This window comes from Phodopus roborovskii, unplaced genomic scaffold (genome assembly GCF_943737965.1).
Source record: "Phodopus roborovskii unplaced genomic scaffold, PHOROB, whole genome shotgun sequence".
Classification (NCBI taxonomy): Eukaryota; Metazoa; Chordata; class Mammalia; order Rodentia; family Cricetidae; genus Phodopus; species Phodopus roborovskii.
The window spans coordinates 7,520,509-7,574,543 of NW_026126646.1; the positions used below are offsets into that span (position 1 = coordinate 7,520,509).

The 54,035-nt window shown below is 48.7% G+C and overlaps 2 protein-coding genes across 9 annotated transcripts; both read right to left on the reverse strand.

Annotated features, from left to right (window-relative positions):
* Nucleotides 1-3,702: 3,702 nt before the first annotated feature.
* On the reverse strand, nt 3,703-35,585 carry Agrn (agrin). 8 transcript variants are annotated; one of them, XM_051173891.1, is made up of 39 exons: nt 35,284-35,585; nt 33,249-33,510; nt 23,636-23,683; nt 18,017-18,232; nt 17,719-17,943; nt 17,405-17,629; nt 17,030-17,236; nt 15,818-16,036; nt 15,552-15,746; nt 15,267-15,467; nt 15,036-15,184; nt 14,846-14,951; nt 13,640-13,756; nt 13,396-13,560; nt 13,124-13,267; nt 12,909-13,033; nt 12,730-12,835; nt 12,311-12,643; nt 12,069-12,206; nt 11,516-11,643; nt 11,288-11,402; nt 11,081-11,200; nt 10,641-10,964; nt 10,351-10,543; nt 9,970-10,185; nt 9,351-9,580; nt 9,125-9,259; nt 8,858-8,957; nt 8,608-8,772; nt 8,317-8,428; nt 8,093-8,104; nt 7,752-7,868; nt 7,415-7,607; nt 7,244-7,331; nt 7,034-7,057; nt 6,292-6,324; nt 5,768-5,992; nt 5,378-5,481; nt 3,703-5,118 (listed from the first exon to the last, which is right to left on the reverse strand). In XM_051173891.1, exons 1-39 carry the CDS (start codon nt 35,488-35,490, stop codon nt 4,961-4,963), a joined length of 6,180 nt encoding a protein of 2,059 aa, XP_051029848.1. In that variant the 5' UTR covers nt 35,491-35,585; the 3' UTR covers nt 3,703-4,960. The 8 variants fall into 8 exon arrangements, with proteins under 8 accessions (XP_051029848.1, XP_051029854.1, XP_051029849.1 ...); XM_051173897.1 differs by lacking the exon at nt 9,125-9,259; XM_051173892.1 differs by lacking the exon at nt 8,093-8,104.
* Nucleotides 35,586-37,534: 1,949 nt separating this feature from the next.
* Isg15 (ISG15 ubiquitin like modifier) lies at nt 37,535-38,798 on the reverse strand. The gene is made up of 2 exons (XM_051173814.1): nt 38,715-38,798; nt 37,535-38,065 (listed from the first exon to the last, which is right to left on the reverse strand). The coding sequence occupies exons 1-2, from the start codon at nt 38,715-38,717 to the stop codon at nt 37,556-37,558; spliced, it is 513 nt and encodes a 170-aa protein (XP_051029771.1). The 5' UTR covers nt 38,718-38,798; the 3' UTR covers nt 37,535-37,555.
* Between the last annotated feature and the right edge of the window lie 15,237 nt (nt 38,799-54,035).

A 54,035-nucleotide genomic window follows, 5' to 3' on the forward strand; every position in this document is an offset into this window, starting at 1 on the left:
TGAGCCATCTCTCCAGCCCCCTTTCCCACCCCCATTCAGTTGTTTGAATCACATTTGGACCCTTTTCACAAAACAGGGGAGAGAGCAGGAACTAAAAAGGTTTGGTGTAACTGAGATAACCCCACTTTTTTGTTTGTTTTGTTTTTCCCAGACAAGGTCTCTCTGTATTGCTTTAGAGCCTGTCCTGGAACTAGCTCTGTAGACCAGGCTGGCCTCGAACTCACAGAGATCCATCTGCCTCTGCCTCCCGAGTGCTGGGATTAAAGGTATGTAATACCAACGCCCAGCTGAGTTACCCCTTTTGATTGAGCACTGATAAGTAATTTTCTTTTGTAGTAGTTCTGTGAAGACTGACTCAGGTGGCTTTCTTGAGATTTGGTAATGGATCACACATTAATGTCATGCTGGGGCAGTAACTCTTACTCTGAAAATGATTTAAGAAATTTCTTCCCATTTTGCTGCCATGTCTTGGAGTGCCTAGCTGGTTACTCAGGCTCACATTATTGGAAGAATTCTCACAAATACTCTCCATTTCTCTTGAGCCTACAGAGCCATTCATGTGAAAGGACTCCATTCCTCCTAATTCATCATGGGAACATCTCACCCAGGGCCTACTGGAAAATTAGTCTGTTAGGCCCAAAATGTACTGCATTCATTTATACATGTTATCTCTTGAGTTAGTTGCTTGTTCTGCACTGGGCATGATGGGTGTTCCTGGTGGTCCTCTACATCCTAGAAGACCTACTTACTCCCCAGGAGACACTGAGGAATATTCTATTAAATTGGCATTTGCTGAGTTTGGCCAAATATATGCACTGTGGTCCAGAGGCAGCCAAAGCTGTATCTTATGCTGGTAATGTGTAAGGTGGTGTTGGTTTTGAAGGAATGAAGGGATCATGGAGAGCAGTAGAGGCTTGGCATTGTGTGAAAGGGCTGGAGTCCCAGAAAAGAGAGTAGGAGAGAGAGGCTATTGGTGCAAGTGCTGCCCAGTTGCAGCAGAAAACCCTGGCAGTTTGGAGATGCCAGTACCCCAGGATGTCCATCAAGGATAACAGCAGGCATGGAGTAGAGTCACTGTGCTGCAGATGCCAGGCTGAGAGGTGGAGTTAGCTGCTCAGGTCCTTTGGAGCCCAGAGAATCGTGAGTGGGACTCAGAGGCACTGAACTCTACATTATTGACAGTTGAGAACTTTTTGTGTTTGTTTCAAGACTGTGTTTCTCTGTGTAGCTTTGGCTGTCCTGGAACTCAGCTTTGTAGACCAGGCATGCACCATCACCAGCCAACTAGACTTAGAGGTTTTGAAGAGTTTTGAGGGGTGGGGGTTGTTGAGACAGAGTTTCTCTGTGTAGCCCTAGCTGTCCTGGAACTTGCTCTGGCCTCCTATGAGCTGGGATTAAAGGGAGATTTTTTTTTTTTTTAAAGATTTAGTTTTACAGGAATTTTGAGGTTTTATAGATTTTGGATATTTAGAGATGGAACTTTAATAAGACTGTGGAACTTTTTAAGAGTTTGAATGTTTTATATTGTGTGTTTAGGTGCTGCTACTAGATGTTCTCTGGAGCTGTAGTCACTTATAGGCAGCTGTGAGCCCTCTGACATGGGTGCTGGACATGCAAGTGCTCGTAACCATTGATTAACCTTTCCACCTACCTCTTTTTTTTTTTTTTTTTTTTTTTTTTAAATAGGGTGTATACTCTTCAGCTCTCTACAGGGTCTCAAGCTCTCCCATCCAGTCCCCTTTACACCATTAGAGCTAAAGAATCTGGGAAATGATAGGCTGATGGATGTTTTTTTCAGGGAGAAATCACTTACACCAGAAACAGATGACTGCTGCAGGTTCCCATCCCAAGGATGCCTCTGGATGGTCTCTGTCTCTGACCAGGAAGTAAGAGAGGGGGCTGGGGTTCAGAACCCCAGACCTAGTTCTTTCCTCCCCAGGTCACGCCTGCACCTGTCCCCACGTCCCAATGGGTGTGGTCAGTACAACAGGTTAGGGTGGGGTGGATATCTCACTACACAGAGGTCACATCCAAATGCCACTTGCCTATTTTCACCCCTGCCACCAACCTGCTCACTGCCTTATATGGCCTGTGCTCCACCTTGGTAGTTTGAGTAAGAATGGCCCCCATAAGCTCATATACTTGAATGCTTAGTCATTAGGGAGTGGCACTGTTTGAGAAGGATTGGTGTGGCCTTGTTGGAGGAAGTATGTTACTGGGGATGGGCTTTTAGGTTTCAAAAGTCCAAGCCAAAACCAGTTTCTCTTTCTTCCTGATGCCTGTAGATCCAGATGTAGAACTCTTAGATACTTCTCCAGCACCATGTCCACCTGCATGCTGCCATGTTTCCTGACATGATGATAATGGACTAAACCTCTGAAACTGTAAACAAGCCCCAATTAAACGCTTTCTCTAAAAGTTGCAGTGGCTGGGTGGTAGTGGTGCATGCCTTTTGTCCCAGCACTAGGGAGGCAAATCTCTTGAGTTTGAGGCCAGCCTGCTCTACAGAGTGAGTTCCAGGATAGCCAGGGTGACACAGAGAAACCCTGTCTTCAACAAACAAACAAACAAACAAACAAACAGAGTTGCTATGGTCATGCTGTCTTTCCATAGCAATAGAACACTGACTAGGTAGGACAGGGGGTGTTCTTCTATTAACACAGAATCAGAATAGCTTACTTTTAAAGTCACAGTTCAATGAACCACTGAGCCAGCTGCACAACCTTTTTTCTTCCTGCTCTTAGGAGAATCCTCAATACTTTGGAGAGTTCCTACTTGTGATATATTGTTTATGATCTAATAATAGAGCCACTGAAGATCAGTTTGCAAAGTCAGCCACAAATGTTAGCTATAGAAACTAGACAGTGGTGACACACACCTTTAATCCCAGGACTTGGAAGGCAGGCAGATGGCTCAGTTGAAGGCCATCCTGACCTACATAAGAGTGCAGGGTAACAGAGTTCATGCCTTTGATCCTAACACTAAGGAGGTGGAGATAGGTGTGATATGGCTGGGCAGAGAAAGCAATAAAAGGAGGAGACAGGGATTCAGAGTGTGTTGCCTCAGGATTTGTGGAGACAGGATTGTCATTTCAGTTGAGTAGAGGTAAGATCTACTAGCTTGGCTGCTTTGCTTCTCTGATCTCCATCTTGAAGCTTGAATCCCAATATCTTTCTCTGGGTCTTTTATTTATCATGCTACACCTACTTTATATCTTTTTTTGGAGGGGGGTGTCAGTGATATATATCTATATCTGTATAGATATAGATACAATTTTCTTCTCAGGGAGGGCTTTCTAGTTAGTGTTTTCCATCATGTGTATGATAAAGCCAGATAAAGGGGCTGCAGCCTACTATTCTAGCTCACATATTTCCACCAAGGCATTCTCACCCCATATGCCTGGTTTTGTTCTCAATGCAACAACTAGCTCCCTTCCCTATATTCAGATTAATACATGCACACACAGAGAGAAGCACTGTACCCTGTTGCCTAGGGATAGTGGCTTTTTAGTTAGCTTTCACACACGCTCATCCTGCTTCCAGAAGTATGCATGTCCACCACATAAGGCACCTCAGCCAAAAGGAGCCATGGATTCCCAGTTCAGGTTCTACTTTCTCCATCCAGAGACAGGAGAGCTTGAAGTCTATGCCTCATGAATCTAAGTAAGAAGCCATCAGGCTGCTGGTAAGTACAAACACGTCCCTATTTAAAGTTTTCACACTTTATTTTATGTATTTGACATAGACACATACTGGAGTTAGTAACAAGATACCATGCAGCTCCCTCCAGCTCCCACCACAGCAGGAAAAAGGTCAGGCTGCCCCCATCCCAGATCTGTCTGGTCTTTCTCCCAAGACGATTGTGTGGCACATTAAGGTCAGGAAGTGGAGAAACAGATGGTTGCTGCAGTTTAAGGCATTTTGGGCTCTACAGCCATCTCTGCTACCTCTGTATTTGCCCTTGGCTGGAAATTGGGCAGATAACTGTCACTAAGACAAGGATGTCTACCCTTACAACGGACTGACTGAGGGTTTCCCTCACATTGAACCAATATATGGTTGCTCTTGAGTTAAAACAGGAATGACAACACTTCCACATTAGAAATCAAGTAAAATCAATGCTTGAAGAATATGGTTAGAAGTCTGGCTTAGATATCCTTTGAGAGACAGATGTAACTGACTGCTCAGGCAGGTAAGCAATGGAAGTCAACCACATCCCATAGTGGCCCACTCCCTTTTAGGGGGCTCTTAAGTGGACTGGTGTTTAGGGAAAGATGGCCATGTCCAGAGTGGCTGGGTAGGTAGGTAGGGCCAGCTGAAGGTCAATCAAGACAATTTAAATGGATATTGGCTTGTTTCCAGCATCCTGGGACAGGCAGACACATTTGGGGTAAGTAAAATGATACCCCGATATTAACATTTTTTCTAAATCACAGTATTGGTACAGGGAGCACAAGGGGTCCAGGCTAGCCTGGGATGAGGCTGGCCCTCAGCACATGCAGGAGAGCAGCTTAAGTGGGGACCTATAAAGGACCAAATGGTACTTGCTCTAATGAAGGACCCCTTCAGCCCCAACAGCCCCCTCCTGCTCAGGGACACAGTTCTCGTCCAATAAAACATTAATGACACGGGAATAGGGCTTACCAGGAGACCCAAAAGACCAAAACAAACGGACAGGTAGGAACATACAGTGCAAGGGGCTGAGGCGGCATGTTACCTTAGGCAGAGGAGTGTGTCCTAAGGCTGCCTTCAAAGCCCAGGGCTCTAGGTTGCCATGGTCTACTTATGTGTCCCTCAGCACCACTTTGTTTCTGCAGCACAGCTGCCTGGACGGAAATGAGGCCAGGCCAGCAATCCTGGCCAAGGTACAGGCAAGAAAATCATATATAAAAAAAAAAGCAACAAGTTTACAAAAATAAAAAAATAATTACAGTAGGGAGGGTGGTAGCTCTGGTGGTAGCTCAGGGAGTAGGGCAGGGCCTTAGTTCTGGTTTGGTGACAGCGTCTTCCAGCAGGTGCAGCTGGCGATGGCCTACTACCACGTCCCGTAGACAGCCCACAAAACCTGTGCCATAGGCCTTGGGTAGAGCCTGTCCCACTGGCAGCTTCTGCAAGCCTCCTACAGGATAGATAGTAGATCAGCAGGCAGTGATGCCAACATATGGGGCCCACCAGCACTTGAATACCAGTGGGGTACTACAATGAACACAAATCCCCATAGCCTAAGATCTAATGAAGAAAAGGGTGCTACCCTACCCTGGCTAGCCCATCTATTATTCAGATGGGGTTGATTTGGGTATCAGCTCTAGGACAGTCTATCCCTCAGATGGTTTGAAATCCTTGGGTGTCCCCTCCCCTGGCTATCTCCAAACACTCACCCAGCCACAGGGTTCCATCTGTGTCCAGCTGTGTGGCACCCAACGGGGAAGAGCCAGTCACAGGGGCCTCATTGCCCACCTGAAGAGAACCTTCTCTCTGTTCCCTAGGGGATGGATGGGGCAAAGTTGTCAAGAGTTCCCTCCTTCCGCTAGGACCTAGCCTCCACATTTTCTGTTTCACATGCCTTGTAGATACTACACCCTGGGAATGACACTGTATGTTCTTCTGGGCCAGTGATTCATTGCCTCTCCTCTGTCTTTGTTGCTCCCTCCTTTTCTTCTCATTAACAGACCTTGAGTCAGGCTGCCAGTGACCATTAGTGACTGGGTATGACCCAGATAAGTAAGTTCAGCCACTACCTGCTGTTATTCTCAGTGGGCCCCACTGACCTGTGAGCCCTGACTCGAAGCCAGCGGTTGGTGTTAATCTTCACAGTGGAGCGCAGCACAACTGGCTGGGAACCTAAGTCATAGCTCAGCTGCAGGTGTCCATCCACAATGGCCAGAGCCACGTAGTCTGCACGTTCTGTGGCTTTGCCACTCCACAGTATTAGCCCCTGAGTGGCCTCAGTGCGCAAACTCAGTTCAAAGTGGTTGCTCTGTAGTGCCTTCTCACTGAAAGGTGAAAGGATGGGTCAAGGGCTTCCAGGAGGGGGGTAGGTAACGGGGGTAGGGTAGGTATGGGTGTTGTTATAGCACAAAAGCTTGAGCTACTACCATCGAGACCAGAAGCTGGTGATTAGACACAGGCAGCTGGATGGGCAGGGGTAGGTGGGGTGCTACACCAACAGTGAGACAAAGGAGAGAGGGAAGACATGGTCAACTAGACAAAGCTGACTGGAGAGATGGCAGATAAGAGGCAGGCACATGGCAAGGTAATGTGCTGGGTCTCTCGGGTGCTGCCATGTGCTTACCTGAAAAGGGCCCCGGAATCCAGAGTTTCAGGGCTTAGAAGCAGGAAGAGAGGGAAGCAGTAAGCAGGAGACAAGACAGGCTGAATGTAGGCCAAAATCCCCTTTGTCAACATGTGCAGATGAGAGGAAGAGCAAGCATAACTCCAGGGTATCAAGGGCCCTTCCCACAAAGGGCTTTGGCAGTGACATTTATGTAATACATATGTTGGGTACATGCCCTAGTGGGTAGTTCAAGGAGAAAGGCATTGGTGATATGGGATGAACACAAAGGCTCTTCTGATGACAGCAGCCATGGAGATGCCCTAGCACGTACATGACCTTGTCTGTGCATACAAACACACACACACACACAAAATATATATTTTCATATATGTATATACATCTACACATACTCACATTCACACTTTGCATGCACATATGGGCATATGTAGATATAATATATACATATATATCCACAAATCAGATACACACCCAAGTACATAACTACACACAGAAACATGTATACATGTATACACAAGCACAAAAATCACACTTGCACTGGAGCCTCAGTGGTGGGTGACGGTCCTGGGCAAGTGTATCCAAGGTAGAAAGCTGGGCCTGACAGTATACAAACAGGCCCCAGTGCCATCCTCCATCCATGATAGAAATTCCACCTTTAGTGGGGTTCAAGATTGTAATTCGAGGAGCAAAGCATGGATATGAGTGAGTGCCAATGTATGAGTAGAGCCAAGGGCCTACTTACGGTGGGATCTCATTGGTCAGCTCGCTTGCAAACAAAGAGACAGAGATAGTGAGAATGAAGGGGGTAGGGTAGATTCTAGGCCTTCCCTCCTGGCCAGAGCTGAGAGGGATATGGAGAATCTAACACCTCTACCCTGAATGGCATGCACAGACAGGACCAGACAAGACAGCTGAGGGTGGAGGGAGCATGGGGCTCCTGACTGCATGTTACCTCTCAATCACGGCATTGAGGTATTCGATGTAGGTCCGCCCATCAAAGGCCAGTGTTTCTAGGTCCCCCACTGACTTCTCAACTAGCCCTGGGAGACAGATGGGATGAAATGGGCCTCAGGTGAGAACTCCAGGCCATGTCAAGTCTCAGCCCCTGGCTGCCAGTGCTCACCCTTCTCGCAGTGCACCCCAGAGAAGCCCCCGGGACACAGGCATTCATAAGTTGCTTCTCTCGGGACACATGAACCCCCATTAAGGCAGGGGTTGCCTGAGGCCTGGGTACAAGGGTGGTCTGCAAAAGGTGAGACGTCCACTGCCCGCAATACATGCTCCTGAGTCAGCAGCTGGTGGCCACTTAGCGACACCTGAAGAGGAGAGAGCAGGGAGTGCCTGTATCATATCTGCTACATTCTCTGATGAGACAGCCATCACCTGGGACAGAATCCATATATACAGTGGCCCTTCTCCATCCCACTGTGGAGAACCCGGGCTAGTAGCCGCCCCCATACCAGCTGGATGGCACCATCAAAGCCAGAGGACACTGCAGCTCCCCGGGCCAGCTTGCTGAAGTCAGGTGCTCCTCCAACATAGAGGGGCTCCTTGAGGTTGAGCATGGTGTGAGGCACCTATAGGAGGCATGGGGTAAAAGGTCATGTATGATCCAAGGTCATGTATGATCCACCCAAGTCCCAGGTCAATATGCCCAATTGCTTGATGTCCCACATCCACCCCTCACTATCTAGGAGGCAGGATTAATAACACAGAAATGAAAGACATGGACCTTAGTGGGAAAAGGCTACTCTAGGAATGGGTACAAGAGATGATGGGTTGGGTAAGAAGCCAACAGTACCTTGCGGGATTTCTGACATCCGGAGAGCAGGTAGGGGAGTTGCAGAGCAAGAGCCAGAGAGCAGTGGGGGCAGAAAGGAGACAGACGGAGGCACAGGGCAGACAGAGAAAACAGTTATGTGAGAGGTGGCTATTGGGGGCTATGAGGCCCCCAGGGAGGAGGAAGGGAAGTGGTGGGAATAGGGTGTGGGAGGTCTGGACCTTCCTCAAGCCCTGAACACTCACCGGAGACTCCCCTAGCACACGGGGTCCATCACCCACTCGAAGGGCACCCTTGCGGCCATTTCGTTCCAGGGATACTCTGATCCAGGTACCCAGGGCTATAGGTTCCTTGCTCCTGCAAAAAAAGTATGAATAGGCTCTGGGCTCTGTTCACCCAGGGGCCAGGTCATATATCCCTGGTACATACACTGACATCCCAAAATCAGGTAGTATTTTTAGGTCTGCAGTGTGATCTGTGCAAATGGTCCGGGGACAACCCTAGCTAACGCCCAGTCTAGTTCCCAATATGCTCACCTGATGACTGCAGCCCCCTTGCCAAGGTCATAGCGGAACTCCAGGTGCTGGTTATGCAGGGCCAGGGACACAAAGTCCCCCTTGCCATCTGTCTTTTGCCCATTGTAGAGGAGTAAGCCACTGGCCCCACGAGCCAAGAACACCATCTCCAGTGCCATCTTCTCCCTGGGGTCATGCGGGGGTTGTGGGAGTGTATCACTGTCTCATCATCAGGCTGGCTCCCTTCCCTTAATCCTCCTGTCCTACTAACCCCAGGTCTCTCTCGAAGGTGTGCAAGCCTTTTAGTTCCAGGTAGGAGAAGCCACTAAAGTCAGCCAGGAAGGGCCGGGAGCCAGCACCAGTCTCCAGGACTATAAAGAGCCAAACAGATGTCAAACAGGATTGCAGGCCCTGGTTTCCCTCCTACAGTGTCTAAATGATCAAATACAACCCTAACCAGATGGTACAACAGACCCCAAACCAACCCAAAAATTTGACTGTAACCACTCATCATTCCCCAGCATCTCTTTGACCTTACCTGTCTGGCAAAAAGCACCTCCTCGTCCCAGAGGGCACTCACACTTGACCCCACCCCTGGAAAGCACACGGCAGGGGGCTGCCCCGTGGCAGGGGTTTGGCTGGCAGGGGCTCTTTTCATCTGCACAAGTTGGGCCTGAGGGGAGATGGGGTAGGGGTTCCAGGGAAACATGAAGACTCTTCCCATAACACCTAGACACCATCCCAGGCACCAGGCTAGTTCTCACCAAAGCGGCCAGGTGGGCATTGACAGAAGAACATGCCAGCCTCCAATGCCTGGCACGGGGCCCCACCATGGCAGGGGCTAGGCAAGCAGGGGTGGTCTCCACATTTTTCCACGCCAGAGCTTAGGACCACAGCCTCCTGCCAGTTGCTAAGCTCCAACTGCTGGTTGTTGATGTCCAGCATACGAATGCATCCTTTCAGGCCGATGCCCACAGAGGTCCGATCAAGCACCCTGACATCAGGAAGGGTCAGAATCAGAGGCATCATCTCACAACCAGCTGTATTTTAACATGCTCCATATACTAGGGCTAGGGATCAGGGGTACCCCTATGCCTACTCTCCTTATTGTGTTCACAGGGTGGCCAGTTCCATAAACAAGACAGAATCAGAAGGTAGGGATGAGGGTCAAGGGTCAGGGCTGAAGGTCAGGGATAGCCATCTTCAGAGGTTCCATCAAAGGCTTGCTACCACAGATAGCACAGCAGGAACTGGTGGAGGGTCAGAGGCTGGGTTGAGGCCAAAGTCATAACTACCATCCACACCCATACCTTTATCACCCATCAATTGTTACTCAGAGTCAAAGACCAGGAGCCCAGACAGTCCCAGCCTATTTTTGCTCACATGGCAGCCTGTTCTTCTGGGACACCACCCACAAAGAGGTTTGTGTCCAGGTTGAGGCCATCAGTGCCACTGGGACTTTCACCCACAACAGGAGCCTCGCCATCCACAGAAAGTGTCCCATGCCGCCAATGCCGTGACAATTCTAGGCGGTGCCATCGTCCTGGTTCCACTGGCACTGAGCTGGTAAGTACTGCTGGCCCTGAGCCTGTGTCAAACCTGGACATGAGAGCAGGTGCTTAGGATGTTGGTCTAGGCTTACCACAAGCCTGGCCTATGTCATCTCACCCAAGACTTCACCCCCTATAGATCAGGTCTGGATTGATCTCTGCCACTGTACAGTCCATCTGACCTACAGAAGCCATGCCTATCCACCATGCCCACCTGAACTGTACATGCCCATCCAGCAGAGCCAGAGCTAGGAAGTCCTTGCCATGTGCATTGCCATTGTAGAGTAACAATCCCTTAGTCTCCAGTGCCCGGAATTCCAGTGCCAAACGTAGTGTGTGGTAAGCTCGGAGGGTGGGGAAGGCCAAGAAGGAGTGGCCTTTGAAAGCTGGCACAGAGGGGAATTGTACTGCAGGGAACAGATAGAGCTAAGTTACAGGAGTGCCCGAGACTCTGCTTCACCCTCTGGCCATATCCCCGAGCCCTCTGGCATCGAGTAATCTTACCCTCCTCACAGACAGTGCCACCCCTGCCTGCGGTGCAACTGCACGTGAAGCCCTTGCCGGAATCCTGGTCCTGGCAGGTGCCTCCATGGAGGCAAGGCTGGGAATCACAGGACTTCGGGGGTTGTTGAGGGCCTGGGGTCTGATGATGGTCAGTGCTGGGGGCAGTTGTAGGTGGCCGTCGTGTAGTTAGTGGTGCTGTGGTTCTGCCAATAGGCCAGCTAGTGTGACTGGGGTAGACTCGTGGGGTGACAGCAGAGGCAAGCAGTCGGCTCACAGTGGTGGCTCTGGCTGTGGCAGCTCCCGTAAAGAAAGTGGGGAACCAGTCTGCAGGGAAAGATAAGTGTTAAATAGGTATGAAGGGCACGAAGCATGAAAAGTATTGTTGAGGTATGGAGGCTGGAGGGGAGGTCAAGCAAGATGAGGTCTAACTTTGCACTCACCAAAGTCCAAGAATCGCACATGCTCCTGCAGAGGCCTTCTCACTGCCAAGGCCCATGGCCTGGATACCTGGATCTGTCGGAGCAAGGCCCGGCCTACATCTGGTGCCTGGAAGGTTGTGGCTAAGGAGAGAGAGAGAGGGTCCTGAACATGATCTTGCTCCATGTAGTCCATACCCATCATCTCCCATGAGGAGAACAGGAGCTTACTAGGGTCAAAGTGAACATCCACAACAGCACGGACTAATTTGCCAGGCCCCAGGTCCCGTAGGTGGACACTCCAGAAGTCCTTCTTGACGTCTGAATTCCGGAATAGGTCGTCCAGCTGTGGGTAAGTAATGGGTGAGGGCAGTAGATACTGTCTAAAACAGTTAAGATTGTTCACTTGAGCCAGTCATCTAGGTCTGTACTAAATGGACACCCCACAAACCCTCATACCGTGCTTTCAATGCTCCTTGCAGTCTCCCCAAACAACTCTGACTTGGGGTCAGCCATCTCAGGTGTGTAGAACAGCTCCTGTCCCTCGACCCCCTCAAGCTCCAGCACTCCCTGGAATGCCTTGGTAGCTGTGGGGGAGGGGCAGTGAGGCCCTGCCAATACCATCTAGCCTCCTAGGCAGCCACAGAAGCAAGCTCTACAGCAAGCCATGTGGGGTGCAGAGCAGGGATGTTAGTCAGATGATCATGGGGTTAGTGAGTGGGGACCCCAGGGAGGGCTGGTGTCAGTTACCAGGCAATTCCTAGGAGCAGGTGCCCCAAGCTGGCTTGCAAGGAGAAAGATGGGTTAGGTATAAGGTCCTTGGCACAAATGCATACTCAGTGGCTGAGACCAGAGTGCATGTGTGTGCCAAATCTCCAAACCCCCACACACTCAAGTGCTGGGGCCAGAATACTATAACCTTATACCGACCTGCTGCCACAAGATGAAGACAGTACTCCTGGTATGTTTATGCTGTTCCTCAAGCTCACCCCCTTCCCTGTTGTCCACTTACCAGGACAGTTGGAGCCTTCTGAGTCCAGTGAGGGTGTCTTGCCATCTGAACAGCAGCCCAAAGGTGAGTTGTAGCAGGAAGCCCTCTCAATGGGTGGCCCATGGGTCACCACAATGCTGCCCACAGAGGGCTCGAGTCCTGGGGAAATGTAGTCTAAGCATAGCCCTGGGTAGGAGCCACTTGTGGGCTCTATCCCCACATCACCCTCAGACCTGCCCACATGCCCATGAGGCCCTGCTCACCCCCAGACCCGCCCCCACTGGCCTCCTCATCTCCGCTCAGCTCCTCATCGCCACTCCCATTGGTGCTGCCAGATTCGCTGAAAACCGATGTGGCGAGACTGGTTACATCAGTGGGCGCCGTTGGAGGCATAGTCAACACAGGCCATGCAGTGCTCCTGGGGATGCTGACTGTGGTCTGAGGTCGTGATGTGGGTAGCGGGGTAGGCCAACCACGGGTGGTACTACTGGGAGCCAGAGGAAGGCCACTGTGAGGGGATGGCAATGCCTTGCTCAGGACATGCCTTGGGGTGGTCAGAGATGCAGGTGCTGGGGAAGTTCCAGGAGCAACCATCTCTGCAAAAAGAGGGATGTTAGGGGCTGGAGCCTAGACAGGGTCAAGTTCTTCTGGTTTGTTCTAGGTAGTTGTTCAAAGTCCTTACCCTGGCATGGGCCAAGACTCTGAATGGAGATGTCCAGACCCTGACGACAAGCAATAGTCTTTAGCTGGCATTCATTGCCATATGTGACACCATCTGATCCACAGACCTGGAGTACAGGGAAAGAATGCTTAGAAAAAGCCTCCTCACCCCCATCACTCTCCACATATTCCACTCCTTACCTTGGTAGAGTTAGCCTCTGGACATGTGAGGGTTGGGCAGACACAGCGGGCAAATCCGGCCTCCTCTACGCAAGAGGCACCAAACTCACAGTGTATCTCCACACAAGTCACAGGTGTCATGGAATCTGGAGTAGGTATAAAAGATCCCTTCCAACTCAAGTACTCCCACCCTCAACACAGGGAGTCTTGGGGTCAGCACTAGTCCCTGCCCTCACCTGCTTCACAGCCAGTTTGGCCCAGGGTTTGACCGTCTGGACACTGTCCACACTTGGGACCAGCCACACCTGGCCTACAGGAACACAGCCCAGTCATCTGCTCACAGTCATCTCTCACGGCACCCCGAGGGTCACAGCTGCAGGCTAGGGGGGTGGGAGGAAAAATCTATAGTTTGGGTAAGCTCCCCACTGCCCAAGAGCCCTACCAGGTATTGGTCAGGCCAAGACATGAGCAGTGGACAGACAGGAGTGCTTGGAGCTCTGTTACTCACGAGTACAACCACTACGGCCATCAGTGACAATGCCACGGAAGTTCCAGAAGCCAGGCTCACAGCGATCACACTTGAGGCCTCCCACACCTGGTCGGCAGGAACATTGGCCTGTGGCTGGGTCACAGGTGCCACTGTAGGAGCCATGTGGGTTGCAATGGCAGGTACCTACAAGAGGAGAAAGCACTGGTCACAGAAGCTATACATCCCTATCAGAACATGGTCAGGGCTGGGGTCAGGTACTCACTTGGACAGCCAGCGAAGCCTACACCCTGGGCAGCAGTGACATTGTCTTGGCAGCAGCCATAGGGGGTTTGGGCACAGTGTGGGAGGGCCATAGGTAGCAGTGGAGCCAAGGTAGGGCCTGAGGAGAGGTGCACAGGAGTTCAGATTTGATGTAACATTGTTTGATGATTGTTTATCTTAAACCCAATTATTCTGTCTTAGCAATTCTGGCCATATGACTCATCCCTCTTGACATTAATTCCTACTCAGAACTAAAAATTTGGGGCTGTCATATGTGAAATCAGCATATCACATATAAAGACACATAGTAAATGTGTCTGCGTCCATGTATAAACATAAGAATCAGCACAGCCTCTCTCCTTCCTTCCTTCCTTCCTTCCTTCCTTCCTTCCTTCCTTCCTTCCTTCCTTCCTTCCTTCCTTTATTTTGAAGCAGGGTTTCTCTTTGTAGCCCTGGCTGTCTTAGAACTTGCTCTGTAGGCTGGCCTCGAACTCAGAAATCTGTCTGCCTCTGAGATTAAAGACATGAGCCACTAATCCCAGCCTGTCATCAATTTCTTTTCTTTCTTTCTTTATTTTTTTTTTCCCTTTTCGGGTTTTTCAAGACAGGTTTTCTCTGTGTAACAACAGCCCTAGCTATCTGGAACTAGTTCTGTAGACCAGGTTGGCCTTGAACTCTCAAAGATCCACCTGCATCTGCCTCCCAAGTGCTGTGATTAAAGCATGCACCACCACCACCTGGCCATCAATTTCCTTTCTACAAGAGCAAAAGTACCTAGTGGGTTCCCCTCTTGTTCCCTGTGGCCTCCATTTGGAAAGCCAGTGCTTCTCGGGAGGCAGAGGCAGGCGGATCTATGAGTTCAAGGCCAGCCTGGTCTACACAGAGCAAGTTCCAGGACTGGCTCCTTTCACCCCAGGACCCAAGGGGGCAGGAAGCAGGCAGAGCTATGAATTTAAGACCAGCCTGGTTTACATAGCTAGTTCCAGAACAACTAGGGCTATGTAGAAAGACTGCCTCAAATAAAAAAAGAAAACCAAAATAAAATAAAAAAACAAAAGACTATCAACAAAAATAATAAAAGTTACAGTCGCATGTATATATGCCCATAGCCTTATGTCTCTGTCATGCATCACAGTACATGCACAAACAGGAAAACAGAAGCACAATGCGTAGAACAAACCACCACATGTTTTGTGCAGCCACTTACCACGGCAGGCTCCCTGAGCAGCAACATACAGTTCCTGCTGTGATTCACACCGGGCCTTCTTCAGGTCACACTCAGTGTTATAGGTGATTCCATCTGAGCCACACACCTGGAGGGATGGGGTCAATGTGAGCAGCCTTGAGCCCCTCCTCAGGGCACCCACCCTGGAGCCATGGGAAACTGTAGTACTTACTGGGCTTCTAAGGACACTCTGGCAGCTGAAGTCACAGACACATGGCCCATCCTCTGAGTCTTCATCCCAGACACCACCATGCTGCCGGCATAGCTCCTGCTCACACTCATTATCTTGGCCAGAACCAGAGCCCCCTGAGCCACACTCAGCTGCAGGAAAAGAGAACAGTCATCTGTAAAGTCTCCATCAGAGACTGAAGTCTAGGGGTTCACACAAGTTACCTGAGCTTACCCTGCTCACATGGCCCTGCACGGACCTCCTCAATTTGTACCTGCTGCTGACAGGCAGCTTCTCGTAGCTCACAGGCACTGAGGTAGGTGACACCGTCACTGCCACACACAGGGCCAGGTGGGGGATGCTCACAACGGGGACATACACACTGTCCAGCTGAGCACACAGCCCCAAAGGCACAAACTGTGTCTCCACAGGTCTCTACAGGAGATGATAAGAAGCATAAATAAGTGTGATTCCCTGATTGCAGGAATCATGGAAGCCTATCCCTCTTGCCCCACTCACGGCAGTGTCCAGTTGAGGCCACATGTAGGCTGATCTGGTGTGTACAGGCGTGGACATGCAGCTCGCATTCACTAGCATATGTGCGTCCATCAGAACCACATACAGGCTGGGCTGAGGCCACACATTCAGTGGGGCACACACAGCGTCCAGTCTCCATCTCACACAGGGATCCGAAACGGCACTGCCCACATCGGTCTGGGGAAGAAGCTCTATCACCATGTTGATCCAAGCCTCCTCCCAACCCAATCGACTTGCCCACAACTGACCACAGGGTCCTCTGTGGGCCACCCGGATTTCCCGCTTGAGAGCACAGGCCATGGATTCCAGTTCGCACACGCTGCCGTAAGTGACGTCATCGTTGCCGCACACAGGATCATAGATACCCGAGCACACCTGCTGGCACTCGCACACAGCCTCCCCATTCTTCACTGTGCATATTGCCCCAAATGCACACTGCACTCCACGGCATGGGGATGGGGTCTGGTCTGGGGAGGATGTGGTACTCAGTCCACATTCTCCTCCAAATGTGGACAAAGCCCAATCCCACGCAATAGCCCCTCTTCAGGGTGGGAATGGTAGAGGAATAGCTAGATGCACAGGACACAGCAGAGAAAGGGACAGACACACAACAGAGGTGGATGGGGACATATGAGTTTCTGATTGTCCATAGCAGGTCACAGACCCTGGACCACCAGCAGCCAAGCCCTGGGGTATCATGCACATGGAGGTTGAAACTTTTCCCCCAAGAATGGGAAAACCCTGTACCCTACAATCACAGACTATACAGGGAAGAGGGTGTCTGTCAACTTGCTCTGAGGACCAGAAGGCCAGGCAGTAGCAAGCCACTCCCCCAAGCCGCGCTGGGGGCAGACCTCGGGCTGTGGGCTCCTGGCGGGCAGGCGCGTCACCTCATCCTGCCAGCAGATCAGGCTGGAAGACACAAGAGTCGGAGCCGAGAGGGAAGGAAGGACCAAGAAGAGACAGATGCAGAAAGAAAAATGGACAGAGAACTGACCAAGACAGACAGCAGAGTCAGGCAGGGCCATAGAGGCCCACAGCCCCAAAGGGACCTTCTGGCCACTGCCCAATTTCCTCCACCCTCTCCACTGGTCCCTCAAATCCCAAATTATAATCTACCTCTAAGAGGCATGGGACTGCACTGTTTTCCTAGAACAAGGAATCTCCAGTACCACATCCATTCCTGCCCGTACAAGTAGTCTATGTCCCCTGTAGTACAGACACTAGTGGCGATGGACCAGAGGACCTGCTGGTGTAGCAAGGCCAAGTGCACGCTGCCTTTGTCCCATCTCCTAGGTTCCCCAGTATCCCTCCTCACAGCCTCCACATACCAGCACCCTCCCCAAGTGACCCCAGCCCAGGAGCCCAGGAGGTACATGACAAGGAATGGAAATGGTGTATGATAGGGACAAGAAATGGTGCAAGATCAGCTATTCCCAGCTGGATCGCAAGTTGCTCACCACACGGGCCCTGGTGCTTGGGGGGAATAGCATGCTGTTGCCGACACTCAGCCTGTTGGCGCCAACAGTCATTGTCATATGTGTGCCCATTCTGAGCACACACAGGCCTGTAAGCCCCATCACAGATGACACGATCACAGGAGCAGTGGGGACGGCCCCGGCGGGACAGACATACAGAGTTGAACTGGCAGGTCTCCGGGCACTGGTCTGGGAACAGGAAAGGGGATCAGATAGGCCAGAGTATCACCCCAACTGTCAACCATGTACAGAGTACTCATGGGCACCTGACATGGTGAGTACAGACATGAGGTATACAGGAGTGGGGCCTAATGAGCCACAGTGGCAGGGCTGGATCAGTCCTCTGGGAGCACCAACCTCGAGGCTGGCACTGGCCAGAGCGTAATTTCTGGAGAAGCAGGCCACGGGTTGCACCAATATGGCCCATGACACAGTCATTTTCATACGTGACCCCATCATCTCCACAGACAGGTGCATGTTTGGCAGGGCAGGTCTCTGGCCGCAGAAGCATCTCTGGGTGTCGTGTGCGTGGGTTCACCCGGCAGATGTGATTCGGGTCTGAAATGCTGCCCTGGCAGGGGTCTAGGGTCCGAGGATAGAAATTAGGAGCTGTCACCAGTGAGCATAGAAGAGTCATGTATGTGAGAAGCAATGTATATTGCTTTGCTTACCACAAGGGCCATCAAACTTCTTGAAGACATGCTCCTGGTGGGTACAGGCATGACGCAGCAGCTGGCACTCACTAGGGTAGTCAATACCATCACTGCCACACACAGGGCCATCAGTGGCCCCAAAGCAGGCAGTAGGACACAGGCATGAGGCAGTTTGTCCATCGGCTGAGGGTACACAGGTGCTACCGAAACTGCAGGTCACATTGACACAGGGATCCCGGGACCCTGTGGGTGTACAGGTGAAGTCACGCTGGTTTTCCACTACCCACCGCCACCCCCGCAGCCCACACTCACTTACCACATGGTCCTTGGCGAAGTAGGCGGATGCGCCGCTGCTGGTTGCACTGTGCACGCTGTAGCTCACACTCATTGCTGTAGGTAGAGGCATCCGAACCACACACAGGAGCCACCGTAGCAGGGCAGGCATTCTTCTTGCACACACAGGAGGCCTGGCCTGGTTCCTCAACACTGGGTTCACACACAGCACCAAAGCCACATAACATTCCCCTGCATACTGAGTTTAGACCAGAGGAAGGGTATTAAAGAGATGGCTGGCCAGGAATAGTCCTAATATCACTTTCTTTTGTGCCCAAATCTCATGGAAAGATTCATATTTATAAGTATTCGCATGACTAACTAAGCTCACCCCAAACACATAAGCACCTACATTCTACAACTGTCAGACAGCAATGCACATGCTCAACCCTACCCTAAGGGAAACCTTCTCTTAGGGTGAGGAGATTGAGAGGTATGAATGAAGGAAGCCAGCAGTGAGTGTTACATCTGTCTGTTTTTACTCCACAAAACTCAGGATAACCTCATCTTAGGTTTCTTTCTTGGGGGTCACTTCTGTATCCACCTGATTCCTGCTACCTCTCAGTAAGGACCATCTCCACAACCTTCTGAGGACCCCCAACTTCTATCACTTTCCTCCAGGCCTGATGGGCACTATGTACTACTGGGAGTCTGGAATCTTGTTTCACATGTACCCTTTCCATCTTCCACTGCTCCCTCCCCCACCGCCTCTCTAGTAGCCCCTCTCACCTCCCAGAAGTACAGTATCCTGCCCTGACCCAACCTCTTTTCTCTCTCAAACTCTTCTCTGTTTACTCCCTCAGTTTCCAAAGTCCCCATAGTCAGCTTCTCCTATTTATAATCCTATACTATTTCCCACTCAGAACCAAGTTAGCAGTGGCTCTGGAATCACACAGGTACCCCCTTTTGTCTTTCTTCAGAAAACGTCCTCCTTCAAGTCCTGAGTCTTGTCCTGTATTCAGCCACACACACACCCATTCATGCAAGAGATTTCTGACATTGTTGTCTCAGGGTTGCAAAATGTCCAGTTCACACATTGTTGCTGAACCTCTACAGCAGCCTATGAAGCTGGCTTAGGCGAAGGGGCTGGTGTTCACCAAGCTCACAAGTAAAGTAACTACTGATATATTCAAGGTTCAGATACCCATTGGAGAAGCCTTCCTAAGCACAGCATTGGGACTGAACCCTCTGAGAAGATGACCATGAGCTTGGTAGGCCTCTTAAGGGCCACAGCTATCTAGATCTACTAAGTGTTTAATTGGGTATAATTATCATTACCTCACATCATGCTCAGAAATGAACCAGAATCAGTGTTGGATATCTCATAGGAGGACAGGGTGCATTAGGGGCTAAAGCCAGCCACAGCCACAGCAATGGCCTGCCCAGCCTCCCTTGTTTGTTTGGGTAGCTTTGCCTCCACCAGAGAAGAGTGAAATTATAGGAACCTCTACCTGCCTTCCCTATGACCTGCTTGTGTTTGTGTTTACCCTCCTCAGCTCTTTGAGCCATGTGTTCCCATACTGTGCCTTGGTACCCCCTTCCCTTTCTATAAATGGGGACAGTAAGGACTTATCAGAGTTATAGATTTGCCAATGTCTGCAAAACTTAAGAGAAAAGGCCCCTGGACAAGTACTGGGAAAAGCTTACAATAGGATTGTTAGTACCGATAACCTTCCCTGTCTTGTCTCAAAATAAACATTTATGATGTCCACCAGTGGTCTCTTTTCATGCCTAATAACACCTCTCCCACTTAGCATTCTCTCTCCCTGTTGTACTATCCTCACATTTGGCTTTTTCTTACTCAAGCCCCCCAAAGGTCTCATACCAAATTCAATAAGTACTTTCTCAGGAAGAGTTGATGATTGCTAGCTACTGACCAAGGTGTCCCCTAGGTTCAGTCTCTGGGTCTGTGCCTGGCACCCAGTTCCTTGGCTGACTGATAGTGTCTGTACTTCTTGGGTCTCTCTATTTGATTACTTGGCCTAGCCAATTTTCCCCAGGTCTCAAATCCACAGCCAAAGGCAGGTATTCATTCCTTCACCAACCAAGACCCACACATAGCTCTACAATTATAAGAGTCTGTCTCAACAAAACAACAATAAGAAAGAAGAATGATCCTTTAAACCATGGTGATACCCATTTTATTAAAATTTATGTGCATTGTGTATCCCTTCCCCATAGGACCAAGAGATCACAAAAGCTCAAGACAATTTTTCCCCTTCCTTCCTTCCTTCCTTCCTTCCTTCCTTCCTTTCTTTCGAGACAGGGTTTCCCCTCTATATTCCTGGCTATCCTGGAACTTGCTCTGTCTCATGCTCAGTGATCCACCTGCCTTTCCCTCTTGAGTGCTGGGATTAAAAATGCACACCACCTAATCCCAGCATTCAGAGGCAGAGGCAGGAAGACCTCTGTCTGTGAGTTGGGAGGCCAGCCTAGTCTACAGAGCAAGTTTCAGGGCAGCCAGGACTGTTATGCAGAAAAACCCTATCTCAGAAAACAAACAAAATAAATAAATAAAAAATAAAAAAGTGCACATCACCACCACACATGGCCAAGACATTTTTCTGTTTTTCCTTTTTGTTTTGCTTTGTTTTGTTTTGAGACAGGGTTTCTCTGTGAAGCCTTGGCTGTCCTGGAATGCGCTCTATAGACCAGGCTGGCCTTGAACTCGGAGATCTGCTTGTCTCTGCCTTCAGAGTGCTGGGATTAAAGGTGTGCGCCACCACTGCCCGGGTCCAAGACAAGTTTCTTAACTAAATGTTAGAACAGGCCCAATCTGAAACCACCTGCAGACAAGTATGGATGAAGTAATTACACACATGCACATTACTACAGCAAGCAGAGCTGTTTTTTGTTTGTTTTTAAGATTTATTTATTTATTATGTATACAACATTCTGCCTGCATGTATCCCCTGAAGGCCAAAATAGGGCACCAGATCTCATTATAGATGGTTGTGAGCCACCATATGGTTGCTGGGAATTGAACTCAGGACCTCTGGAAGAACAATCAGTGTTCTTAACCACTGAGCCATCTCTCCAACCCCCAAGCAGAGCTATTTTAACATCTCTGAACCTCAGGCACCACCACTGAAGTATCATCATGCAATGCGTACTTATCAAGAAAGGAAGCAGAGGTTCAGTGAGGTTTCCTGATAAAGCCATATTCCTAATAAACACCAGAATTTAACTTAGTCCCCATCTGAGCTCCTGGTCACTTCCCCACACTGCCTCTCATAAATATAGGTGGCACACCTGGGCACCTATGAGTCTACAGTCTCTAATGGATATCTGGTCCCCCAATAAGTGTCCTCCTTATTCCCTGTGGAACTTCTCCATGGCCTCCTAGCTTCCTATCCATGCAGTATTTCCATGCGATATCTACCACAGTGGTAGAGAGTATATTTAATTTCATTCCTAGTCTTTGGTAGGTTGGAGATGGAACAGATGGATGCCCATGAACCTGCTTATGTCCATTTATGTGTGGTATGAGTATTTACTTGTGTGTATGGTGGCCATGACCTGTGTCTAAAGTGTACAAAGTCAATGTTGGATATCAGTAAGGGCTCTGCATAAACAATTGTGGGGAATGCAGTGTGTATAAGGGAAAGAAGCCATCTGGGAGTTTTGGGGGTTTCAGAAGGAGCAGAAATTACCAAGAAGGAAGACCTCTTCCTCCTGAGCCTACCTTGAGTGTATGTAGGTCTCTTGCCCCTAGTCTATAAACACTCAGACCTAACCACATGCACCATACCAAAGAACACTTACCTACTAACAGCCCACCCCACTGGGAGTGATATGGTTCTTTTTTTATTAAATGTGGAGAAGTGATAATCACTTCCTCCAATTTCCCAGACCATCAGGCACCAACCCAGTCAACGATCTCTGCAACTCTAGTAACACTGAAGGTCATAGAGCATGTAGTGGTGTCCTACTGCCTTAATAATAACTTCCCAGGCAGAAGCACCTGGGGGCATAGCCTCAACTTACCACAACCCAGTCTGGGCTTGGGACTCTAAAGGGCCTTCCAGATCTCTGGGGGAGTAGCTCAAGGAAGGACACTGGTATCAGGGACCAAGACTTGGGGCCATAAAACCAGACAGAGCTCAGGGTTAGGTCAGAAGCACCTATCACTCACTATTAGCCTCTACTCCCACTACACCTCAACATTGTCCAACTAGCAGCCCTTGAGACCAAAATCCTATTGGCCAAGTTTGTCAAAAACAAACAAACAAACAAACAGAACACTTCCAGCTTGCTAACACTATAGACTCAGGGAGTAAAGGGCAATTGGCCTTTCCCCATTTGGCCATCAAAAGGTAGGAGAGACCCTGTGATATCTTATATCTGCATCAAATGCCTACTTTTGGATGTCTGGGCTTCCTATTCCCAAAGAAAGTCCCTACCTGGTTTTACACACTGCTGAGGCCCCCGGAGAGTCCTACCTTAACTCTGACTTCCCAGTATAGGACAGAAGAAGGGAGGCCCTGCCAGTGCCAGGGTACTTCTACTCTCCAGACCCAGGAAGTAACCCCAACTATCTATGTAACCCAGAAAGAGAATGTCAGGGTCTACTCTCAGAATGATGCCTACAACCTCAATCCTAGGATTCCCTAATGTCCCCATAACCCATATCCTGGTCAAAACAGAATCCATGGTTGGACATGGTGGTATGCACCTTTAATCCTAGTTCTTGAGAGGCACAGACAAGAGGACCTCTGAGTTTGAGGCCAGCCTGGTCTACATAGTGAATCCTAGGACAGCCAAGGCTGCTTATAGAGACCCTGTCTCACCTGATCCCAAACGAAAATCCCCAGAAACCATGGCTTTGCCACTCGTAAGATAACACCAGGCATATGACTTCTATAAAATTAGTCAGGAGCCCAGGCAGCATAATTGAAGGGGTAGAGGGGCACCAAGAACAGAGCTAAGAACTGTACCCCACTTGCTATAAGGAACCAGGCTGGACTAGCTGAGATACAGTCTATCCCTACTAGTCTTAGCTTTTTTTTTTTTTTTTTTTTTTTTTTTTGTAACACCTTCAGTTCCTTTTCTCTTTATCATTAGCTTAGTTACAGAAGCCTACACATTAGCAGGCCCTCTGGGAGGGCTGGCCCCAGCCTGCAATGCCATAAAAAAGGTCAGCCTGTCCCTTCCATCATTTGTTTCCTCCCCCAACCCAGGGGCAGACCTAGGCCCTCTAGCCTTCAAACAGCTGTCACAAGCTTTACTGAGCCCTCCCCCACTACCCAGCCCACTTTTCCCTTCTGTGCTTCTGTTTCCAGCCCCACCCTTTCCTGAATAGGGAAAAAGACAAAGAAAAGGAATCCCTTCACAAACAGACCATTGGTGCTCATCTAAACCTCACACAAATCCTCTGACTTCATCTCTCAACTTGTAGGTTCTACGACTGGTCCTGCTCAGGAGCACTGGCCAGCACCTAAAGGTCCCTGTGGACTCCCTGGAAAGGATCCAGGTTCCCTTGTCCAGGTTCCTACTCCAAATATACCTGGTGTACATACTACAGTCCTAATCCTGGTAGCCCTGTCCATTTTCACCCCCATTATCAGTGTGCCAACCACCTGCCCCAACCACCACCACTCACCATCAGGAGGCACAGGAGGTGCTGCTGTGAAGTGGGTTCCAGGTTTGTCTAGAAGAGAAAAAAAAGAAAAGAAAAATAGGCTCTTTGAGCAGGTATATTGCTCACTCACAACCACTCCTCAAGGCTCCAGTTTAATCAGCAAGGCTGGGAAGGTCACTGACCAAGGCAGAACACACAGGAGGTCCTGACCTTTTCTCTGCCCCTCGAACTTCACAGCCACCTGCTTTCTCTGGGTAAGTCCAGCTCTTGCCTGTTCCCAATCCCAGTACTGATGCATCCTTGCCAATTCCCACAGAGTTTTCTGCATAAGAGGCCCAGGAAATCAGTGTGACTGATTCAGTACCCAGAAGGAAAATGTGCCCCATCTAAAACAACCCCTGGATTTGATATGATCCTTTCTGCCCTGAAACCCTTGGTAACTGAGACGAAGGACTCAGTAAGCAGAACCGAGGTACACCCAGCAGCCACGTACAGTTGCTGAGGAAAAGCAGCACCGCAAAGCCCAGTGTTGAAGTAGCCAACAGGATCAAACAGATGTTGCAGGGGATCATGAAGTACCGAACCAGCAGGGAGGCACCAGGCTGCTGCCTGGATCTGTGTTCCAGTGGCAGAGGAGGCATGATACAGTTCTAGCCCACTTCCTGGGTGTGGGGCTTCTTATGGAGTGCCCTTAGGCCTCTTCGGAGCTATTCCCCCCATGCTGGGTTCCCTGGAGCAGCAGATGATAGCTGTGATCTCAAAGTTTAGCCAGTTATGGCTGGGGGAGCACCAGGCCCTCCCCAGCCCTCCAGGATCATGGTGGGAGATAAGCAGAATTCTCTCCAAGTAGAAATCCCAAATGTGAGCTTAGAAGCAGGCAAACGATGATGGAGAGCCAAGGCAACCCCTGTTGGCTACAATTCTTCCGCCCACTAGCCAGTGCTGTCCTCTGTAGCCCCTGGAGTCTGAAATGCAGGGAAGGCCCCAGAGAGCAGGGGCGCCGGTGCAGGGCCTGTCTGCTCCTGCCTAGCAGAGGCGGGAGCACGATGGCAGCAGCGGGAGGAGCAACGGCTTGGCTTTGGAGAGAGAATAAAGAATCGCGGAGGCGCCTGCCCACCTCCAGTAGCAGTGGCAGTGGCAGCGGCGGTGGCAGCAACAGCGGACGGCAGGCAGTGCAGCTCTTCTTGTTCTCGCTGGGCTGGGGCAGTGAGTGAGGGGCGAGGGAAGCCGAGAGGGCGGGGGCGGTGAGCATAGACAAAGGAAGATGTCTCTGGAGACTCTAGCGTCCACAGGGAGTCGCAGTTGGGAGCAAAGAGGCTGGGGTGGATTAAGACCAGGATGCAAGACGTACAAAAGGGACAGAGCAGCTCTGGATAGAGGGAGAAGCTTGGGGAGGGTTGGTGGTGATGCTGGTAAGAGGGCAGGGACCAAGGGAGGGGCAAGTGATAGGAGAGCAATGGGTCTGGAAATTGGAGAACAAGGGAGAAGCAAAAGTGAGCTAAGTGTTCATAGGGGAGCAGAGGTTGGGCCCAGAGAGGAGGCAATTGCCTGACCCCCACCCCGTGAATACTACTGAGGAGGCAGCCAAGTGGGAGGGTCAGCTGAGGCTGCTGTGTAGGCAGAGGCAGTCCTGCGGGAGGCCTGTAGGAAGGACTGAGTTCTGGGATCTGGTCTGCTTGTGCTTATGTATGCATTGTGCCAGTGCTTGTTGTTTCTGATCCTGCAGGCTCTGTCCTGGCATGGAGGTGGGATTCCCAAATGGCATATAAGGTGCTAGACAGTGAGGTGATGGGTTCAGAAATCACCCCCTTGTAATCACCTTTCCCCTTGTAATTGATCTTAAGCCACCCATTCACTCAACTCCCCAGCAACAAGAAAACATGCAAATAAGTCCATGCAAATAGCTATGGAACTCCTGCCATCCCTTGAGCACACCCCCACCCCAACCCCCAAGCTACTTTGCAGACTACAGGAGGGCCATCTGGGAAAACGGGTTTGGGATAGAAGCACAGTCCACCTAAGTTCTGTGAGGGGCCTCCTGTCCTGGAGCCCTGCATACTGCACAGACTTGGGGAGTATGCAGATTCTCACCATCTCCACGTGACATAGCCATCCTCCTGCTAAGTCTTCATCTCAGCTGAAATCACACTAACGGCCCCCATACCACACACTTGGGTTATACTAACAGGTTTACAGTATCCACAACTCACGTCTAGTCGATCTGCAAGTCCCACTTTTCAGCCAATGATGACTACTTTCAAACCTCATCTCAGTTCATCTTGAGAGAACCACATGTCTCTATACCAGGAGCCCTTGGTCTGTGGGGCTTCTCTATTCCATTCTTCAAACAGCCCTTCTTGGGGCACTAAGACTCTACATTCACTGAACATTAACTGGAAATAACCCAATTCCATATTACCTACAGGTGAAACCTCTCCAAGACTCCTCTGGTTATACACTTGACACCCCCCCCCCACTATGCCCACTCCTTTTTGATCTGTCAAACAGGTTTCTCTAACACAGTTAACACTGTATCTTCTCTGTTTCCATCCCTGGGCCAGGCACAAAATGCAATTATCCACTGGGTCATTCATTTGCCATAAGAGGCTTTCCAATCATGCATGAACCCCCAAATGAAGCCCTATGTATGCAGTCTAGGACAGCATCAGATCTAACTACTGGGAAACTCCACTTCCAGATGGCCTCATCCTCTCCTTAGGCCCTGAATACCCCCTACTCAACCTTGGCACTGCCAGTACCCTAGGCAATACCCAACAGGCCACAGGATAGTATTAGGTATGTAGTTTCAGCCCTGGAATTTCCCAGTGTGCTCTCCACAGGAAGCGCAGGAACCAGGGTCTTGGAGGGCTGGGTCCCACCAGTAGTAGTAACCCCAGGTAAGAGCTGCCTCAATTGATCTTGGGAAATTTGCTGTAGCCTTTGCCCACCCCTTTTCACCAAGCAGAAACCCTGAGATCTGCCACTGAAGAGGTCTTAATAATTTTTTCAGAGCTCATATGGGGCTCCAGTCAATCCTGGGCAACGCTGGAATGGGGCTTGAGGTCTACAGAGCCTAGCCATGGGAAAGGGAACTAACTAGGCAGGCAGCCTGGCCCCACCAAACCCCAGTCAGTGTCTGAGCCCCCTGCAGGGGCAGGATGCCTTCAAAAAACAAAGAGCCTTTGAGGCTCTAGGCCAGTGGGGGGAGGGGAGCACAGGCTACTGGAGTTATTTTGGGATCTTTAGACAAAATCACTCAGCCTAGACTGCCCCAGCAGGCTCATGCCCAGCAATGAACAGGATGCTGATCCAGGCTTAACCCTCTGGGATCACACCCTACTAACATGCAACCACATATGAGCCAAGACACTAAGTACTCCTGCTTTCCAGCAGTCACTCAAATTTGCAGGAATTGAATCCCCCACCCACCAACAAACACACTAGACATTCTTTGTATAGCACAAAGCTTGTCCCTCATTCCCAGGCATGATGGGTGTGACCCTATGCTCTGGTACTTCTCAGGACCAGAGGAGGTTGGGGGATGGGGCCTGCAGAGGGTACAGAGTCCAGTCATTGTTAGCTCACTAGTCCCATTCTCATGCAGGTAACTCCTCACTTTCTAGATAGCCTCCAGCTTCCTTAGAAAAGAAGGTAAAACGTTAGAGGTTGGATGACTAAAAGGAGTCCATGGAAAAAGCTGCCTACCCAGACATTCAGCACACATTCATTCTCCAATGCATAGGTCTCACCCAGCAAGTAGACATGCCCCACCCTCTGACCTCTGGTCAGGCCAGGGTGAGGCTCACCTGCTCTCTTTGGTGGTGGGGATTTCTAGGCATGCATTGCTCAGGTTAATAGAGGTACCTGATGAATTCAATTCTGACTGTCCCAGTGGGGGTAGGGCAGTACTATCCTAGACCTCTGGTGTCTGGCCTCAAACTGTACCTTGTCTTTTCTTTCTCCCCTCAGCCTTAGATAATAGGCACCTCACAGCAGGACAGAAGCAATTGGCCCTGGCCAAGCATGAAGGGGCCTCCAGAGTTCTTGCCAGCTTCAGGTCAGATCTGTACCCACCCACCCACTCAGCTGGTTAGTTATCTTACTTTGCAGGGTGGTTGGATTAAATTACAATTTGGGATACAATAGTGCTGTCTTTTAGGGTAGCCAATATGCTGCCAGATTGCCCCTTCTCTATTCCTTGGCTGGCTAGGCTCCTCAACCTAGAGCTGTTCCATCGAACTAATCAACTGGTCTACACCTCTCTGAGAAGCTAAGTATGTGTCTGTCTGACTTCCAGAAGACATCATGGCAGTTTCAAATGAAGGTCAGATGGGTGAAGTGAAATCTGCATATTGGCCAAGTGATGAGTGGTGTCACAGCTGTCACGGGGTTAGAGTCTTTAATATATATATATATATATATATATATATATATATATATATATATATCCTAAACCTTTCAGATTAGGCATTTTCCAGAATGACCAAGAGCAGCTAGCTGAGCTGGTGAAAAGGCAGTGAGGGTACGGCCATTCATGCTGCCCTTCCTGCTTCTTAGGTGTACCTGTCTGCCAGGCCCTACCTATCTCCAGAAAGAAAAGGAAGGAGCTAGGTGACACCCAGATGTGATCAATGCTTGGTGAGTTAGGAGACCTTGGTACTCTGCTTAACACTCCAGCTGAGTTAGGTTAGAGACATCAGATACAGGAGAGGGGTGAATACAGCAGGGGTCCTATGGCCCAATAGCACAGGCTTAGTCCCAGAGGGCTTTATGGAGGTGGTGGACAGTTATTAGGATGAGAAGGGAAGGCAGTAAGGGGTACAGAGAGCTGACTAGAGGTTCAGGAAGGAGGGAGCAGAGACAGACCCAGAGAGGAAGAAGATTGGGGCAACCAAGGAGGAACTTCCCTACTGGAGAAATGCTTGGGATCAGCAATCAGACAGGAAGGTCAGCCCAGAAAGGGGTTAGGTTGCTCTCTCAGCCAGGGGACAGGCTGCTGGAGAGTAGTTCTCTCCTCTCCTCAGCTCTCTTTCCCAGCTAGCAGCATCCACCTACTGTTCCTTTCATTTGCCTTTATCTTAACTTACTGCTCCTTGGGAAGCCACCACAACACCAGCGGGACTCCATTGAGGGTGCCAGCAACAGTACTTGCCCCACGAAACTCTATAGGGAATGGTTGTAGAATGGTAATTGGACCTGTGTAAGACGTAACTGATGGAATTAATGAGAGATGACTTCACAAGCCACTCCTTACACCTGATGGCTTCCTTTCCAGAGTAACCCTTCTACCAATATGGTGTCTGTGCTCTGTTCTTCTATAGGTGCCGGAACCTCACTTGTGGGTACAGGGGCCTGCACAGGCACAATGCCAGCCTATATTTTATGGGACCTAGGATGTGGTCAAGGGTGCTCTCAAACTTACCTGAGGCATGCAACAGATAGAGGGCAGAGGGGAGGAAGAGGGTCTGACAGACTCGTAAACGTAAGATCCCTAGTCTCTTGTTCTCACACATTCCCTCATTTTAAATGTTTGTAATACACATCAGTCACTCCTACTAGAGGCAGAGCTCACAACATGTGCCACTGGACCTCCAGCACAACTGGACCCAACAGAACCAATAGTGAACAGATGTGGAGAGTCACACCCATGTGAAGATAGCAACCAGGACCTGACCACTTAGACATAAATCCAGAAAAACCAAAATAGTGACAAATATCCCCTCCCCCACCCCCCAGTTGCAGGACTAGGCATATACATCTATATAAAGTTCACACAGCTGGAAACAGTCTAGCCTGTGAGGATAGAGCCTCCCTGTCTTCCCTTCCTCCAGGCCTGGGAGGAGCCATGTCTATTCCATGGTAAATTGCCCCTGCAGGGAGCCTTCCTCAGAGGAAATTCTCAGGATCTGTTCAGAGGATGGGAGGGGTGCGATCCCTTGATCCCCATCCTCCACCTTATCAGCTCTCACAGTTTCCAACATGGTTCATACATGGCCTGAAGGTACAGGGGGCATAGAGTCCTCTTCTAGCTGGTAACTGCCCCAGATAAGCAGGATTACTATGACGACTGTTGTGGTAGCCCCTAGTCCAGCCCACTAAGGCTTCAATAGCATAAGGCTCTATTTCCACCCTGAGGTAAACAGCTGACTTGAGTCTCAAAGGAAGAGGGAAAAAAAAGACAGCTATTTTCTACCCTTTTGTGACTCCTGCCTCTTGTGCACAGCAACCAGGCATAAGAAACAATAAAGAGTCCTTATCAATCATTGAACCTGTGGTCCTGAGTGTGCCCTTCACTTCCTCTCTGAATTCCTCTACCCTATTCTCCCCTACTTTAGCATGTATGAACTAATGAGTAACCACAAACCTGAACTGGGTTGGGAGTAGCCTTAGACCTGGGTCAGTGTACCCGTCTCCCAATTCCTGTGGTTTGCAATGGGGGTTCCCATGCCAGCAGTATTGCCACAAGGGCTCAAGCAGGTGGGAACAGAATTTGCTTTGTCCAGAAAGATCCATGTAACAGAAGTGGTTTTAAAACACCCTCCCTATTTCTAATTGACAGGGGAGATGGGGGGCATTTTCTCAGGGTAGGGATAGGAGAGTAGGATAGGTCTGGAAAAAGTCAAGATTAATTTCTACCAGCTCCATCTTGCTTATTGACTGCCTAAAGGGAGGCCATCTGTGCAGAACCAATAATAGTATCCTGCCTGTCACCCACCTCTAAGCACCCACTGATTCCAGCAAGCAAAGCCCACCCTGCAAGGCTGCCTCCATGAGCCCAAAGATAAGACAAGTCCATTCCTGCAGCCAACTTCTCACTCAAACTCCTGACATGGAAAAGAGGAGGCCCTTCCCTACCTGGGCCCTTCTCTGTGGGCAAAAAGCAGTGGGGATAGTAAGTAGCCTCCAGCCTGGACATGCCTGGGGGAGGGGCCCTCAAAGGACTGTGGGTGGGGTTATAAAGTGGTAGAGAACCTGGAGTCCAAAGGGAGAGCCACCTCCCCCCTCAGCAGAAGGAATGTGGGGGAGGTGAGGGGAAAGAAAATGGCAATGGGAGTCTAAGCTTAGCCTGGAGGGCAGTCCTCCCTACAGTCTAGGTAGGGACCGTCACAATATTCTAGGCAACCCAAGTACCAGAAACCAGTCTTAATGGATCAGGCTGCTCCTATCCACTGCCTTGGGACCTAGCAATTCTCTACTCTATCCTGAAATCCATGGTTGGTTGACCTAGTAGAGAGAAAGGGCAGAGAGAAAAAAACCAATCTGGCCGGCCCAGGACAAAGGAGTCACCAAGACCCCAGCTTCAGAATTGAGAAGGGCCAGGCTGGTCAGGTGCCAGGCTCACTCAACCTGGGCCCCCTGCCCTGTCTTTATGCCAAGTGCTGGCTGGAACAGACAACACTTCCTTTCTCTGCTCAGGGCTTTTAGCAGGGAAGTGCAGGTCCCCAGCCAGGCTTGTGTCTCTCCTGGAGGCTTCAGGGAGGTGCCAATCCAACCTTCTCTAGAGACAGTGGTGGCCCTATGTTTAGCACCCTTAACTGGCAGTGAAGAGGATTCCCCACTTCCTTGACAAAGCTTTGTCAGAGAGGTCCCTTTCCAGAAGGAGCAGCAGCCACTCTCGCCCAAAGGTGATGCAAAGGGAGGGGCACATACCTGCCCCAGTTATGCCAGGAATGTGGCTCCCCAGGCAGAGGACTAAAGGAGCCTTTCTGGGGGTGGGGGAGGTGCTGGCTGGCTCAGGGGTGTTCCAAGAGTGAACAAGAGGTCAGAAAGTGGCCCAGATTTCACCCAGTTTCCAGTGTGGGTGGTGCAGGTATAGGGGACCTGGAGACAGATTGGGAAGTCAGACTGGAGGGATGGGCTTGTTTCCAAGTGCGAGGCCCTGGGACAAGGCTCAAAAGCCTCATCACCTACGGATCAGGAAATGAGGTGGGCAAAAAGGTATCTCACTTCCATCCTAGACTAGACCCCAAGCCCTGATGGCTCTTTGAGTGTTCTGACTTTGTCTTAGCACCCAACTTTCCCCATTGCATTCTGGTCTGCTTTCAAAACAGATCTAAGACACCATTTCAAACTTCTTACAGTGAAGTTCAGGCTCCTTGCTCTCCCCACCCCATCCATTTTCCATAAACCTGAAGACATCTTCAGCCTCCTTGGCTCTACCTTCAGTCCTATATCTGCCCCCCTACACACACACACACACACACACACACACACACACACACACACACACACAGAGCTTCTTCTGGGCTCTGGGCTTTCCTCTGGTAAAACGCTGGTCTTTGAGTCTTGGGAACTAAGTATCCTAAGTGTCAGCCATATACAAGAGCTCAGGAAGGGAGGCCTTCTTTCCATGTTCTTTTTCCTAGCTGTCCTCCTCCAAATTGGGCTCTACTAGCACCAAAGCCAGAGTGCAGCATGGGCATAGCTGACTTTGGTGAGATGCTAAACCTTGTTCTGTTACTCCCTACCATGACCTCTGATCTCAGGGGATGTCCTCAGTTACTGAGTCATAGACCCTCGAACTACTAGATCCACCCAACTATTAATGATTCACCCTCTTTATCTTGACCTTTCTCAGCCCCCTACTCAATCCAAAGTTGACATATCTGCCTTTGGCTTCACATATACATACATCCTTCCCTGCCTTTCCTGCCCCCTAATTTTCCAAAGCACAAACTTCCACAGCAGTGCTGGAACCTCTGGTTCTTTTCCAGACAGGGTCCCTTAGGCAAGTGCCCAGAAGCTGGTATAGCTGACTGAGAGGCCACAGGGTTTTCCATTCTGGCCTTGCCCCTCCCATACCCAAGGCCAGCATGGAGACTGCCCTCCCCAAAGAGCCCAGGCAGCAACAAAGCAGAAAGACAGGAGAGAAGTCTTCAGGGCTGGCAAACATATCGCATCAGAGAACCAGAAGTCATGACCCGTGCCACTGCTCTGAGAAGGAAGTTTCTGTCCCCAGCCCCACATCTCTCTCCAGCTAGCCATGAGGGAACAGACAGGATGCAGTAGCAAGGAGAGAAGAAAGCATTCTTTACCACATTTCCCCTCAAGGGTCTCAGTCACCAACTGGGGCTGTCCTGAGGAGGAGAGAGGGGAGAGCTGGAAGGTCATATATTTCTATCCACCTTCTAGGGGATGGCATCCTAATCCTACAAAGTTGTTCTTCTACAAATGGTGGGCCTCTGGCACACACTGACCAATCCCTACTTTCCAAACTCCTATGCCTAGTCACAGGGGTTTACTCAAATGTATGTATGGATCAAGATAGATGTTTGGACTTCTGGAAGGATAAGACAGGTGGGTTCCAGCTTGTTCCATATCAAAGGGCCTTTCAAAGGGGAATGTGGAGTGCTGAGAGAGAGAGAGAGAGAGAGAGCAGACATACTTGTCTTTTGTCTTTTACAAGATAGCACCTTATTTATGGCTCCAAGACCAAAGACAGTTAATATCAGAGGTTAGGGTGTCTGTCTAATCTTTGTAGCTAGAGACATAGCCAAGAGCAATAATGTAGCAGAATGATTATTCTTCTGCCTATGGCAAGCTCTCCTCTGTAGCCTGCCCCCACAATCCTATAAAATTTGTCACCATCAGCAAGGCAGTGGCCCTTAAAGGAGCACCATCACCATGCACGTACCTTCTACACAGAACTCCACCTCTTCCAGGTTCCGCAAAGTGATCCGCATAAGGCTGGAGTTGAGCATCAGTTCATTCTTGTGGGCTGGCCACAGGTAGGGTGGTGCTGGGTTCACAAAAAAGATTCTAGTGTCCCCAGTAGACACTTGGTTGTCACAGATAAGGGGGTCTCCGAAGCCACCAATCACCACCTTGTTGCCACCATCTAGCAGACTTTCCTGGGCCACCACGTCTTTGCCTTTCAAGTACCGCCACACTCGAACCTGAGTGGACATGGAAGTAAAAATGTATTGATCCAACAGGGATAGGATGCCAGACTGGACACCTGGACCCTTTCCCCTCTTCTCAAGCCAGTGTCCATAGTGGACTCCAGCCTTGAGCAGAGATGTTCAAAATTCTGTGAGTCAGCCCCTCAGGAAACGCTGCAGGGAAGAAGACACCTACCATACGACACACAATAAGAAGGCATCCCTCCTAAGCATATTCCCACCCCAGGTCTAACCAGCCCAGGTCCAACTACAATGGTCCATCTCAGTCAGGGCTTGTCTGGCGTGCAGTGCCAATATTCTAGGCCCCCTAGCTCACTACCACGCAGGACCAGACACTTTAGATGAAGGGACTTAAGAGCAAGATCCCAGCTGGAATCTTTACAACCCTGTGTGTGGGCTGACACCTCCCCCAGGAAGTAAAGACCCACTTCTTTGCTCCACAGTCTGCCACAGTCTGTACAGCCAAGGCAGCTCTGAACCACAAAGTCAAGTTGGGGCAATGCAAGTCGGCCCCACCCTCCTCCTTCTCCTTTGGGGCCCTGAGGGCAACCCCTCTGACAGACATGGTTGGAGGGTGTAGCCTGCAGCACCCACAGGACAAGTCCAGGAGCCCAGGTGCTTTTTGGAAAGGAGTTCTAGGAAGGGGCCCCTTCTTCAGGTGCTCTAGGGGTTTTAGGCTCCTGGAATGAAGGGAGCAAAAAGACAAGGAGCAGCTTGTTCATCTGCCTAGCTCCTGCTAGGCACCTCAGAACTGCAACACCTATGGACTTGGGGAATCTCATTTACCTGACCCCCCACCCCCAGTAAATTATTGAGGGTGATAACCCAAACAGGGGGAAGCTCACAGTTTTCACACCTCCCCCACCCCAGCCACACCCAGGAGCAGCGGGGAGGAAGTCGGGAAAATCCTGCAGGGACTTGGCAAAGTGCCTTGGCAGTGAGAGGAGGGGGCCCAGCCGGGGGATCCCATGAACACACGCTACTCGGAAAGTCACCATCCTTCCCATAGGAACAAGAACGATCCTATTTCGAGTGAAGTGGTTTGAGGAGCTAGGAGAACCAGCAACACTATACCTATTCCAAGGTGCTTTCAAATCCAGCTTTAGTTGAAGCAGAGCTGACTCTTCTACTGTATAGTAGGGGAGACCCAGTTCTTCCAGGAGAACGGAGCACCTGCCCTTGCTCCCTGTGCACTGGAGACTCAGCCATAGCTCTCTGCCCATCTCTCTGCTCTTGCTCCACCTAAATCCAACCACTGCAGCACCTTACGCAGGCTCCTCGTACTTGTGGATTAGACTACGCACCCCTTTCTCTCTGCGGACCACCCCTTCTCGCCCTGGTGGAGGCCTCATCACAGTCCGAGTTCGTCCTTACCTCACACCTCCCCAACCCCTATTCCTTTCCTTTGACGAGGGTGTACACTTGTTTTCAACAAGAGGAGCTTTGGACAAGGGTGGGGGGCAGCCACTACTGCAAATGGGGCCTGGGCACCGTGAGAACAACCACAACGGCCCCGCAATAACTTTCGCCCGGAGCTGCAGAGTTTTCCGGGACCTGGCGCCCCACCCGCAGGCTTGGCGGTCGCCAAGGGAGCTCGAGCTGGGGCTACAGAAGCGTTCCGGTCTCGTTCCCACGGCTTGGGGCCGGGGTCCCAGCAGGGCGGCCAGCACGCGAAGGGCGGGCCTCGCGGCTGGGAACCACGGGGAAAAGGGCCCCCGGCTGGGATTCCAGAGGGCTGGGGTCTCGTGGGGTTTTGCCGGGGCCCACCTTGCATGAGTACGTGTGCTGCACCGGGTCCACGTTGAGGATCTCCTCCACCGTACCGGTGAGCACCACATTCGCCTCCTCCTCGCGCCGCTCCAGGGCGCGCTCCGGGCACGTCCCGCTGGCGCCGGGCAGGGTGCGCTCGGCCACCACCAAGAGCAGCAGCAGTGGTAGCAGAGGGGCCGGGCAACACAGCCGCAGGCTGGCCATGGCGCAGCCTAGAACGGCGGAAGACAGCCGGGAGAGCGCGCGGGATGGACCGTTCAGGGGGCAGGACAGAACTGGACCGCAGCTAGGCGGAGGAGGTGGGAGGGAGGATGGTGTGGGGGCGGGCCAGGGGCGGGAACTGAGCAGCGCCGCCCCTCCCCCTGGGAGCTCGGCCCGCCTCCGCTCCCTACGACCCGCGCGGGCAGCGAACAAAGCCCGGAGACTGCGGCGCCGAGCTGAGGCGGGGGCCTCGGCTGGGTGGGTGGCGGGCCGCCTTGGGGGGAGGGGAAGGTGGGGCGCCGGGAGCCCTTCCCCCGTCCGCCCAAACTGTCCTCCCACCAGGAAATGCAGCTGGAATCAGGTTAATGTATAATCTAGGGGCGACGTGCCGGGACTTCCAAGGGACTCGCCGGGAGCGGCGGGGTTCTCTGGATGGGAGAGGCTACCAGAGCTGGACCTCACTTTCCCCTTGTTTCGGCCCCCCCAGCAGGGTTGCTCACTGAGCTCCTGTGGCCGCAGGGGTCCCGCCATAGGCTCTAAGGTAGACCAGCGGGGCTACGCCCCCTGCCGGTGGCCGGTCCGCGGTGACTAGTCTGAATTGCGCTCAGACCCGCCTACCAGCCTTCGGGCTTGGTGGGGCAGTGGGATGCTCCTTATCGACCTATGGCTACCTTCTCTTGTCTTGCTGCGGAAACTACCACTGCCCCGCCTCCTTCCCCTCCCCCTCTGTGGACCGGCGCTTATCCAACTTATCCTTGCTAGGTAAAAGGTGTAAATTGAGGCCCAGGAAAACTAAGCTAGCTTCGCATCTACAGAAGGTTGAAGGAAAGAGAGAAGACTGCTTTTTCTGTCTTCACAATACTGGGGTTGCTGTGCCTGGGCCACAGGCGTTTGAACCAAAAGTCAGAGTAAAGTGTGGGTGGCAGAAGCTCTTCCTCCAGAAAAAGATACTACCACCAGCCCTGGCAGGCTTCAGGGAAGGGGGTGGTCAGTGAAGGTTTGATGTCATATCTACACAGTGAACACCAACACCCTAGACCTTGGGTCACCTGACCCAAATATGCACTAACACACCAACCAAAAGTGGGGACTTCTGAGTCTCCACGCAAATTCTGTTTAAAAGTCTGAGGGTTGAGCAGGGCGGTAGTTGCCCATGCCTTTAATCCCAGCACTCAGGAGGCAGAGCAGTGGATCTACTGAGGGAGTTCCGGGCAGCCTCCAAAGCTACACAGAATAACCCTATGTCTAAAAACCAAAAATAAATTAATTAAAGTCTGAAGGTTGAAATGTAAGCCCCCCCCCAAGGACCATAAAGGTACTTGTCCTGACTTGCTTGTGCCTTAAGCTGCCTCAAAGCCTGAGTAAGTAGCTAGAGTAGGTAAAAGACAAGAGAAAGAAATATCAGGCAGGAAGGAGATGAAGGCTTTCCAAATTGGGTGCCTCTTATCTGAGATAGGATTTCCTTTATGGACAGGTGAGGCCCCAATTCCAGGTGCCCCCTTACCTGCCAATAATGCCCTCTTTATAATTCTGATGAGGTATACTTGCTAACCACCCATGTCCTAAATAGCAACTGGCTCATGTGAATAATGAGGCCCTGCCCTACCTTTCTATGAACTAGTGCTGGTGGGACTAGAAACAACCACAAAAGAATATCACCCTCCTCCACAGCCCACCCAGGTAGGTCCAAGAACATTCCTTCACTATTTCCCATTAGGAACTTGTCCCATTAGGAACCTCATCCTATTACCATCCTATTACAGATAGGATCTGTCCCTGCACCAGATAGAGTTGAGGACCAGTTGTTGAGGGGCTGACAGAGGCTCAGAACTGGGTCCTAGAAAAAAAGCATTTTTCTCTAGAAGTGACCTACCCAAAAGGGAATTCTCTGACTAGGCTCTAACTGTTAAATCCTTGTCCCTTAACTTGGCAATACAAGGTCTTGTCACAGTGGATAGACTTGGGTTCTTTCACCTGACCTCAGCAGGAATGTAGAAGAGAAGGTAACAGATGGGCATTTCTGAAGGACAAGTACAGGAGGCAGAACTTCTCATTGCATCATCTTTTATTACCAATATTGGCTCCAGATAGAGGCCTCAGGCATAGCATACCCCCCCCCTCGGAGACGCAAATTCATGAACACTGTGCATTGGGGCTTTAGGTCATACTCCCCCAGTGGCTGTTGGTCCTCCATGGGCCTTCCCTCAAAGCTCAGCCAGAATTGATCTTCCTGTACGTGCTCCTCCTGGGACACCTGCTTCTTAAGCTCTGCTACGGTCTGTGTCAGCCGGACCTCATAGATACTGCTGCGGCCCCTGTCATTCCGCACCAGGATGCTCAGAGGGTTGTTGCAATTCTGTACCATCAGCATGACTGTGCTGCCAGCACGCAGGCCCTGGCTGATGAGGGTAACATTCTCTTGTAGTATCTTGCCACTTTCATGGGCCAGGCGTTGCTGGAAAGCTGGCACACCACTCTTGTGAACAATCAGCTGCTTCAGTTCCGACACCGTCATGGAGTGAGTCAGGGGCACCAGGAACTCATCACCCCCCAGCATCTTCACCCTCAGGTTACAGGTCTGTAGGCATCACATAGGTTCAGCAGTGATTCTCAACCTTCCTAACGCTGCTACCCTTTAATACATTTCCTCATTTTGTGGTGACCCCCAACCATAAAATTATTTCATTGTTACTTCATAACTAATTTTGCTACTGTTATTAATAATCATAATGTAAACATCTGATATACAGGATATCTTATATACAACCCCTGTGAAAGGGTTGTTTGACCCCAATGGAGTCTTCACCCACAGGCTGAGAACCACTGGTTTAAAGACTCCTCTGGCACCAGTATTGGAAGTTACCACATCTGAAGCTCTGGTCACAGGATCAGTTCCCATACCCCATGCCCATCCTCTCCTCCATCAGAGGAGGGGATCATCCATGTATGGGGAATGATACAGAGGAGTCAGTTCTAAAGGGCCAACCTCCCATAACCATCATGTTTCAGTTCACCCACCAAGATATCCTTCTGGGTCCAACCCTAAGGGATCTAGGGCTGGTAGCTGAGCAGACAAGGAACCTAAGTCCCTCCCTCATAGTGGTCTTTGAGCAACTATAATCTGTTTCCACATTGTGACTATTCGGTAAAATAGAAGACCCTATCAAGGAATGGAGGAAAACCAACTAGAATGGAACCCATCTGTTCCTGCCCCAAACAGGACTCACCATGGTTGTAGGCTTGAGCACTAGGTCCCCTGCAGGAACTGAGGAGTCTGCTTGTCAAGGCTCTGGCTGCTCTCTCTCACATCTAGAGTGATGTGAGAGAGAACAGCTCTTTTAAGTTTTGGGGCTGTAGGTGTCAAGGGGCGGAGTCTTCAAACGTCAGAGATGCCTTCTGTTTCGGTTTCCTTTTCCCAAGGGCATGCCTTAAATGAATGGGAAAATCAAAACTGAATGAAAAGAAACTAGCTGGGAAGAAAAGGGACTGGCTCCCAGTGTCAAGACCACAGCGAGACCTTTGTACTCTGAAATCCCCTAAATATCCAGCATTTCAGATCCTTTACAAGACGTGTAGAAGTCATAATAGGAACCAATAATGGGAAACTTATTTTTAATTTTTCAGCTTGGAAATTAGTTATCTTGGAAAATGCCACAATAATTAATTCAGAAACTGCACAAAGTAGTGCCAATCAAAACTGCCCAAAGACAACAACTATTGGTTATTTGTTTAGAACAATAGTTATCAGAATGTGTTGGTGGGGGTGGGGTGGGGGGGTGGATGGGGTTGGGGGGTATAGGAAGCATTTTCTTATTGTTTTCTCTGTGTTGCCCTGACTGTCCTGGAACTTGCTCCATAGACCAGACTGGCCTCAAACTCACAGAGATCTGCCCCCCAAGTGCTGGGATTAAAGGCATGCACCCTGGCCACCATCACCATCTGGCCAGTAGGAAGCATTTCTATTCTAGAACAGTTTACTAAGACCTTATTGCTTATATGAAGAGGCAATGATTGAGTCAGATGGATTTGTTTTTGAGCTAGTCCTGCTATGCAGTCCATGCTGGCTTCAAACTATGAAATTGGCCTTAAACTGATCCTCCTTTCTTTCCTGTCCAAATTTCTGAGATTAAAGTCATGCATCTTCTATACCAATTCCTGCAGTGCTGGGGATGGAACCCAGAGCTTCATGCATGCTAAGTACTCTAACAACTGAGTTATATACTTACTCCCCAGATTTTTTTCTAAGGTTTATTTTTAATTATGTGGATATGGGGTGAGGCTTCATATGTGCATATGTGAGTACAGGTGACCTTGGAGTCTAAAAGAAGGAATCGGATATATAAATTTTGTTTATGTATTCATTCTGCATGTATGTATGCCTATATGTGTTTGTACATGTGGAGGTCAGAGATTAAAGTTGAGTGTCTTCTTTAGTTACTTTCCACATAGCCATCTTCCCAGTCCAACAGCAAACATTTTTAAAGGAGTAGGATCTTATTTTTCTTTCCAATCACCATATGAACAAAGACAGCCCATTTCACAAGTTAACCTTAAATATCAGCATGGCACCTAGAGAGGGGATGGGGTTCCAGAACTCTCTTCCTTCTATGTTGTAAGGAGTAGTTTTCCCCGGCGCCGGTCTTGTCCCACCACCACGCCAGCCCCAATTAACACACAGAGACTCTGTATTTGGTATAATGCTGTTGGCCAGGTACTAGTTTCTTATGGGCTAGCTCTGTCTTAATTATTAACCCATTTCTATTAATCTAAGTATTTTCACATGGTCTCATCTTACTGGAGAGTGGGCCCAGACCTCTGCTCTCTCCAGTCTCTACATGCTGACTCCTCCCTACTGCTTCCTCGAATCCTCCTAGTCTCCTAGTCCCGCCTATCTTGCTTTCCTATTGGCCAACCAGTATGAGAAACCTATTTACAGAATGACATCTCCCATCTCTATGTCCCCTGTTTACTTGCTTTCCTTCTTTCTCTTCCTTCCTTCCTTCCTTCTTTCCTTTCATTCTTTTTCTGGACAGGGTTTCTCTATGTAACAGCTCTGACAGTTCTGGAACTCAGCCTTGAACTCACAGAGATCTGTCTGCCTCCGCCTCTTGAGTGCTGAGATCAAATGCCTGTGCCACCACCACCTGGCTGCTTTTTTTTGGTTTCTGAAGACTTCAGAGATCAGGGGGATTCCACACAGACTCCTTCCTAAGGCACAGCATAATCCCACGTCTGAGACCATAGCCCAGCCTTGCTGTCTACCACAAGGCATGGGTGTGTGAGGGAAACATTGAACCTCTGTTCTCTACCTATCTCCAGTCTTGAAAGGAGTGGCTTTTGAGGTATATTTCAGCACTGGGATCATGAAAGGGCTTCCTAGAGCTGAGAAGCAGAATTCTTTTAGGTATAAACTAGAACCAGACTAGGATTGGCCTTAGAGAATGAGAGACCACTTCTGGGAAGGTAACTAGATATGGTCCTTTTCAGGGATTCTGGAATAGGCATTGGTTAGAGGCTACCTTCCAGCCATCAACTTCACACACTAGGTGGATGAAGACTTTTTTCAGCACCAGCTGGCTTACTCTGTTATTTAGAAAAGCTCCTTAAAGTTCTCCAGACCTTTTCTGGGGCCAGAAGCCTCTGTCCTGTGGTCCCTAAAGTACCCCTTCCCTTCTTCACTGTGTTCCCTTTCTAGAATACTCTGGGAGAGCCATTCCCTCTACCTAACCTCTCGAAAGCTTCCTTCTCTCTGAAGAACCAATTGTGAAGACTTTGGAACAACCCGATAGAAATGGCATTTTCTCTAACCCAACAAACTAGTCACTTTCTGTGACTTACTAAGACAGATTTGAAACAGAATTAGGGCATTTAGCCCCCACTGTGGTCTCAGGGCCCCAACATTGGATTTTAATACATGCAGGCAACTGCCAGGCTAATTAGTCTGTGATTGAGAATCTGATTTTTTGTAATGTCTGTATGCCCTGCAGTGTAACTCAGAATGAAAACAATAGCAACCATGAAAATAATAACAAACCTTTTTTTAAAAACATATCTATCTATTTATTTATTATGTATATAGTTTGCTGCCTTCATGTGTCCCTGCAGGCCACAATAGAGACCCAGATCTCATTACAGATGGTTGTGAGTCACTGTGTGGTTGCTGGGAATTGAACTCAGGACCTCTGGAAGATGAGCCATCTCTTTAGCCTATGGCCCTGTTTTCTTGTTCTCCTTTGAAAAAAAACAAAGATTTTATTTGCCTTTTTTTTTTTTTTTTTTGAGTGGGGAGTGGTGTTTTGAGGTAGGATCTTACCATGTAGCTCTGGTTGTCCCAGAAGTCACTCTGTAGACCAGGCTGGCTTCAGACCCACAGAGATCTGCTTGCCTCTGTCTTCCTGAGTGCTGAGATTAAAGGCGAATGCAACTATGGCCAGTTTGCTCTCTCTCTTTCTCTCTCTCTCTTTTTTTTCTTGAATTTTTTTGCTGAACCTAGTTAGCAGTGGACTAATCCAGAATATTATCACTAGCTCTGTGACATCATCCTATCTAGTTTTTATCATATCATCTTTATCCTTACATTACATGAAAGTGTCCTTCCATTTGCCATGCAGTATCAGCTGACCTTCCTCTAGTCTCTGTAGCTGGTGTTAGTTCATCTTGTTCCTAGGCCTCGGTGTTTCATGCTCCTTGTTGGAAACTGCATTGCACATGGGTAAATGGTGTTCAACTGAGCAGAGAAGGGGCACGAGGAGACGCAATGGGTCCCGGCTTCGCAGTACTGAGAATCTGTCTTCTAGCCTTTGGAGAAATTCCCTTCTGGGTTTCCTACGAGTTGCTCATGAACTGCATCCCAAGTCCACCGGTGCTTTCCCTTAGAAGGGAAGTAATTCAGGAGCCTGTACCGGAATTACTTACTTCCCTCTAACTAGTGAGCTCCTTTTGGTGCTCTGTCCTCGCGGTAGTGGACTTTAGCGCCCGGTTCACCTTTGTCACTGGTCAGGCAGGGGAGGGGTAGGGAATGGGGAGGTGTGGGGTGGTTGGCTGCACGTAACAGCCAGAGAGGGCGGGCCGCAGGCCGGACCGGAAGCTGACCCTCCCATTGGTTGAGAGTAGTGTGGGAACGGAAGCCAAGTAGGATTCACAGGCCCGGCCGCTCCACTGCCCTTTTAAAGCTCTCAATTCACCGGCTAGAGGTTCAAGTTTGTAGGAGCGCACCAACTCTGCGCTCACTAGCCCGCCTGGTGCATTATGCCGGTGGACATTCCAGGGAAGTCGAGCGCTTCACCACTCAGAGGAGCTCTGACCAGCTCTAGCTGGACCCCAGACAAGACTGACCACGCAGCCGAAAACTGTAAGGTTAAGAAAGGGACATGAAACACCTGACCCAACCGCTGCTCCACCTATTAGTCCTCCAAGCTAGTCACGGAGAAGTGGCGGTTAGCGCTCATCAACGCGAGCCTGGTTCTGCTCCAGACCATCATCCTGAATGCGCATGGAAAGGATGTGAGCACTCGATGAAGCACTCGAAGGGTCTCCAGTTCTCAGGGCTTACTATTGCCCTCAGATCCTAAGATCCAGAATGTAGGATACTTCTAACTTGCCATCCATCCTACGTTCCTGCCTCCAGAGCTCCCAGCACACAAAACTAGAGACAGCTGACATCCTGGAGATGACCTTGAGACATCTGTAGAACCTACATGGCCCAGTGACAGGTGAGGGGTGAGAGGTGTGCAGGATCGCCCTGCAGGAACCAATTCCTGCTTTCCGTGCTGCAGCACTGAAAACAAGTGCTGGGCTGTTTTCAAAGAGTGCCTCTAGGATGTGAACTGTTTCCTGGCTGGCTGTGAGGGTTTCCCAGCCGGTGAGTGCCCCCACTTAGTGGGCCACCTGGTAGCCTGTCTGGATGAAGTGTGACCCGTCCTATGGCTGCAGGCTTCACGCCTAGACTGTACCAGAGAATATTTGCAGACTTGTGTTGTGGTTTTGTTTTGTTTCATCTTGTGGATGGTGTGGTTCAGCAGTACCCCTTCCTGGCTCCAGCAGCCCTGACCCAGTTCATTTCCCAGACCCCAGTCACTGCAAGACTGCCCTTCATCTAGCCTGCGCTTGTATGGATGTACCCCTGGTATTCCAGGGTTGGCTTTGCTTTGGTCATTGGTAGAGTCTGCAACCCACACTCAGATATAATAGGTGTTCCAAGAAGGACAGCTGGGAAGGAGACAGTCATCAAGCTTTGCAGAATGTGTCTCAGTGAAGGAAGATGATTGGGGAGAGAATTTTTTTCCTAACTAAAAAAAAAAAGTGTGTGGTTATGCATATGAGTGTGCTAGTATGTATCCACAGACACACATGCAGAAGACAGAGTAAGATGTTGGATGTCTTCTGTGGTTCTCTGGATTATTGCCTTAAGAGAGGATCTCTCATTGAACTGAAAAGGTGGTCCTCTTTGCTAGGCTGACCTGCAAGCTCTCAGAATGTCAATCTCTGGCTGGGGTTCCAGGCAGTTCAGTAATGTCTGGCTTTTTACATGGGTGCTAGGGGTTTGAACTCAGTTTCCCTTGCTTATAGAACAAGCACGCTTACTCACTGAACCATCTCCTTTGCCCTGGTACTACTGAACATGGTGGCACATGCTTTTAATCCAGGATTAGAAGGCAGAGGCAGGTGGATCACTGTGATTTTTGAGGCCAGCATAGTCTACATAGTGAGTTTCAGGCCACTGAGTTCCAGGCAAGCCAGGGATACACAGTGAGACTTGTCTTTAAAAAAAAAAAAAAAAAAAAAAAAAAAGTAATTGTTTTCACTCTTCTCTAGGCCCTGGAAATTATCTGTGCTAAGTTGTACTGCACTTGGTGGAGGGTTGACCACTTCTGCCTTGAAACCTCAATTTTGGTCATTTGGATTCTGTTTTATTCTCATGTTTCAGATACCATGAGATACCAGCTTCTAGCCAAGTTGAACTTCTCCTCCTCCAGCTTAACTTCCCCTTCCTATCACACAGGTAGGAATGCCTATATGACAGGCTGTCAAGGATGCCACATTCCTAGACTCAAGAGAGACTCTTGAAGTGTCAAGAGCCTGCTGCACACCCAGTGGAAGAGGATTGGGATTTCTCTCTGTGTTATCCTGATCATTGGCATCTGGATGCTACTGAGGTTACCAGGCACCAAGGCTAGAATGCATTGGAAACTCACTATCACTTCACAAATTCACCATTCTACTGTTTGTGTCTCTTCTACCCTCAGAGTTGTTACCGGGTGCTATGATTTCCTTGTGTAAGGAGATGGCCCTATCACAAGTTCAGCTTGCAGAGTATCTTGTGAGCTATATGGAAGCTGCATCCAGGCCATCATGAAGTAAGGCAAGTAACTCTAACACAAGTTGATCCACCAGCTCCTCCAATAGGGTATCCCTGGATCTTCTTGTGCTGAACTGTACACACCTGGGAGAAATCTCTAAGTCTTTGCTGAACTTGTCACCCCTGCTTGCCCCAATGCTTTCCATCTTCCTGAATTTCCAGGTGCTGAAGCCAGTGATCCTGAACAATAGGTACCATGTGGAATAGGTGTTATACCCTTCAGGCCTGAGTGAAGGGGACAATGGTATTAAGGATCTAAGTGGAAAATCTTGGCAGCAAAGTCTGTGTAGGAGATGGGGAACTGCTCAGTATGGAAAGGTAGGCAGGGAAGGCGGAGATGAGGGCCTGCTTGGATCAAGGCCTCACCTTGTCAGGGAGTACTTTGTGTGTGGCCATGGGGAGAAATGTCACCTGAGAGAGCACTAGGAGGTCATATTGGTCTTATTGACCCCCTTCCAGAAGAAGAGAATTCTGGAAAGGGCAGTAATTCTCCTAACCAGACCCCAACATCCTGCCTTACTTCCTGTCCTCTGTAATTTGTTCAGGATATCCTTACCAAAAGGATCAGCTGATGCTGGGCATGACTGTAACAGGCTTCCAGATCTTAGCACAACTGATGCCATGATGAAAGTACCATTCATGCTTGAAACCCAGCATGTAGGCATTACCTGTCAAAAATGAAAACAAAGACATAACCCATCAAAGCCCACAGTTATGGGGAAGTTCCTAAATCTACTAACCTTGCCTTTTGGCTTCTGTAGTTCTGTTTCTGGCTAACTGAGGTATGTTAACCCAGAGTGTGGTTTTTGTGCTTAAACACTTAATCTGAGAAAGATTGGGGCCGAGTGGTGGTGGTTTGATTTTAATCTCAGCATTTAGGAAGCAGAGACAGGCAAATCTCTGTGATTTCAAGACCAGCCTGGTCTACAGGGTGAGGTAAAAAGAAAAAGAAAACAGATAGAAAGGAGGAAAGAAAAGAGAGAAAGGCTTGGGAGTTGGGAATGCGCTAGGGTCCTGCATACCCAGTGTACCCAGTGTAGTTGCCAGCCAGCTAATAAAGACTTTCTGTTGGCTTGAATATTGTTTTAGTAGTCCTCTCTTGTAGATAATCTCACAGCAACAACAAGATGAACCATTCCTTTGATTCCAGAACTTCTTTTTACAGAAAGCAGAACAGACCAGACAGAGGCCTTCAGTCAATATCAATGAAAGTGAATATAAACTGAAGCCATTCAAGATCTTCCTGTCTTGAAAGATTCTGAATAAGAAGCCGAGTCAGGTATGTTGGCACGTACCTCCCAGTACCATGGAGACAGAGGCAGGCAGATCTCTATGAGTTCAAGGCCAGCCTGTTCTATAAAGTGAGTTCAGGGCTGTTAAAGAGAAACCCTGTCTTGAAAAACAAACAAAACAAAACAAAAAACACCAACAACAAAACTGTCAGCTGAGCCATTCCTTGATAGTTCCCATCAGGAACTATGAGATCATAAGTGTTTTTCATTTCTAATGACTTAGTTTTTGTTATGTAGCAATGAAGATAATTTCTATGTAATTCATTCAGAAAATGTAAAGAACAGAAACTAAACACCAATATAGCCTAAGATCACCCAGAAGTCATGGGGTACAAAAGAAGTCAGAGGGGTTGAATCTGGGAATAGCTTCTCTATCTGTGACAATTATAGAATAAAGATGAAGGGATCACTCAATGATAGGAGAATGAACACTTTCTGTGTCTATAGTTACCACAGAGATGTCTGTGACATGCAGACTGACTTAAATACCCAGCTGGTGGTTTAGATGAACTTTCTGGGTTGCTGTTAGCACAGGGCCTGATGTCTGATTATGGAGGTAAGAGGGTGACAATTGAATGCTTAAAGTCCTATGCTTGGTCCTCATCACACCTTGCTAAGCACTCACAGGGTGAAGTACACACTTGAGTCAACAGGAAGCTTCCCACCACCATTTGTAGAATAGGAAAATGAATGTACTGGTTTTGTTTAAAGAAGGGGTGTCATGTGGGGCAGTGGTACATGTCTTTAATCCCAGGAGGCAGAAACAGGTGAATCTCTTTGAAAGTTTGCAGCCAGCCTGGTCTACAAAGACAGATCCAGGACATCCAGGGCTGTTACACAGAGAAACTCTGTCTCAAAAAACCAAAACAACAACAACAAACATAAAGTACCCTCTAAAAACACCACAACTGAACCAAACAAAACAACAAAAAAGTTAACCACCTATGGTGCTGCACACCTTTGATCCCAGCACTTGAGGCAGGAAGATCTCTTTGAGTTTGAGGCCATCCTGGTCTACATAGTGAGTTCCAGGATAGCCAGGATTATATAGAGAGGCCCTGTTTCAAAAAACAAAACAAAAAAAGTAGGAGTTTTATTAGCTGGGCATGTTGGGACACACCTTTAATTTTAGCATTTGGGAAATGGAGGCAGGTGGATCTTTGTAAACCAAGTGTACTTATTGAGTTCCAGCTAGTCTGTCTGAGTTACATAGTGAGACTTTATTTCAAAAACACTTCCTGCCTCTACCTCCCAAATGCTAAGAAAGGTGTGTACCACACACTTGCACTTGATGGCACACGTTTGTAATCCTAGTACATAGGAGGCTGATGCAGGAGGCACTCAGTTGAGGCTAGCTTTGCCTACAAGGCAGACCTTAAGTATAAATACATAAGTAAATTAAGCTGCTTTGTTGGAAGCTGTCTTTGTGGGACTATAATCAGAACCAGCCAAGTGGCCCCAAGTTTGCACCTGCGTAGGAGTATGTGGATGAGGGAAAGTCTAGCTATAGACCATAAAGAAAAGACAGAGAGACACAATAAAAGTCATGAGGGCAGGTCAGTCAATACTGAAATGTCACAAGTTTATTTTTCACCACTCTTATAAATCTGAACCCAAAAAAAGGAACATGGTATCATGTATACGGAACAGACTTCTCTTCCTCACTTATTCTAAGGGTTCAGTAACCACACCTTAGCTTCAACTTCTTGTTTCCTAGCCTTGAAGATCAGGAGTAGCCACACCTCAGATTCAAATCTATTGTTATTTAGAATAAGACAGCCAAACATCCTACTGTAGCCACACCTTTGACCTTCAGGTCTTATGACTTGCTGAGGACAGTTTTGAACACTCTGTCCTTGTGCCAAGATGGAGTGCAGCCATTTTTTTTTTTTTTGAGATTATTTTATTTATTATGTATACAATGTTCTGCCTGTGGATATGCCTGCAGGTCAGAAGAGGGCACTGGATCTCATTACAGATGTTTGTGAGCCATCATGTGGTTGCTGGGAATTGAACTCAGGACCTCTCAAAGAGCAGTCAGTGCTCTCAACTACTGAGCCATCTCTCCAGCCCCAAGTGCAGCCATCTTCATGGTCACTGACACTGCTTTCCAATAGATACTTTTAAAAATGAAGACATAAATTATAGACTTGGAAAAAATTTGTAAACCACATATATGGTGTGTTAGGATTCATAGATCACCCCACAAAAGACTACCACTCTCATATGCAAAAGCAAGAGCATTTATTTCTCATGAGGATTCCTGCATGAAGAGATCAGTCACACAACAAAATGGCAGCACTCCCCAGAGAAGCTCCTAGGCTCCTTTTATAGACAGGAGGGGAATTAGATCATCCTAAACATGATTAGTCAAGCGAGCAGTGGCCACACTAATATGTTTATAATCGACTGGAGCTGTAAATGCTGAATCATGCCTGGTATGCAATATCTCCTTCACCTGCTTTATCAGAAACTGCAACTAAAACAGACACTGAGACCTAAACAGAAACTGAAACTTAATTGGAACTAAGGCCCTAAGGCCTAGTAGAGGTTGGAGCCAGGAGTAGCCCACCATGGTGCTACTGTGGCCTCTTAGGTGCTATAGTTTAGGTCTGAAATGTATTCTGAAGTCTTTTTTTACCTGTGTGGACTTTATCCTTCTGATTATGGATGGCACTAGTGAAAGATAGTGAAACTTCTAAGAGTGGGCTAGTATCCTGTAACCATTTCCTTTTAGATAGAAACATTCTTAGTTGTTCAGGATAGCTATTTAAACAGGAAAGTAAACAACTAAAAATAGTTTCAGGAAGTCCCTGAAACTGACCAGATTTACAAGCCAGAGTAAGCAATCAAAGGTGAGTCCCTCTCAAAGGTAGTAGATCCAAACTGCAAATAGGATACCCCGCAAGCTGAGCTGCAAGTCCCTCAGTCCAAACCAGTTGCCAAGAAGATAAGCCAAGCTGCAATGACTCTGGAAGAGGTTTAGACCATTTGAGGCACCTGGAAGACACCCATTCAGATGCCTGCTGGATGTGCAGTGTGTTCCAGGCTTATGAGCTCTCATTCATGTTGGGGATGAGCTTTGGTGATATAGCTAGCTGTCTTTGAGTCATTTCTGCTCCTGTAAGTAATCCAAATATAGCTTATTGATTCATCAAGTTGGACTTTGGTGGTATCTGTACTTTGGTCTGTCATGGGTTCCCTATCTGGGGTGAGTTGAAGTGTAAGTGTTGTGTCTCCCAAGGAAAAGTTTTGTCACACAACTGCCAGTGAGTTAGCTCAGTGGGTAAAGATGATTGCTCCCAAGCCTAACAACCTGAGTTTCAGTCTTGGCATCCAAATGGTAGGAGGGAACCAACCCCACAAGTTGTCCTCTGACCTCCAAATACATGCCATGACATGTACATGCCTACACATATGTACAAAATAAGTATTAAAAACTACTGGGCATGGTTGTCTTAGAGTTTCTATTGCTGTGACAAAACACCATGACCAAAAGCAAGTTGTAGAGGAAAGAGCTTATTCCGCTTACCCTTCCACAGCACTTTACTCTTGAATGAAGTCAGGACAGAAACTCAAGCAGGGCAGGGTCCTGGAGGAAGAAGCTGATGCAGAGGCCCTGCATGGGTGCTGCTTCCTGATTTGCTTCCCATGACTTGCTCGGCCTCCTTTTTGCTTTTTTCTTTGTTTTCATTTTGTTTTGTATTTGTATATGTGCTGCTGGAGCAAGCACTCAACTTTATTTACTATAGAACCCAGGACTACCAGCCAAGGGATGGAACCACCCATTTGATCTGGCCCTTCCTTATCAATAACTAATTAGGAAAATTCCTTATAGCTGCATCTTATGAAGGCATTTTTCAATCAAGTTTCCATCCTTTCAGACTACTCTAGTTTGTGTGTCAAGTTGACATAAGACCAGCCAGAACAATGATATTATATACCTTTAATCTCAGCATTCAGAAGATAGAGGCAGGCAGATTTTTGAATTCACCAGCCTGAGACCCTGTCTTTAGAAATTATAGAATTTGGGACTGGTCTCTTCCACAGAGTCTGGGTTTAATTCCCAGTACCTACATGGTAGCTCACACTTGTCTGTAACTCCACCTCTAAAGCTTCTGACACCCTGACATGGACATACATGCAGGCAAAACACCAATGAACATAAAAAAATAATAAAAGTAACTATAGAATTTTATTTTTTTTTTTTTTTTTTTTTTTTTTTTTTTTGAGACGGGGTCACGTTATAGCCCTTGCTGGTCTGGAAATTGTTATGCAGATCAGACAGGACTCAAAATATCTGCCTGCTTCTATCTTCTGAGTGTTGAGCCACCACACCTGGCCCCTAATTTCTAAACATGATAAATGTAAACTAGCTGTGGGGATTCACATTCGTAATCTCAGAACTCAGGAGTCTGAGGCAGGAAAATTCCCTTGAGTTTGAGGCCATTGTGGGCCACAATGTGAGAACCTGCCTCAAAAAACAAATTTAATAAATGCAATAGTGTGGATGAACCTAAAACAAACAAACAACAACAAAACCCTACTCTGTCACATAGTACAAACACATATATACTATGTATGAAGTACAATAAGGTAGAAAAGACCAGATATTCAATGCTGATTTAGTGATTTACTTAAAAGTACTGCTTGTACTGCCTGTTTGCCAAGAATGACTTCATTTGCTACTTGGAACAGAATGCCTTGAAGAAATATCTGAAGCAGTGGTTGTTGTCCTTAACAATCTGCTGTCAGTATGCTTCTATAAAATCTTGCTTGTGGCCAGCCCTCTGGTGGCAGTGCATGCCTTTAACCCCAGCACTCAGGAGCCAGAGGCAGGTGGATCTATGTAAGTTCAAGGCCAACCTAGTCTACAGGGTGAGTGCCAGGACAGGCTCCAAAGCTACACATAGAAAACCTGTCTTGATAAAACAAACCAAGAAAACCCCAAACCAAACAAAAGTTTGTTTGCTTGCTTGCTCTGTGTTGTAGGTTTAGAGAATAAAATGAGAATGCAATCTAGATCTGATATTAGGCTTTCCAGGAGCTGTCATGGCTTCCATCTACTGGTGAATAATCTTTCTTCTTCTTTCATTGATGTCAGAATGCTTATTCCAGAAAGATTGCCACAACATATGATTCCATTTACATAAACTTCTAGACAAGGCGACCTACTTCATAGTGACAGAAAACTGGCAATTGTGCCTTGAGGGGACACAAGGAAAGAATCGCCAGGACAGAAATTGGCTCTGGGTGACAGGTTATTGGCTCTCTGGAGATTGACTTCCTAGCTGAATGTCAAAATCTAGCAGTGTGTACTTTAAACATTTGCAGTTTATCCTGTGTTAAGCTCAGTAAGGCTATTTTGCTTAGTTTATTATGTAATTTAAAAAAACTTTTTTTTTTTTTTTTGAGACAGGGTCTCATTATATAGCTTTGGCTGTCCTGAAACTGGCTATATAGATCAAGCTGACCTCAAACTCATAGAGATCCACCTGTCTCTGCCTCCTGGGTGCCAGGATTAAACATATTCAAGTAAGCCTATTTTAAAAAATATAGAACAAACTGATCTCAGACTCATAGTGATCCACCTGTCTCTGTCTCCCGAGTGCTGGGACTAAACACGTTCAAATAAGCCTATTTTAAAAAGAAAGGCAGATGTCCTTGTCTGTACAGGTCTCGAAGCCCATTTGGCAACTTTAATCTCAGCATTCTGTGAGCAGACAGAAATGAATCTCTTGAGTTCAAGGTCATCCTGGTTTAAAATTTGAGGGCAGGCAATAAATACTACACAGAGAGACCCTGTCTGAAAACAAACAAACAAATGAAAAAAACAAAACCAAATGAAACAACAACAAAAGCAGAGGCTGGAGAGATGAGTCAGTGCTCTTCCTGGGGACCTGAGCAGAACCTGATGGGAGATGTCATTCTGTATATGTTTCTCATACTGGTTAATAAATAAAGTACTGTTGGCCAATAGGAAAGGAAGATAGGAGGGACTAGGAGACAAGGAGAAAATAAAAAGTAGTAAGGAGGAGTCAAGATAGAGAGTCTGGAGAGAGCAGTATGCGGCAGCCGGCTCCCAGTAAGAAGAACACGTGGACATACATAGATTAACACAAATGGGTTAATAACTAAGACAGAGCTAGCCGATAAGAAACTAGTACCTGGCCAATAGCATAATATCATATACAGAGTCTCTGTGTGTTAATTGAGACTGGCGCGGCGGCAGGACAAGACCAGGCGGCGGACAAAAAAACCTGTACTCGTTACAAGAACCCATGTAGGCAGGCTTGTAACTCCAGCTCCAAGGGAGCCAGTGACCTCTTTTGGCCTCTGTATGAACATGCACATAAAAATAATTTTTTTAAAAAGTCAAAACCACATATTTATTTATTTAGTTAGTTAGTTATCTCTTTAGGTGTGTGTGTGTATGTGTGTGTGTGTGTGTGTGTGTGTGTATGTGTGTGTGTGTGTATGTGTGTGTGTGGGCAAGAGGACAACAACTTGGCAAGAAGGAGCTGATTCTTTCCTTTGACCATGTGGGTCCCAGGAATCAAACTCAGGTTGTAAAACTTGACAGCAAGTACCTCTTGAGCCGTATTGCTGGCCCGGCCCTTACTTTTGAAACCTGTCTTCTAGTCAGTGGTTTGAAAGGAGCTACATAGCTTCTTCATAAAAAGCCATAGTGGGAAATACTGGGACACCCAAAGTATGAGGCTAGCTGGAATCCTCCGTCTGGCTCACAGTAGAATTTTGGTGCCCTCTCATGGCCTTCAGGGGCATTTCAGGCAAAGCTTTGTCCTTTTCTGCTTGGTCTTCTTCAGGGTGCCTTTTTATCCCTGGCTAAAGACCCTGAAAGCCATCCTTCCTTTTGTCAACTCACCTGTTGTGCCTACTGGACAGGATTCTGTCACTATATATAACACAGCCTCTACAAGATAGCTATGTTATGAACATGTTATAACATGTTCCTGCCTAACATGAGATGAGTTTCCCTTGGACAAACATCTGCTCCCAACCTCTCACCAAGAAGGTTCCTAGTTAGGTGTGAGTGGAAGAATAGGCGCATGTAATATATATATAAAATTTTTCTTATTTTACATATCGATCCCAGTTTCCTCTCCCTCCCCTCAACTCTCTTCCTATCCTATCCCCCCCCCCCACTCCACAGGGAGGATGATTGATGCCTTCCAGGAGGGATCATCAAAAGCTGTCAAGTCATTTGGAGTAGGGACTAGGCCCTCCCTCCTGCCTCTAGGCTGAGGGAGTATCCCTCCATGAGGAATGTGCTCCCAAAGTCCTTTAGTGCACCAGCGATACATCCTGGTTCCACTGTCGGTCCCTTAGACTGTCCAGGCTTTCTAACTGAGATCCACGTTCAGGGGGTCTCAGTGGGTCCAATGCTGGTTTCCCAGCTATTAGTCTGGGGGTCCATGAGCTAAGAATGGGCTTTTTTTTTCTGAAGGCTGGTGCTGGTTGCTTTGCCCATATCTTCTTGAGGTAGAGTGGCTACCCTGTCTTAGGACTATACACCAAATACACTTTTTTCCCCTCCACTGACCTGCACTTTGTTCCCTTGAGCCTGGTCAATCCTTTTTTGAGGCCCAGGGTCCATGTCAATCTAGGGGGCCTTTCACAAGAGCAATTAATGCACCACTTTCTTCTAACCCCAATGACAGGTTTAGTAATGACCAGAAGGCTCCCATGAGCCTTGGATGTCAGATTTAGGTTAGTGATGTTGTCTGCAAGATTGGACTAGAGACTGAAGTCTTACAATTAGCTGGAAGCACAGGTTTTCTTCTTGGGAAGGGAGACTTGCATGGTGCTGATCATAGGGCAGTCTTCTCTGATGTGACCTTAGCTGATTACAGCTCCCAGTGCTGGCTCCACACCAG

Excerpts from the sequence above, each read along its gene's own strand:
- Agrn (XM_051173891.1), bottom strand. The coding sequence starts at position 35,490 with ATGGCCAGCCTGCGGCTGTGTTGCCCGGCCCCTCTGCTACCACTGCTG. Across the intron at positions 23,684-33,248 it reads GGTGGAGTTCTGTGTAGAAG|ACAAACCTGGAACCCACTTC; the intron begins GTACGTGCATGG and ends TTTCTCTTCTAG. Across the intron at positions 7,608-7,751 it reads TTGATGGTGCCATCCAGCTG|GTGTCGCTAAGTGGCCACCA; the intron begins GTATGGGGGCGG and ends TCTCCTCTTCAG.